The following is a 72089-nucleotide window of genomic DNA, read 5'->3' on the forward strand; positions in this document are numbered from 1 at the left end:
ATAACATTTTTACCAAAATACCCCTCATTATTACTTAACCAACAAAACATTTAATGGAACATTAAATACAAAGTAAGGACAAAATTGTCATTTAATTTGAAAGGACCCCTTTCTATACTTTCATATTTCTGAAAGACCCAAACATTCATACTTGACAATATAGTTACACCAAAACATGCTACATGCATGTTTATAAAATAATATTTTACATTGATAAAGTCATTACAAAAGATTGGATACAAACCGACTATGTTTTAATGTTTTACATAACTACCCAGGATATTGTAATTTTTTACAAACATAAACCGAAATACAAAAGTAATATTACAACTATTCTAAACCTTCCAACAGTATATGACTATACTGGAAGCTTATCTCCTGCAAATTAGTTAAACATTGAGAGGGGTAAGCGGTGACGCTTAGTGAGTTCAATAATAGATAGAATATAACGTTATTCCATATATATACTTCAATATGGCAGAAGCAAAGAGGAACAAGGAACAACAAAGGCATACGTGAATCATGTGACAAACTTTCCATACTTGATATACATCAATAAAGCTTTGGCCCAAATAGCACAGAAGACATACAACTTCGGATTAACATTTTGGTAGATTTCAGGCTTATAGCCCTGTCTAACCTTTTGCCAATACCATAGAATAGAAATCATTCTCTTACGGAGACATGTTCTACATGGCCAGAGGCTACATACCAGTACCAATATGAATCTAAGTCCTTTCACTGATCACATGGTCAAAGGTATTTCTTTTGCTATTAAAATAACGAATAAAAATAACACGGAAAATACTCAAGAATATCATTTTGCTAGAATATTCAGGCTTTCAGTCTTATCTTAAAATACTACCGAAGCCAAAGTGATGCCTATGTCATACACTTCATGGTCAACGGTTCATACCAATACGCAAGTGATGCCTATGTCATACACTTCAAGTCAAAGGTACAACCTTGCTATAAAAATAACGGAAATGATAACACGAGATGATAATATGGAAAAACACATAGCACATATAACACATAACATACCATTGTTCCTATATATTAAACTCACCTTGAATTAACCGGGGGTCAAAATAATAATTTGTGCAGCATTTCGGCTCTAAATATGACTTTATTTGTTGAAAACCGGGAGTTTTCTTGAAAACCGGGCCCTGTGAGGGTTGGGCTTCGAAACCGAAAAGATAAATTTTTCAGGCTTCTCGGGAATCTCAGGGCGTGTTTCGGGCATTGGAATTAATCCCGGGGCTTCGGGGGATGTCGAGATAGTAAAAATATGGAAAAAGGGGTCAAAAATGGCAAAATCCCATTTTTACCCGAGAGGGTTCGCATGGCTCTTATTTATAGGGTGAGAGGCTCGGATCCGAGGGTTGAGAAGGCTGCATGCGGTAGCAGATGCGAGGCCCAGGTGGCTCGGCTCGCAAGCAGACCGCACCGGACAGCGAGACCTCGGTTCGGACAGGTGGCGAGCTTCGGATTGGTCAGCAGCCTCGGTCGAATCAGGATGCTACACGCGGGTCGGGTCACGAGGGAAGCATGCGGGATCACGTGACCAGCTTTGGACACCTGTGCGACACGCGTCGCTTCTCGGACGTGCCACGTAGCAGCTTCGGACACGTGGCTAGCTCCGAGCGAGGGTGACGTGGCAGCACTATTCATGCGAAATTTCTCGAAAAATGTGCCCAATCTTGTAAAATCCATAACTTTCTCATATGGGCTCTATTTTTGACGTTCTTTATATGCACGCGTAGAGAAAATTATGCTCTACAACTTTCGTTTAGACTTCGTTGGAAAATTTTGAATTTATTTTTATATTATTATTTTTAACAGACCGGGACTGGTAAATCCGTTAAAAATTCATAACTTCTTCATCCGACGTCCGTTTTCCTCATACTTTTTACCGTTGTACTGCTAATGACGAGACCTTTGATTCTCGTTTAGGTTGTGTCGGCTAAAAATCACTAGATCTAAAATTCGAGTTTTTAGCTGTCTACTTCTAAGCTGAAACTTGTAAAAATCATAACTTCCTCATACGAAGTCAGATTTTGGCGTTCTTTTTATCAAAATGCTCGGTTTAACGAATACTACGACTTTAATTTAGATCACTAAGGCTAAAAAGTATTTTATCAAGAACTCACTTTTTACGTCATTCGGCACCGTGTCGGTTTTGTCGCGGATCTTCGATTGGTCATAACTTCTTCGTTATAACTCGGATTTCGACGAGGTTTTCGCCTACATGTTTCTAACGAGATTATCTACAACTTTCAATAATAAAATTTTACTTATTTCGAATTTTATATTTTCGTTAAATTCCACTATTTGGCTTTTAATTGGAATCTCATAAGACTTCCAATATTTTATGAGTGATTCTAAACATAGTTTTACTTTATTTCTAGTAAAAACTATCTGTTAGAACTCAACACTCAATTTCACATAATATTTCATAATATTTTTAACTTTTCAAATTACATAACACGATTTCAAAACGTGTATGTTACAAATACCTCCTCCTTTTGAGGATTTCGTCCCCGAAATCACAACGATTTAGACAAATGATGATATTTTGCTCTTATCTCATTCTTATTTTCCCTAAGTATAATTTGAATCTTGTCAGTGGTGTCTTGAATCATTTCAGGACCACCATGGATTTTATGTCCTAGATTATGCCAACATAATGGTGTTCACAGTTACTACCGAACTCTAAGACACATGCACGAAGCATATCTTCTACTGCTTGGATTATTCTCTCCGTCTAACCATTTGTCTGGGGATGATAAGCTGCGTTGGGAGCAACTCGAGATCCCAATTCACTTTTCATACTCGCCCAAAAGTGAGAAGTGAAGCGAGTATCACGATCGCAATAAATCTTTAGTGGCACACCATGTCTCGCCACAATTTCGTCTAAGTAAACTTGTGCGTATTTTTCCATTAGAACCATTGTACGTATGGCGAGAAAATATGCACTCTTAATCAGCCGGTTGATAATTATCCAAATGCTATCTTTCACAGTTTTCTTCTCCTCTTTCAAGGTATTAACTGTATAAGCCGGATAAGTAGAATATCCCTTCAATATAAATTTACGAGTTTTTAAGAAAGAAAAAAATTTATTATTTTCACGGTAGACAAAAATGGAATCCTTCCTTTCGATAGGGATGCATATCATCTCTTCGTAGCACAAGAGTTCTGCGTAGTTCTTTGAAAATCGATTTATGTCGAGAATAATATCAAAGTTGGGAAAGAAGATAGGAATTAGGTTAGCAGGAAGATTATAACTTTCAATTCCTATAATACTATCTCTATAGACTTTATCAGCAAGTAATGATATATTTCCTATGTTATCTATATGAAATGATTGAACAATTGCGTAACAAGCAATTTGAAAAGAATGTGCGAATTTATAAGGCACGAAAGAATCTGATGCATCACAATCAAATAAGATGTGAGCAAATCTAAAGTTTACGAGAAAATTACTAGTCACAACATTTGAGTCCTAACTTACTTCTCCTGTGGTTAATCTAAAATGTACGATATTTAACTTTTGGTTTGCCAAACGATTGTCAAACTCTTCAAACTTCTTAATTACTAGCGGTGCTCAAACCTGCACCCGCTCATCATTCTCTATTGGGCCTTCGATCCTAATCTTTGAGTTAAAACTCAATTCTCATTGCAGACTCCTGCTCCTTCTTGGTTTATAGACTAAACCCAAGATAAGGTCTTTACTTTTGCTATAACAACAACTCGAATAGTCTTATTCTAATGACCTTTAATTTTATAACGCACAAGACACATAACGAACCAAAGTCTTTTATTAGAATCAGATCGAATAAATCAAGCTGATGGAATAAAGAAAATGAAAAGAGTTTGATCAACACGTGGATGCTTTGGAACAGAAAGAATAACGCCACGTATCTCTAATTCGTGCTTTTGGACATATACATCTTTTAGCTTTTGGCACCTCCTTCTTTTTAGTTGGAGTACTCTTTGATTGTTGAACGGAAACTTAACTCCCCGCCATTTGACTAGTAAGAGTAGGGCGGAAACATTTCTTGTGGCCAGTAACACCACATAACAAGTCACATCTCTGGCTAATGATTTCTCAATTCTTTATTGAAGATTGTTATATTTCTATTGACCATCTCGACCGTCTCCTTCTTGACTGAAGTTTCGTCATTACTCAATACATGGCTTTCTAAACCAATCAACTTTATCTTTGTAGATTTATATTAATCGGACTCCACTGTTTATGACATTAAGATTTGAACGATAATTATCTTCTTAGTCATTACCGAAATAAAAGTAACGCCACACATGAATAAAACGGAATCATTTACTAGCTTCTTGGTAACCTTGTGACTTTACCTGATCCAAGTGTGAGTCTTGTGCTTCCAGTAGTATAGGGCTCTACCACTATTCACACCTACTCATACTCGTCCCAAGTATTGTCTCGCGGTTCCCAAGTCACCATTCAAAAGTTTTCACAAAGCAACTTTTCACACCTGAGTGTGTTCAAACAATTACATACAACAATTTCTCCTAGACTCAACTAGGGTTTTCGCGTTTCTATCAAACATATCTTGGATTACCTATACTCGCCTTGTAGGATTCTTCTCACGCATATGCTTGATCTAGCATATTCTAATACTTTTCATAGGTCGATAGAATTTTACTTCCAATTCTTCATATAAATTCTTTCTCGGGTAGTGTCTACTCTACAAGACACTATATACTAAAATTTACTCTAGCAGTGTAGAGACAAACGGTTTTCAACTACTTGCATCATCTTCTAACTCATGCAAACCATCATGTATATTTGTTGGTTTCATTATCCTTTCATGACATCTTCATTCTTGTATCTGAGTAAGTCTTCTTCTCATGGTTGTATCTTTTAAGTCTACTTCATAGGAGTCTATCCTAAGAAGTCTGCATTATAGCTGCATCTCAGCAAGCACTACTAGCTTCAACTTGGATCTCTGTCATTCCTAACTACAACATTTCTTCTCATATAATAATATGAGTGTATATCTTCTTCAACTAAGTACTCTACCTTACTTAAACAAGTAAGTTACTTAACCTTTTATTACTAAATGACTTAATTCACCATCCTAATCGTGTATGTTAAAGTCGGATTAACACACAATGGAACTTTCATAAGGATGTGATAGAAGTGAATCATCACTTAGTATATTAAATACTGAGTCTGAGCATCCTGTATAATGTTACTACTTGAACTACATACTACATCACAAAGTCTTGGCCTATTGAGTCTGAAAACTTCATTAGCCTTTCCTTTGATCTTCATTTAATGCTTCTAAATCTTGTACCACATAAATTTCGATACTGTCGAAGTATTTATCACAAGCTTCGGTTCTTCCGACTCTATAAACAATCACTGCTTCAATCTGGACAGCGGTGGAACAAGTTCATGGATTTGTACCAACACATTTATCTCACCCAAACGTGTTTCAAACGCACATCTTTCTTCCAAAGATGTTATTATATATCAAACATACTTTAAATGTATAATACCACTCTATTGGTATTAATACACTATTTACGATAACACTTCATATTTATTATTTTACGATATCCTTCGATCGTTTATCAATAAACTTATCAATGTCAACTATCATATGTATCTTTATTACTTTGAAAAGTTTTACGTAAATTCTATTACGAAAATTCATAGAATTCTGAACATAAAATTTTCTAAACCAAGGTCGGCAACAGACCTTAAACTTTCTCAAATAATAGCAATATAGCTAAGCAACTTAAGGCATGTTATATTTATTTATCCTTTAGCACATCTTAGAATATAAGGCATATCCCCTCTTAATATTCTAGTGCTTGTGTCCATTAGGTATCCAACCTAAAGTATACCAGATACATATTGTATCATCACTTAACAATTTATGTTTAAATCTAGAAATTCTCAAAATTCCTAGTTCATATAAACTAATTTTCTAAAATTTTTGAAGTGACTTAATATCTTAGAATACTAGGGTTTATCACTACCCAATACCCCACTTAAGTATTTCCTATGGTTTGTATCCATATATTTATAATGATTCAGTTCATATATTGAACTTTCAATAGTTTAAGTCTAAATACCAATCCATGGAATTTAGTTCACTTAAACCACTGCTCTCATACCATCATTGAAAGAACCCCTTTCTATACTTTTATATTTCTGAAAGACCCAAACTTTCATACTTGATAATATAGTTACACCAAAACATGCTACATGCATGTTTATAAAATAATATTTTACACTGATAAAGTCATTACAAAAGATTGGATACAAACCGACTATGTTTTAATGTTTTACATAACTACCCAGAATATTGTAATTTTATACAAACATAAACCGAAATACAAAAGTAATATTACAACTATTCTAAACCTTCCAACAGTATATGACTATACTGGAAGCTTATCTCCTGCAAATTAGTTAAACATTGAGAGGGGTAAGCGGTCATGCTTAGTGAGTTCAATAATAGATACAATATAACATTATGCCATATATATACTTCAATATGGCAGAAGCAAAGAGGAAGAAGGGACAACAAAGGCATACGTGAATCATGTGACAAACTTTCCATACTTGATATACATCAATAAAGCTTTGGCCCAAATGGCACAGAAGACATACAACTTCGGATTAACATTTTGGTAGATTTCAGGCTTATAGCCCTGTCTAACCTATTACCAATACCATAGAATAGAAATCATTCTCTTACGAAGACATGTTCTACATGGCCAGAGGCTACATATCAGTACCAATCTGAATCTAAGTCCTTTCACTGATCACATGGTCAAAGGTATTTCTTTTGCTATTAAAATAACGAATAAAAATAACACGGAAAATACTCAAGAATATCATTTTGCTAGAATATTCAGGCTTTCAGCCTTATGTTAGAATACTACCGAAGCCAAAGTGATGCCTATTTCATACACTTCATGGTCAACAGTTCATACCAATACCCAAGTGATGCCTATGTCATACACTTCAAGTCAAAGGTACAGCCTTGCTATAAAAATAGCGGAAATGATAACACGAGATGATAATATGGAAAAGCACATAGCACATATAACACATAACATACAATTATTCCTATATATTAAACTCACCTTGAAATAACCGGGGGTCAAAATAATAATTTGTGCAGCATTTCGGCTGTAAATATGACTTTAATTGTTGAAAACCGGAAGTTTTCTTGAAAACCGGGCCCTGCGAGGGTTGAGCTTCGAAACCGAAAAGATAAATTTTTCGGGCTTCTTGGGAATCTCGGGGCGTGTTTCGGGCATTGGAAGTAATCCCGGGGCTTCGGGGGATGTCGAGATAGTTAAAATATGGAAAAAGGGGTCAAAAATGACAAAATCCCATTTTTACCCGGGAGGGTTCGCATGGCTCTTATTTATAGGGTGAGAGGCTCGGATCCGAGGGTTGAGAAGGCTGCACGCGGCAGCAGATGCAAGGCCCAAGTGGCTCGGCTCGCAAGCAGACACGCGCCGGACAGCGAGACCTCGGTTCGGACAGGTGGCGAGCTTCGGATTTTTCAACAGCCTCGGTCGAATCAGGAGGCTACACGCGGGTCGGGTCACGAGGGAAGCATGCGAGATCACGTAACCAGCTTCGGACACCTGTGCGACACGCGTCGCTTCTTGGACGTGCCATGCAGCAGCTTCAGACACGTGGCCAGCTCTGAGCGAGGGTGACGTGGCAGCACGATTCATGCGAAATTTCTCGAAAAATGTGCCCAATCTTGTAAAATCCATAACTTTCTCATACGGGCTCCGTTTTTGACGTTCTTTAAATGCACGCGTAGAGAAAATTATGCTCTACAACTTTCATTTAGACTTCGTCGGAAAATTTTGAATTTATTTTTATATTATTATTTTTAACAGACCGGGACTGGTAAATCCGTTAAAAATTCATAACATCTTTATCCGAAGTCCGTTTTCGTCAGACTTTTTACCGTTCTACTGCTAATGACGAGACCTTTGATTCTCGTTTAAGTTGTGTCGGCTAAAAATCACTCGATCTAAAATTCGAGTTTTTAGCTGTCAACTACTAAGCTGAAACTTGTAAAAATCTTAACTTCCTCATACGAAGTCAGATTTTGGCGTTCTTTTTATCAAAATTCTCGGTTTAACGAATACTATGAATTTCATTTAGATCACTAAGGCTAAAAAGTAGTTTATCAAAAACTCACTTTTTACGTCATTCGGCACCGTGCCGGTTTTGTCGCGGATCTTCGATTGGTCATAACTTCTTCGTTATAACTCGGATTTCGACGAGGTTTTCGCCTACATGTTTCTAACGAGATTATCTACAACTTTCAATAATAAAATTTTACTTATTTCAAAATTTATATTTTCGCTAAATTGCACTATTTGGCTTTTAATTGGAATCTCATAAGACTTCCAATATTTTATTAGTGATCCTAAACATAGTTTTACTTTATTTCTAGTAAAAACTATCTGTTAGAACTCAACACTCAATTTTACATATTATTTCATAATATTATTAACTTTATAAATTACATAACACGATTTCAAAACGTGTATGTTACATAATTGAATAAAGTTATTAGTAATTAATGCTTCCTTAATCTATGTGTTTTTTGTCTGTAGACAATAATTTTGAGACGGAGGGAGTATTAGGATTCCGTTAGTTCGTGTACAAGAGAACACTACAACACTACTCGTAAACTAGTTAATACAGGGTTGCGAGGCACTACTTCAATTGTACCCACCCGGGTACGGAACTAAATCCTATACAATATAACTAGAGTCTCCCGGAGGGAGAGCGTGAGATTTGTGTATAGATCTGTAACATACACGTTTTTAAATCGTGTTATGTAATTTGAAAAGTGAAAAATATTATGAAATATTATGTGAAATTGAGTGTTGAGTTCTAACAGACAGTTTTTACTAGAAATAAAGTAAAACTATGTTTAGAATCACTCATAAAATATTGGAAGTCTTATGAGATTCCAATTAAAAGCCAAATAGTGAAATTTAGCGAAAATATAAAATTTGAAATAAGTAAAATTCTATTATTTAAAGTTGTAGATAATCTCGTTAGAAACATGTAGGCGAAAACCTCGTCGAAATCCGAGTTATAACGAAGAAGTTATGACCAATTGAAGATCCGCGACAAAACCGGCACGGTGTCGAATGACGTAAAAAGTGAGTTTTTGATAAACTACTTTTTATCCTTAGTGGTATAAATGAAAGTCGTAGTATTCGTTAAACCGAGAACTTTGATAAAAAGAACGCCCAAATCTGACTTCGTATGAGGAAGTTATGATTTTTCTAAGTTTCAGCTTAGCAGTAGACAGCTAAAAACTTGAATTTTAGATCGAGTGATTTTTAGCCGACACCCTAAAGGAGAATCGAAGGTCTCGTCATTAGTCATACAACGGTAAAAGGTCTGACGAAAATGGACGTCGGATGAAGAAGTTATGAATTTTTAACGGATTTACCAGTCCCGGACTGTTAAAAATAATAATATAAAAATAAAGTCAAAATTTTCCGACGAAGTCTAAACGAAAGTTGTAGAGTATAATTTTCTCTACGCGTGCATATAAAGAATGTCAAAAACGGAGCACGTATGAGAAAGTTATGGATTTTACAAGATTGGGCAGATTTTTCGAGAAATTTCGCATGAATAGTGCTGCCACGTCATCCTTCGCATGCAGCCTCCACGTGGCGTCTTCTGATTGGACCGCAGCCTCGCGTGGCACCCGCTGATTGCTCCGAAGTCTTCACCCTCTTTCCCCATTGGACCGAAGTTCGGTCCACTTAGGAGCTTCCATCTGTCCGAAATTGATGAGTTGGTACTTCGCAGGAGATGCCCCGTGTCACCCTTCCGAGCCTCACACCTGGCCTCCTCGCATGCGCGACGTCTGGCCTCCGAACGAAGCTTCTTCTTCCGCGTGGCTTCACATCTGCTGACCCTCCTAGCTTCGGATCCGAAGCTTCGGACCTCCCCCCTATAAATAGGAGCCATTAGAGGCTTCCCAGGTATTTTGAGAATTTTGACACTTTTTCACCCCTATCTCGTCATCCCCCGAAGCCCCGGTATCAACTTTAGCAACCGAAACACGCCCCGAAATTCCCGAGAAGCCCGAAAAATTTATCTTTTCGGTTTCAAAGCCCAACCCTCGTAGGGCCCGGTTTTCAATAAATTTCCCGGTTTTCAACGAATAAAGTCATATTTAGAGCCGAAATGCTGCACAAATTATTATTTTGACCCCCCGGTTAATTCAAGGTGAGTTTAATATATAGGAACAATTGTATGTTATGTGTTATATGTGCTATGTGTTTTTCAGAATTAATATTCCGGGTTATTTTCCTGTGTTATTTTGGTTTTATACCTTTGGCTATGTAAAGCATGAATTGTATACAAACGGAATACTAACGGAGCTATACCTTTGACTTGAAGTGTATGACATAGGCATCACTTGGGTATTGGTATGAACCGTTGACCATGAAGTGTATGACATAGGCATCACTTTGGCTTCAGTAGTATGCTAAGATAAGGCTGAAAGTCTGGATATTCTAGCAAAATAATATTCTTGAGTATTTTTCCGTGTCATTATTATTCGTTATTTTTAATAGCAAAAGAAATACCTTTGACCATGTGATCAGTGAAAGGACTTAGAATCATATTGGTACTGGTATGTAGCCTCTCGCCATGTAGAACATGTCTTCGTAAGAGAATGATTTCTATTCTATGGTATTGGCTAAAGGTCAGACAGGGCCATAAGCCTCAAATCTACCAAATAAAAGTTAATCCGAAGTTGTATGTCTTCTGTGCCATTTAGGCCAAAGCTTTATTGATTGTATATCAACTATGGAAATTTTTACGTCTCATTGATTGATAGGGAAAGCTTATCGCATTATGCATTTGTTGTTCCTTGTTCCTCTTTGCTTCTGCCATAGTAAAGTATATATATATATATATATATATATATATATATATATATATATATATATATATATATATACATATATATATATATATATATATATATATATATATATATATATATATATATATATATATGACATTATATTGTGTATATTATTGAACTCACTAAGCGTCACCGCTTACCCTATCAATGTTTAACAAATTTGCAGGGATTAAGCAACCAGTATAGTCATATACTGTTGGAAGGTTTAGAATGGTTGTAATATTATCTTGTATTTCAGTTTATGTTTGTATAAATTTACAATATCCTGGGTAGTTATGTAAAATATTAAAACATAGTCGGTTTGTATCCAATCTTTTGTCATCACTTTATCAATGTAAGATAATGTTTTATAAATATGCATGTAGCATGTTTTGGAGTAACTTTATTGTCTATTTTGAAAGTTTAGAAAGGGGTTCTTTCAAGATATATGTGGGACTGACAATCCCACACCTGAACTGCTAGCTACAGTTAGGCCAGCAGCCCTGGGGTGACAAATGTCATAACATTTCCGACGCCTGAAGATCGTCGTAGAGGTCACTAGGTCATATCAAGCATGGTTATACGAAAATCACAACAGTATAAACTAAAACATTTGTTTACGGGATTTCAACTCTTCAATTAGTTTTATTTTAATTAATAGAACTACTATACACTACAACTGGAGGAATCCAGGGAATACAACACATGGTTTTATCTTAAGTAAGAAAACTACTATACATTACTAGTGGTATCCAGGGTTTTCATGCAGTACATTTCTATACATAACTGTTGGTGGTATCCAGGGAATTCATACAAGAGTTTTCATATAAAGCAATACAATGCAAAACAACTGGTGGCATCCAGGCATTCATACAAAGATACATACAAACATTTTCATAGATTCAAAGACAATATTTCATTACAAAAAACATACTTATGAACTCACCAACTTAAATGTTGATACACTTTCAAAATCACTTGTATTCTCAGGAAACCGGTAGACAGGTACACCCACAGGTGTTGAGAAGACTGAGCTTTTAGAGTCACGTCTTTTATACTTTTGTTATACATTTTTGATGTCATACAAACTATGTATTGAACAGATGTAATTCCTATATTCAATCAATGTAATTTTTTTTACTTTGGTTACTATTATGCAATTGTTGTGATACTGAACATGATGTCCTCCGTCCCTGAACGTTTCTGTCATTCCGATTTGGGGGTGTGACATATATATATATATATATATATATATATATATATATATATATATATATATATATATATATATATATATATATATATAACCCAATTATAATTTATAGATTGTCTAACCTACTTGCATCCATATAACCATTTAGCCATGACCTTATGATTTTTCACTAGATATGTATGATCACATTACATCACAGAGTATAGTTTTGTCGAAACTTAGCATACTTCCTATTCCTATATTATTTTCTATTAAGATATAGTTTCATATTTAACTAACACACATATTTTTAAACTTATTTCAATTAAGATGCATGATAACTTAAGTATATTTCAAAATTATCAATTTAACGAAAAATACACATGTATTCTCCCCCAAAGTCGGAAATCATAAAAACAGGGGCCTTCGGAACTCACGTTTGATGCGAGAGTCGGGAAGTGTCGGGAATTCACGGGACTGAGTTCTAAGCGGGTCTTGCGCTGGAAGCCTTGGAATCGATCTAAACACATCAAAATAGTAAGAAAATCGAATAAAACACTACATGAACCTGTTTGGGATTGAAAACCATCACCGCAACCACCTTGTTGGAGTTGTACGTACCGCCGGCCACAGTGGCGCGTGCCGGCTTGCTAGGTGGTTTTCGTGCTATTTTGAACGGAAAAAGGAGAAGGAATTACTTGATATCAATGGATAAGTAAAGAAGGACAAATGAGGGTTGCGTGTGAGTCGAAATAGATGAAGACAGAGAGAGAATCGACAGTACTCATCGACTCTTCTTCTCCAGCGAACAAAGCTCACAGAGCTGTTGCAATTCGTCGCTGCTTCTGCTGGGGTCGACACTTGATCAGAGGGTGTTTGGGTTTGCTATTCAACACCAAGGCCGGTCCTGATGGTGGGCAACCCAGGCGACCGCCCAGGGCCCACGACTCTTAGGGGCCCAAAATTTCTGAAATATATAATATATATACATATATAAAAAAATAAATTTTATATATATGTCTTCTAAGGGCCCGATTACCAAATTAACCTAACTTTAGCGCAATGAAATAACCTCTTTTTATCTAGACTCTGGAATGTGTTTTGAAGTAACGTTAAGCAAACACTGCCGTTTAAGGTGTCTTTCAGGAATCTACATCAGGTGGGAACCAATTAATCAAATCGACACCTCGTGAATCCTAATCAAAATAATGATTCATAATCAGTTATGTCGCGTGACTTCTTCCCTTCTCGTAGTCTCTTACCAGCCTTCAGATTATTATCAATTATGTCGATTGAATGCAAATTTGCAAAGGACCCGACGAATGAGATAAAAACCATAAGGTTAGCTATAGATTTTTTTTGTTTGTATTTTTTCCTCTGATTCTTTTGTTTTTCAACTATTATTAGTTTCTGATTTGATTTCTTATTCATGTTTCTTATATTTTTTTATTATTTATTTTCTGATTTTGTTTGTGCATTTGTGTCTCAGATTGCTGGAGACTGGACTATCAATTCTTTCTAGCTTTTACCTATGTTTCATATTTTTTACTTAACAAGCTAATTTTTTTGTAGATATCTGATTCAAAACTCAAAAATTTAAATCCAATTCTAATTTTTCTGATGTTTTAGTGTTGTTTCTGATTTTATTTTGTATTCACGTTCCTAGTCGTGGTAGCTAATCAAATGCTGAAAGCTTATATTTTTTTTCTGGTTTTGGATGTTCTCAAATTTCTCGAGACTTGACTTTATATCTTCTACCTACGTTTTAGATTTTTTACTTAAGAAGGTAATATTTTTTGTTGATATATGATTCAGAATTCAAAACTTTAAATCCAGTTCTAATTTTCAGATGTTTGATTGTTTGTTTCTGATTTTAATTTGCAGTTGCACCTTGATTTAAATTGAATATGATATTAGGCTTCTACAACTTTGAGACATAAATCATATACCAAAAATCATATTTAATCTTTTCCCATAAGTAGATAGTGTTTAACTATTGACAATCTACAATGTTCGTCTAGTTTGATTCAAGAAAAACTAATTTGAATTAAAATGATACTAATTTCTCTTTTAGGTAATGTTGTGGTCATATTTATGTTTCCAATATTAATATTGATTTTTGTGGACTTTGTAACGATGTGTTTATGAAGGGTCCAACTAATGGTTTGGTCTAGGCTTTCATTGTATTTTGTTCAGTATGAGTCTTTAATACATTTTGTGGGTTGTTTTTGTGTTTACGGTCAGGAAGTGTGTTTACGGCCGTAAACACGTTTACGGCCGTAAACCCAGTTTGCGGTCCTGTCTTGTATATATAGTGGAGGTGTAGGTCTATGTGTGGTTGTTGATGCCATAAGTGTTTACAGAGTGTTCCATCGAGTTGTACCTGACGTTTTTCTGAATATAAACGTGTGCAAGCTCGATTTCTTTTCTTCTTCCTCTTCTATTGTGATTGTTTGTTGCTTGATCATTGGTAAAGATCTTTTTCAGGACCTTACAATTGGTATCAGAGTTTTTCGTAAGCTGATTCGCTTTAAAGACTAATTTTTGTTTTAGGATAGTTTAAATTTGCGCATTTACTTTTGTTTCTCTCCTATGCACAAATTTAGGGGGAGAAATAAAAACAAAACAAAAATTAGAAAATTTAAAAAGAAATCCAAAAAACATTAGAAAATCAGAGAATCCAAAAATATGTTGGTTATGAAATGTCCTTGAGGGAGATGTTTTGGGAAGTGATATAATCATGTGATAACAGGCAATCTGAATCTGTGTAAGGGACTGAATCTGAATTGTCTAGGCTCTGTGTTCGATGCGCTGGTAGGCACGAGAGATTAAAATGGACTTGACTAGGCATTAATGAACTTAAGGAATCTAGAGACTTGAAAAATCTTGACCTAGATAGATCCATTTAGCCTGACAATACGACGCTCAGATAGGTTGAGCAGGGAGATATACATGATAATCCACCGGTCACATTAAAGTAACTCGTATCTGGAACTGTGGATTAACTTTTCCTCGATGTGCGGATTATGTCCTTAATTCCGGTATTGATGGGGCGACTGGTGAATTCCGATAAATTAGGTCTGTAGAAGGTTATATTCTTTCTTTCTATATGTTAGTCATATGTTGCCTCCTCTGCGTGATCGAAAGATCCGACCTGGAATGTAGCATATGCAACTCTATTTCTCTGCATCCTCTATCTATGCAACTCTTTCTATCTGTTAGCCACATACTGTCTCCTTTGCGTGACTCACAATCCGACCTGGTACACAGTATATGCACCATTCTACTTCTTAATCCCTCTAAAACTTCAGTTAGTCATATGTTTCACCCTCTGCGTGATTGGAAGAGATCCGACCTGGGTGTATAGCATATGCATTCTAAATCTATCTTCTCTCTTAATAATTATCTGCTCACCCGATGTAAGGAGTATTCTGGAAGTCCTTGATTACTGGAGCATATCAGGAAGCGGGAACCATGTTCTAGTACAATTAAAAACTGAACACTTACAAATTCTCTATAGATCTCGCTGCTCAATTTAGGTGGACAACAATATCCCTGGTCGTCGTCAGCTGAATGGTCCTTAAGAAATATTATCTAGGAACTTAGGATCACTTTGCCTTGTAACTAATGGTATGTCCTAATTCTGTCACAATTTTTCGTGTTTAAGTGGACCACAATACCGGCGATCGACCAGACAAAGACGTGAAGATAAAAGGTACCGACAAGTGGATTAAGGCTGTCTAATAACTTTGATCCCAGTATCACAAGATAATTTCCAGTGATTTTTAAGATAAATTTTATCTGTGTTTATTCTTGTTTTATCTTTAATTTAATTTAATTTTTATTTTATTTTATTTTTATAATTGTCAAAAATTTAATTTTTAAATCTTTTAATTCTTAAATTTTAGAAATTAGTTTATTTTATTTTTAGTTTAATTTTAATTTTACTTTTATTTTAATATCCTCAAAAAGTTTTATTTTTGAAAATTTAATCGGGATTTGGACTGTGCCTTACACTGTGTGGGAGACAGGTAAAAGTCAAGGGAGGTATAAAAGGTGGAGTTCACTGCTGTAAACCCTTTCCACCTCCCATTTCTCCCTTTACAGCCGCAAACTCTCTCTACTCTCTCTCATCCTCGAAAAACTTTTTGCGAGATTTTGAAAAATCAGTTAGTCCAAATCGAAGGTGTGCTAAAACCGACTGAGGATATGTGTTTTGTTCATCGATTCGACTAAAACTGGAGGATTAATCGAGGTTTAACTGTTCGTCGGCGTTTACGGTTTGGGGAGGGTTTACGGTTTGAGCTTACGACCGTAAACCGTCTGGGCTTACAGTCTGGGTGTTTACGACCGTAAACTCCTTTTGAGTTTACGATCGTAAACTCAGTTTACGGTCAGGCGACCACTGTAATGGGTTTACGGCCGTAAACCCAATTTGGACCGTAAACTCATGTTTGACCAACATTGACCGTAAACTCAATCTAAACCGTAAACTCAGTTTTTGACCATGTTTGACCATAAACTCCAAATCTTTGATCAAAATAATTTTTTAAGGCCAAAATAAAATTGATTAATTAAGAAAACTCAAAGCTTTAATTGTTTAAATACTTTGTTTTCTTACTTGGCCTGGTTTAGTGCAGATCAATGGCAAGTCTTAAGTTTGCTGACATGCATAACCTGGCAATTGTACGGGATGACCCTCCTACTACTCATGGAGATTTCAAGTCAATGATATACAGACTGAGAGAATGCTGCCTAACCTTTGTCATCACTGTGAATCCAGTCATCTATCAGAAAAATGTGAAGGAGTTCTGGCAGACTGCTAAGATGAAATCAGACAAAGGAGCAGTTTCCATTGAAGCTATTGTGAAAGGATGCAAGATCAAGATCACTGAGCAGTTCATCAGAGAAACATTGCTGATCAATGATCAACCCGATTTTCCTACTGAAATTGGGATTGAATATGTACAAAAGATTCTCAAGAAGATGGGGTATGAAGGCATTTACCCTCCCACGGTGAAAAAGCTTCTGCCACCCTACTAGAAATTTTTGGCACATGTCTTCGTGAGTTGTATCTCGGGCAGGAGATCAGGTGCTGATGAAATCTCGCTCAGGAACACAGGGGCAATTGTTTCACTGGCTGCTGGCATCAAATTCAACTTCTCAAAGTTCATACTGGATGAGTTCTTGGTAAACATCAATGCTATAAGCCGGGAGACCAGAGATGCATTCTTGCTGTACCCTAGGTTTATTCAGATGTTTATTGACACTCAATTTCCTAAGATGGTCAAAGAATGAGACAAGCTGGATATAAAGTCATTAGGCCCACACACGATTGGTCTCATTAAGCAGAATCGAAAGGGCAAAGTCGTCTTCCAAGGATTACATCCTCTTGTGAAGTTCGGAAAATTTGCTGAAATAAATGAATCTTCCGAATCTCATGGAACGTCTGACAAGGTGTCATCTGAGCCTACCTCCTACGAGAGAGTCATTTCGTAAAATGATGTCATCACTGTGTCCGATCGTGCTGAAGAAGAAGAAACTCCTGCTACTCATGCTCAAGTAGCTGAAGAACATGAGCTGACATCTGTTCACATTCAAAGTAATTATGATGAGGAGTCTCCAAGGGGTAGAACAGAATCTGAGATGTATGAAGACCTTGATCTCACCGGTTTTGATAACGATGAGATCCCTCTCAACTTCGATAGCAATGAAGACTTCATGACCGGTGTAAACCTCAACACGCAGCTTGATAATATCAATTCAGTTGCTCATCCAGCAACGAAGATAAAGGAAAATGAAGACGTTCTCGAAGCTACGCCTCCTCCTACCAATCCAACGGCGGAAATAGCAATTCCTATGGTGACAGTGTCAGGGATTCCTCCCCTTGATGTTGTTTTACCTACATCTGAGCCATTGGAAAGTGATCACCCAACTACGCAGGCCTCTCCACCTCCAACAAAAAGACGAAGACTTGACCCTAGACAGGGAATTCCTGATTCGGGTGTACTTCAAAGTTTTACAACTCCACCAACAACAACTCCTGTTATCGTCTCATATGAACCTGTCAGTGAAGGTCCTAGTACCTTCTTTGAAGCTGGTGGCTCTTCCTTCCCCACAGATTTCTCTCCTCCCAGGCCAGAGCATGATGCTGCTTCTTTGAGGCTAGCAAGGCATTTGGCCGAAGAACAATTCACAACGCCTCCCTCACGTGGCAAAGGAATTTCTATTGGGGGTGGCAGCTCAGGAGAAGAGAATCCTTCAATTCTTGGACTTCAGAAGGAGATTGATGCTCTAAATCAGAAAAATATTGATTTAGATCAGAAAAATATTGAGCTGGATATCAAGGTTGCAGACCTGCAGACAGAAAATGCAAAGCTCAATATTCAAGTCGTTGAACTTATTGAAGATAAAGCTTTGAAGTCGAAACAAACTACTGATCTTCAGACACATTTCAGCTTTTTGACCGCTAGCTACTACGATCTTAAGAAGAAGCTGGAAGAAGATTTTGGCGACAAATTCAAGTCATCCGTTGACGAGCCAAAGATCTATCTTCCTGATCAAGATACTCCCATAGTTCCACAACCTACAAGGACGACCACCGTCGTTAACCGTTTTGAAAAAGAACCGGCTCAGGCTCCGAGTGTAATGGCATTGAAACGCGCTAAATTGGCCAAGTCAACTGAAAAGGGTCAATTTCTATTCAAAAGGAGCGTAGATCATCATGCCCCCCGGGATCAACCAAAGATCACCGTTACGGATCTGGGCGAACATCGTTTCAGAGACGTTTATGGTGATAGGTCAGGAATCTTGTCGTGGGGATTCCATGTCACTATGAATATGTGGATGGTGAGAAGAAAGAGCGGCAATACTGAATTATACAAAGATGCTCACGATTTTCATTCCTTTACTAGGATTGATCTTATGGAGCTGTCTAAAGCTCCTTTCTCAAATCCATGAAACAATCCCAGGGCGACTCAGTTCAAATCTTTTTTGGAAGATCAAGTAGCTAAGGGTTTCCCTTCTATGAAGACTGCAGAGTCTATTATCAAGATTTACCCTAGCATCATTGATCCCAAAACAAGTCAGCCACTTCGGTCAGTGATGTGGCCCGCTACTACTCAATTAAAGCAGATTCCTCTTCTTCAAAATTATATGGATGGATCTCTCGTATCCATGCAATATTGGGTGTTTGATGAATCAACAGCTGCTGCTGTCATCAAGCTTAAAGACGATTGTATCTGCTTGTATGACAAGAGGGATTTGCTTCAATTTGGCAAGTGGGACATACATCAGCTCCCCATTCATCAGATCAAGGTGGCTGAAGACATTTTTGAGCCCATTGCAAAGGAATACACTTCGATGGTTGCTGAGATTATCGAGAAGGAGATGTGGAACGGAGCTATGGGAAAATTTGATGTGCTGGTGGTCGACAAAAGCTGAGTCCAAGCTAGCACCAAACCAAGGGGGAGATTGAAGGGTCCAGCTAATGGTTTGGTCTAGGCTTTCATTGTATTTTGTTCAGTATGAGTCTTTAATACATTTTGTGGGTTGTTTTTGTGTTTACGGTCAGGAAGTGTGTTTACGGTCGTAAACCCAGTTTGCGGTCCTGTCTTGTATATATAGTGGAGGTGTAGGTCTATGTGTGGTTGTTGATGCCATAAGTGTTTACAGAGTGTTCCATCGAGTTGTACCTGACGTTTTTCTGAATATAAACGTGTGCAAGCTCGATTTCTATTCTTCTTCTTCTTCTATTGTGATTGTTTGTTGCTTGATCATTGGTAAAGATCCTTTTCAGGACCTTACAGTTTATTTTAAAAATAAATTTTATTTTATTTATTATTCTAAGGGCCCATTTTTTTCTTTTCGCCCTGGGCCCGCAAGACGTTTGGACCGGCCCTATTCAACACATAAGAGAGGGTGGAAGTTAGTGAGGTAGGGGACCAACTCAGAGGCAGCAACCTTCAGTTTTCCACTTGGGTTTTTCTGGCGACTAGGAAGGAACGAGACGGAGAGAAGGATTCATGATGAAGGTGAGGTTGGTAGCTTGATCGATTGTAGTATAAGAATGATATAAAGCCAGATTTTCTTTGTGATTTCATTTTACAATTTGATCAAAGAAAGATATGAGAGTATAAGGAAATATTTATCTAGATATCATGCATGTGTGTATGTAGAGAGAGATCGTGAGAGGAGGGTAGAGTGAATGTGAGGAATGTGTACAGTACAGTAGCTCACCTATGCATATCTTTAGAAGATTCATGGATCAAGAAATGGTACTTTGGGTATTTAGAATTGGATTTTGAGTGTACAACTTCCATGCCCCATGTGTGCATGTATACATTGTGTGTGTATGAGAAGAAACAGTCGAAAATCAGGGAGTGGGAGGTGTGGTTTATGATCAATTACTATGCAAGAAATGTTTTAAAGACAAAATTTCATGATCTTATCGAAGCTTTGAGAACTATTTGGGAGATTTGAAGGTACTCCACCCATATTTTCATATGATTTTATGTATATATGATATATACTAGTATATGGAGGGTCTATATTAGTTTGCACGGGGTAGAGTACGTGAGGGTAGGGGAAAGTTTGGGACTGACTTCATGTGTACCATCCATATCTTGAATGTCAGACTTAGAACGATTTCAAGGGTACAAAGATCTTGAATAGTTTGTTAAATATATATACACAACTTATAAAGATTTCGAGTTTTTCATATATATATATATATATATATATATATATATATATATATATATATATATATATATATATATATATATATATATATATATATATATATATTGAATCTTGTTACACATTTTATCTAATATATATATAAATTTTGATTTTATAAAATTCGCTTCTAACCCATATACATATTTATAAATACAGGTATATATATGGTCGTGCACAAGTATTGAAAATATGGCTATTCCCTTCATTATAATTTTCCAAATAAACACCATGATATTATTCATTTGACCTAGTCTTAGCAACGTTCACGGGGAATGACTGATAGCCTTTGACCGAAATTCAACAGTTGTACAAGGCATGTTCCAGAAAGTGGATTATTTAGGGTGTCATAGATAAATTTCCCAAGTTACTCGCTTTATAGCAAATCAGCAGTGTTCCTAATCAAAGGAACAAATCGACATTTTACGCCTGAAGGCGGTCATTAGTTGTCATTTAGTTCCCAACTTTGGAGACTTCACAAGGAGTTTGGGAATAGATTTTAGGTAGAAAAATAATTTCTACAAATAAATAAGTCCATATAGGTGAAATTGATGTGGCAACATTGGCTAGATCACGAGTTCATCTCGATAACTCTAATAAGATGACGTATAGGAATGATCTTAAGGTGCGCTAGGAGTAAGCTATCGGGGAAGAAATCTTTGTTAGTGCGGCAAAGTTGTAACACCCTATTTTCACTCTACATTAGAATTTATTATAATCGTTTGTTTATAAAATTCGAAGTAGAAATATATTAAATTTTAGCCAAAATAATCATTATAAACATGTAGTAGACGTCACTACGATTTCCATAGATATAAAGAAATCATAAGTCTGACTTTTTATGAAAAAGTTATGATTCTTTGATGTTTCGCGTTCAACACTATATGACAAAGAATGTCGAAAAAAGTGAATCAAAGATAGGCTGATTATTAGCCTAAGTAATCTAAAAAAATTCGTAGTAATCATAAAAGTGAAAGCTTGCATATAAAGAATGTCCAAACCTGGCTTCGCAAGAGGAAGTTATGGTGTTTTGATGTTTCGATGCAACACGGTACAACAGTGTGCGGCACATAAATAAAAATTTAGATTGGTTGATTGTTAGCAAAAATAATGTAAACGAGAGTTGAAAATCTTCTAAATACGAATACATCAATATAGATAAAGTCGATAACGGAGTTCGTATGAAGGTGTTATGATTTTCGCAATGATTTAAACAATGTAAGCTCTATAAAATATTAATTTAAATTATACTGAAAACTAGCTATAGACCTAAAGGAAAGTTGTAGTGCTCGTTGAGAGGATTATGAGGATATAAATAATATCGAAAACGGAGCTCGTATGTGAAAGTTATGGTCGTTCCAAGATTAGCAAAAAATATTGTTCAAAGTGACGTGGCAACATCGGAGTGCATAATGTGGCAAAGAGAGAGCCAGAAATGACATCCCCAAATTCACAGTCATTTAAAAAAAATTATTTATGCTTATTTAAAATTCACAATATTCATTTTAAAGAATAATATTGCGGAATTTGTTCCCAGAAAACATGATAAACATATTATCAAAGCATTTCCAAAGAAATGTATTTTTGTTTATATTAAAACTTTGGGATGTCATCATCAATACAGAAACATAAGCATAAACAGACCTTACATTAATTTACACTAGTGATTTACATCTCCTTTAATCTCTCAGTGTAATGTATCTTCGCATCGATACTTGTTAAAGTGATGATTCCAAACTCGGGCAGCGCTTCAGTTCTAACAATTCTATTTTCCTTCGGCGAAACTAGGAGGTTTGGCTAGGAACTGGGCTCTGCGGGGGCAGAACTTCCTAGCCGAAAGCTCTTCTTCTCGAAGTCTTCTGGCGCTCCAGGACTCGCCGCTTAGCACTTGGGAAGTATTATGGGTTGGGAAGGGTTTAGAGAGAAGTTAGAGAGAGAGAGAGGCTAAGGCGTGAAGAAAATGAGTGAACCTCACATACTATTTATAGGAGGTTGATCCTTCGTTACGCTGGGCATTCCTCAGAGGTACGCTGCGTTTACGAGGGCTACGCTCCACGTACGAGGGGACACATGTTGCGATCCGAAGCGAGGCCGTGGGGAGCAAGCAAAGGCCGAGATTTGGCCATGCCACCCTCCTCGCAACAGCTTATTCCCGACTTCTAAATTCCATAACTTTCGCATACGAGCTCCATTTTCGACGTTCTTTATATCGACGCGTAGGTGGCGACATACTCTACAACTTTCACTTAGACTCCGTCGGCTGATTTTGGCTTTATTTTTAAAGTTATATTTTAACAAGTCTAGATAGGTAAAGTCCATTAAAAATTCATAACGTTGTCATCCGACGTCCGTTTTCGTCTGTATTTATATTGTTTAGTTCTTATTAACGAGATCTTCAATTCTCGTTTAGATTGTTTCTGCTAAAAATCGGTCGATCTAAAATTCGAATTACGGGTTGTGCACTATATGCTAAATCTTAGAAAAATCATAACTTCCTCATACGAAGTCAGATTTGGACGTTCTTTGTATGTACGCTCTCGGGTTAACGTATACTATGACTTTCGTTTAGATCGTGTTAGGCGTGTCAGACCCAACAAATAATAGGGGTACGATTTACTCCAAAATAACACTACTATATTGCACTAAAAGGTAGTACAAGGCAAGTAGGGTCGATCCACAGAGACGCAGGACAATCAGTCTATACCTGTTTTGCGTAAGGTATTTATTCACAAAAGATTAAGAGGGGGTTTTTGAATGCAATGATTAAACAAACAAATTTAAAACACAGGTAAACAACCAAACGAATGAATTAAGTTCAGATATTTGTAAGGACTCCAACTTCATGTATGACAATCCAGCAATGTGAATCAAAGATGACAAGACATTTGTTTCATTCTATTTAAGTTGGTACTTGAAAGTGTTAACAAGCTCTAACACTTTCCATTCACCACATTAATCAATCAAAACAAGCTCTTTGATTACTCCTAACCTTGCTAACCTAATCTAAACAAGCTCTTAGAATTAGATTAAAAGATTGCATTAAGCTTATTGTGAATGTTCCCAACAACACCCAATACTCCTCACAAGATCGGGAGCGTAAGAATGTGTGAAAATATTTACACTAAATTCATTCATAAGGAATCAATTTAATGCTTGTTACTTAGTTCAATTCACAAAACAATTACGGATTTTGCAAAATGAATAACTTGAATGACCTAACCCTAATTCAAATGGTCAATAAGAATCATTATTAGAATCAAACATTCGATTGAAATAAAATCAGTTTCACTAGATAGAAATTAAACACAAACATCAGGTCATATGATTTGATTCACAACCAAAAAGTCAAAACATGAAATTAGAGAAGTTAGGGTTCTAGCCACACATGCCTAGAACAAGATTAACAAGTTTAAAAGATGAAATTAATTGCTAAAGTGCTTACAAAGAAGAAATTAAAATGTTTCCCAATGATGAGCGGACAAACCCTTGCTAATACCGTTCAATTCTCCTCTCCAAAAATGCTCTGGTATGTTCTGTCCCCTCCAAAATGAACCAATTCCCGACATACGAAAAATGAAAAAAACTGCCAAAAGGCAGTTTTTAAGTCGAACACGACCCGTGTTAAAATAGAGTAAATCAACACGGGTCGTGTTGACTGAAAATATAGCCATCAACCCTCGATTCCAGCTCCAAAGTACGATGCTCAAAAGTGTTCATCTCGCCCAACAGGCCCCGTGTCCAAGTAGGCTAAATGAACACGGGTCGTGTTCAGTGAAGTCAAAGTGCCTGGAATGGTCAGACACGCCCCGTGTTCGATTTCTAGGCCAAACCCAACACGCCCCGTGTAGCCCTCTGACTCTGAATCCAAACTTGATTTTCTCAATTCTTCCGTTCTACGCCCGATCATCCCGCAATCTCCACCAATGCTCCCCGGCACCTCCAAAAGCGCGCTCCAACCTCTGGTTTACCTGAAAGACACATGAAAGTGTGCAAATAAGGTCGTTCTAGAGACTAACATGAATATGATAATAATTCAAGAACAATGAAATATAACTAAGCTAAATACATGCATAAAAGGGACTAAAAGTTGTGCAAAAAGGTGCATAAAATGCACCTAACAAATCTCCCCAAGCAATGAATGCATGCAATGCAAACAATGAAAAAGGAAAAGAAAAATATGTACAGAAGCACTAAAGAAACAAAATGTATCAAAAAGAAATTTAAGGCACAAGTAAATAATCTATATAAGTACGATCAGACTTTACATCAATATGGCTCCAATCATTAATACCTAGGCAACCATCCTGCTTCCTTCCATATATCACAGACTCCCAAAGTGAGGAAGACCCGAAACGGTGTAACCCAATAATCGAACCCTAGCTTTATTAAAACTTTATACCTTACTAAGCTTTATAGGCGAAAATAACATAGTCCGGATCTCATATCCTTAAGACTAGATGGCCAAGAATCAGAATCGACGCGTCCTTAAGAACCCGTCGCGGCGAATCAACTTTCGTTGAAACAGTGAGCCCACCCGAAGGGGCCCAACTCCTATGCTTTCACTTTTTCGAGAGCCACAAGTATCATATCACACAGTTCTTCATTCGCCAGATTTGACTTTGAATTGGCTTTTGATTTGATTGAACTTTGATTTGTACTTCGTTTTGAACTTGGATTCTTCAATCTTCATTTTTGGAATCTCTTGAGATTTCTTCGTTTTGGCACTTGAAATTCTGATTTGGGTACTAGATATGACAGTTGTACCCTTCCTTCTTTCTTGACTGTGTGGATCTGATACTTAAGCTCTCTGTTACCGCAGGGGTAACGCGTGTCAACAAATAGGTCCGTGTTCTGTGGGTCCAGAGTTATCGATAAAGATTCTTTTATACATTCAGAAGCAATTCATCCTAGAGCTGTTATTACCGCCCAAAAAACGTTTCAATATAAATTCTTTTTATTATCTAAGGCTAGGGTCTCGAATTACGGTGTTTGGGTCCCCTAGTTATGACAGCTGATTCTACACTTCCGGTAACTATCCGGTTGCTTCGGTATTTTTTCATTTTGATTTTTCGTTTTCCCACTTCATGGAGCACTTGTATGTAAAGAGTGTCATCATCTCGTACACCCTTTTTTTTTTGATGAATATGCATGCAAATGATGAAATGCAAAAACTTAAAATAAAATTAAAATAAAAATGTTTTTGGGTTTTATATATGCAGAATGAAAGAAAAAGAATATATATATATATATATATATATATATATATATATATATATATATATATATATATATATATATATATATATATATATATATATATATATATATATATATATATATATATATTATGATGATGCATGGATGCATGAACCTAATGTGACTCCACCCCTCCCCAAGCTTAAAGATAAGCATCGTCCTCGATGCTTAAAGAGGGCGGAACAACCTAAAACAGAGGAGGAGGAGGATAATAACCAGACTTTCAGCCCAAAAATCTTCCTCATGTTTACGTTGACGCTCTTGATCCCGAGCGTACTGGGTAGTGAAGGAAGAGAAACTCTGAGTGAGGCTTGCAATATCTTGCTGGTAGGTGTCGAGGTGGGTATGGATTGACTGGAATTCATCCATATAATGTTGATGATAAGACGGGGGCGCAGCATAATGGGATGATCTAGCACCACCGGTGGGAGGAGCATGGTGGGGCTCCTCCTCCTCTTCATCATCATCTGCACCGCCTTCCTCGTTTTCTTCACTTTGCTCATCTACCTTAGTGGAGTGTGAGTGGGGGAAGATGTATGAAATCATTTTCCAATCGGTCATGTGAATGGGGTTTTGGAGATCAGGAATGCCTTTGTTTTCTGGTGTGATGAGGAGCTTTGGATCATGATTTTGACCCACGGTCTAGTGGTGTGTGCCATCCGCTGCCAAACCGAATAGTCGTATGGACTCAAGGACAGCAGTGGTTAGATAAGGCTCACTCGGCAGTGGCTGGTAGGGACCGGGGTATGGGGCTCGGACTTGGGCGCTCTTGGCGAGCATGCTGACAATACCCCCGCAATAAATCTTTCCCGATCGGGATGTGCTCAGGCGGAGGAGTTTGTGGCACAAAAATCGACCATAGTGAGGAACGAGGTTGTCTTCGGGATGAGCCATTGCATAAAGGATTTGGAGCTCTAGTGCGCTGATGGTGCTTCGCTCCTCTCTAGGGGCGACGAGCGAAGCAATGATTCTATGGGCCACCTTCATCACGGGGTGGATCAGTGATGAGGCTTTAGCTGTGCTAGAGACGTATGGGTATAAATGGGTGAGTTGGGTCCACCATGTCAAATCAAAGTATCCTTGAATTGGTTCAGTGGGGCCAAATGTGTTTTCAGTTGGGGCCCCAACAATGGAATTAATTTGATCCAAGGAAATCTCATAATCTTGATTCATGAGACGGAAGTAGAGGATCCCATGGTCCAAATAAACTGAGTATAGAAACTCAGCTGTTGGGACTTTGTGTGTCACCCCATACTTCTTCAAAACAGCTTCGAGCATCCTATTGCAGAAATGGGTCCCGCGGTCACTTATGAGCGCATTTGGTGTGCCAAACTGTGAGAAAATCTGTACCTTAAGAAAATCTACCACAACTTTGGAATCATTAGTATGGGTGGCCTTAGCCTCCGCCCATTTGGACACATAGTCCACCACCAATAAAATGTATGAACAACCAAAAGAAGGCGGAAATGGTCCCATAAAGTCAATACCCTATACATCAAATATCTCACACACTAAAATGGGAGTAAGGGGCATTTGATTTCTAGAGCTTAAAGACCCGGATTTTTGGCACTTTTCGCAATGTGCACAAAACATATAAGAATCATGAAATATAGAAGGCCAAAAGAATCCGCTATCTAGAACTTTCCTAGCTGTCCTTTGGGGTCCAAAGTGACCACCACAAGCATAAGAATGGAAAAAATTAAGGATAGATTGTACCTCTTTTTGCTCAACACACCTTCAGATCATTTGATATGCACAGTACTTCCAAAGGTACGGCTCGTCCCATATGTATCGCTTGGCTTCCTTCTTGATTTTATCTTTTTGCGAACGGGATGAATCTGGGGGAAATTGACTTGTGACCAAATAATTGACGATATCTGCATACCATGGTGCTTCTTTGGCTACAAATAGATGCTCGTCTTGAAATATGTCATAGATTGGTATACCATCTTCGGGTGATACAATGCGGCTTAGATGATCCGCAACTAAATTCTCCTTTCCACTATTGTCTTTGATCTCAATATCGAACTCTTGCAAAAGCAGCATCCACCGTATTAACCTCAGCTTCGAATCTTTCTTTGTAAGTAAGTGCTTTATAGCTGCATGGTCCGAATATATGGTCACTTTAGTTCCAAGGAGGTACTGTCGGAAGTTCTCTAGAGCAAAGACAATAGAAAGCAACTCTTTCTCCGTTGTGGTGTAGTTGCCTTGTGCACTATCAAGGGTCTTTGATGCATACTAAATGACATGATGTGCTCGATCCACCTTTTGACCCAATACCGCCCCAACAGCCGTGTTGCTCGCGTCACACATAATCTAAAATGGGAGCTCCCAATTAGGTGGTTGGATGATTGGAGCGGAGGTGAGTAGATCCTTCAAACGATCAAAAGCATCCTTGCATGGCTGAGTAAACGCAAATTCAGCATCTTTTTGGAGTAGTTGACACATCGGCACTGTAATCTTTGAAAAATCTTTGATGAACCGCCGATAGAAACCTGCATGGCCAAGAAACGAACGAACTTCATGAACATTTGTCGGGTAAGGAAGACTCTTGATAACATCTATCTTGGCTTTGTCAACTTCCAAGCCTTTTTGGGACACAATATGACCTAAAATCAATCCTTTGTCCACCATGAAATGGCATTTTTCATAGTTAAGCACAAAGTCTGTGTCAACATATTTAGAAAAAATGCTCACCATGCATCTCTGAAATGTCGCGGGTGCATTGCATAGACCAAAAGGCATACGCCTATAAGCAAATGTGTCAAAGGGACAAGTGAAGGTGGTTTTCTCTTGGTCTTCCGGGGCTACCAGAATTGATGAAAACCCGAGAAACCATCCAAACAACAGTAATGAGATTTACCCGCCAATCTCTCTAACATTTGGTCAATAAATGGCAAAGGAAAATGGTCTTTTCTCGTTGAGGCATTCAACTTTCTATAGTCAATACAAACCCTCCACCCGTTTTGCACACGGGTTGGCACCAAATCTCCCTCGGAATTCTTAACAACTGTGACACCGGCTTTTTCGGGACTACCTGAACGGGGCTCACCCATTTACTGTCTGAGATAGGGTAGATCATACATGCATCCAAAAGCTTCATGATTTCTTTCTTTACAACCTCCATCATGGGTGGATTGAATCTCCTCTGCGCCTCTCGAGTTGGTTTGAAGTCTTCCTCCATGAGAATCTTATGCATACACAAGGAAGGGCTGAACCCTTTTATATATCAGCAATCGTCCACCCAATAGCTTTCTTATACTTTTTCAACAAGGTCACCAACTCATCTTCTTCTGCAATAGACAGCTTGTTGGAAATTATCACCGGTAATGTCTTTTCCTCTCCAAGATAGGCATACTTGAGATGGCCGGGGAGAGCCTGATGGGTTTTGAGCATTATAACACTTCCTAAGTGTACATGCAACCCTAATAACCTTGGATCTATGTTTGTCTAATTATCATGCAAAGTTGAATTCCAAGATTATATTCCTATCTAGCATACATGGGGAACATTTTTAACTTGAATGAAAGATAGAATAACTTACCTTGTTGTTGGTTATGATCCTTGAAACCTTGTGAGCCTAGCACCCCAAGTGTGATGCCTCAAATGCTTCACACAACACCAAATGCAAAGGAGTAAACTTTGAGAGAATCTTACACTTGCAAAATCGGCTCTAGCCCTCTTGTTTCTTAGTGTCGCCAATTTTGGGGAGAACACCTTTGTTTATATAGTGTGTTGCATTAGGTAAACCCTAATGTAACATGACTCTTCATTTCATGATCCATGGGTTAACTCCATGGAGCATCCTATGAGTGGAACCCAACTTGATAATCCATGGAGCCTCTTAGCCCACTATATAAGATATGGAAGATTTACATCATCTACCCATATATTTAATTAGTTATCTTTTGATCACTTAATTAATTCTAAATTAATTCTTGATCAAACTAATTAAATAATATTATTAATATATTAGAATTTATAATATATTAATAAACCATAAGTGTTATTTCTCTCATTTTAGTTTATCCAATTGCATGGTGCCATGCAACCCAAATGGACCATGTCGGGTCGGGTCAAGTACATACCAGAAATAGTTATGGACTTAGACACCTTATCCAACAGTCTCCCCCTTGGATAAGTCTAATAACTATAACCGCAATACTTCAAGAACCGATCGGCAATCGTAGCTCTTTCAAGGTCTCTCGGAACTGAGAAGATGATGATACGCCATTTAAGATAAGTGATCATATAATCCTCTGTTTTAGATATCAGCCGGACAAATACATGGAACAATGTCTTACTTATTGTCCAGCAGTTTGTTTCCCGATTTCCGATTTGTTTGATAAAGAACTTAATTGAACACATCAACTTAGTTCTGATCGGGCCCGGTACATAGGTCAAAACAAAATCATCGAGGGGCCCAGATATCAGCTTCTAATCCAAGAAGGAACAGATAAACTTTGACTCATATGTTTGTTCTACTACTCATTGAATTATACACAAGAGCATGTTTTATAACATCGAGTTACCAATGCGTTTTCGTACAATCAATGCATAACCAACTCATAAGTAACAAATCATATACCTAGGTTTGAAGACTTATATGATATTACCGTCTCACGATCACTTGAGATAAATTCCATGAAGTGATTCCAGTGAGCGTGGGTTGAGTCCAATGCTCAGAACTTATGAGCACTCATGAGTGTTGTAGACATGTCCAACAACTTAGACCTCTGCAACCAATCATGACAGTCTTGATTCATACCTACTTCCGACATATGACCGACTGTGGAGGTTTGAATAATATGATATACCAAACATAATTATTCAGGAAGTCAAAACATGCAAAAGAAATATAGTAAACGATCGACAAGAGATAGCAACACTTTACTCGTAAATAAAACACCTTTTATTCATCATCTAATGTCAATTACACTTTACAAATTTCAAGGTTATCTAACTAGTAAATCTAATATCATCCTTCAGCCCTATGCTCCGCGCATGCTGGAGATGCTTAACCCAAGTCAGTCCCTTCGTGAGGGGATCTGCTGGATTCTCATCCCATGATACCCTCTTTGCCACGAGGAGTCCTTCTTCTATTCGATGTCTGATGAAATGGTATTTTCTGTCGATGTGTTTGGATCTCCCGTGATCCCTTGGTTCCTTTGCTAAGGCAACTGCACTTTCACTATCACAGAAAATTTCCATTGGCTCTTTAATAGATGGTATCACTCCAAGGTCTCCAATGAAGCTCTTCAGCCATATCGCTTCCTTTGCTGCCTCGCTAGCTGCTATATACTCTGATTCGCAAGTTGAATTAGCCAATGTCTCTTGCTTGGAACTCTTCCAAGAAATTGCTCCTCCGTTTAAGGTAAAGACCCAGCCTGACTGAGAGCGGAAATTATCCCTATCAGTCTGAAAGCTAGCATCACTATACCCTACAACTCTCAAGTCTTCACTCCCACCGAGGGTAAGGACCCAGTCCTTAGTCCTCCGTAGGTACTTGAGGATATTCTTTACCGCAGTCCAGTGTGCCTTGCCAGGGTTCCCCTGATACCTGCTAACCATGCTCAAAGCAAAGGATACATCAGATCGAGTACACGTCATAGCATACATGATCGATCCTACAGCCGAAGCATAAGGTATTCGACTCATTTCTGCTATCTCAGCCTCAGTACTAGGGCTTTGTGTTTTACTCAATCTGGCGTTACTCTGGATGGGTAACTCTCCTTTCTTGGAGTCCTGCATGCCGAATCTCTTCAGCACCTTATCCAAGTAGGTACTCTGACTAAGTCCAATTAGCCTTTTACTCCGGTCTCTCAAGATCCTTATCCCTAGAATATAGGCAGCTTCTCCTAGGTCCTTCATATAGAAACACTTCCGAAGCCAGGACTTAACTTCCTGCAGAGTTGGGATGTCATTTCCTATGAGTAGTATGTCATCCACATACAATACCAAAAAGCTAACTATACTCCCACTAGCCTTGACATATACACAAGATTCATCTTCACTCCTAGAAAAGCAAAATTCTTTGACTTTCTCATCAAACCAAAGATTCCATCTACGAGGTGCTTGCTTTAACCCATAAATGGATTTCTCAAGCTTAAACACTCTATTAGGGTACTCTATATTGACAAAACCCTCTGGCTGACTCATGTAAACATCCTCAGCCAACTTTCCATTAAGGAAAGTGGTTTTGACATCTATTTGCCATATTTCATAGTCATGAAATGCAGCTATGGCTAACAGAACCCTAATAGACTTAATCTTGGCCACTGGAGAAAAGGACTCATCATAATCAACTCCCGGAGTTTGTGAGAAACCCTTTGCAACCAGTCGTGCCTTATAAGTGTGTACATTACCATCCATGTCAGTCTTCTTCTTGAAGATCCATTTGCACCCTACAGTCTTACGACCTGGTACATTCTCAACCAAGTTCCAAACTTGGTTGTCATACATGGACTGTATCTCGCTGTCCATTGCCTCTTTCCACTTGGCTGACTCAGGGCCTGCCATGGCTTCCGCGTAACTGTTAGGTTCATCCATACCTATCAGTGTCTCATCACTGATAAGTGTATCACCTTTCGCAGTAATATGGAATCCATAGTAATGCTCAGGTGCATTCCTAACCCTTGTGGAACGCCTCAGAGGTACAGACTTGTCAATTGGCTTAACAGGAGTTTCCTCCTCAAGTTGAGTGCTAGGGTTTGAAGTTCCTTCACCACTTGACTCTTGAATTTCTTCAAGGTCAACTTGCCTCCCACTGTCTCCTTGGCTTATGAACTCTCTCTCTCGAAAGAAAGCCCTCCTAGCTACAAAGACCACATTCTCACTAGGTCTGTAGAAGAGGTAACCAAAGGATTTATGTGGGTAGCCGATGAAAATACACCTCTCACTTCGAGGTTCGAGCTTATCATGAGTCTCGTGTCTCACGAAAGCCTCGCAACCCCAAATCTTAATGTGGTCTAGTTTGGGTACTTTACCAGTCCACATCTCATGAGGAGTTTTGGGAACTTTCTTTGTGGGGACTAGATTAAGGATATGAGCGGCAGTCTCTAAGGCATACCCCCAAAATGAGATTGGTAGCGAAGCTCGACTCATCATGGAACGAACCATATCCAACAAGGTTCAATTACGCCTCTCAGCTACACCATTCAACTGCGGTGTCCTGGGAGGTGTCAATTGTGAGACAATCCCACATTCCCTAAGATAGTCGAGGAACTCTGAACTAAGATACTCACCACCTCGATCGGATCGAAGCATCTTAATGTTCCTGCCCAATTGATTCTCGACTTCCTGTTTAAACTCTTTAAACCTCTCAAAAGTCTCTGACTTATGCTTGATTAAGTAGACATATCCATATCTACTATAATCATCAGTAAAAGTCAAATAATAACGATTAGCATCCCTTGTGGTATGTTTGAAGGGCCCATACACATCCGTGTGTATAAGATCCAACAAACCTTCACCCCTCTCACAAGAACCTGTGAAGGGTGACCTTGTCATTTTTCCAAGTAAGCATGATTCGCAACTATCATCTGACTTTAGGTCAAATGACTCCAAGACCCCATCCTTTTGGAGTTGGCCTATGCATTTCTTGCTTATATGTCCAAGACGATAATGCCATAATGATGCTTTATCCAAGTTATTATCATTAACAGAATCAATACACAATACATTATTTCCTAAGTTATCAACCACAGATACAGTTTCATACACACCATCACAAGGTAATGCTTTAAAATAAAGAACATTATTAAAGAAAGCATTAATCGAACCAACTTCGTTATCAAATGAAAAGGTGAAACCTTGTTTATACATTGCATGAAAGGAAATAATATTTCTTGCCATTTCTGGCGAATAACAACATTTATTCAAATCTAAACTAAACCCACTACTTAGCGATAAAGTATAAACTCCAATCTTGGTGACAGGTAAAGCTTTCCTATTCCCCATGATTAAGTTTATTCTTCCATGCTCCACATTCTCACTTTTTCTTAGTCCCTGCAAATCAGAACAGATATGAATACCACAACCGGTATCAAGGACCCAAGAGTTAGAATGGGGTGAGTTATTAGATAAGATAGTGTAAATACCTGGATGGTTGGGTTTAACTTTCCCATCCTTCACATCTTGCTGGTACTTTGGGCAGTTCCGCTTCCAATGTGACTTTTCATGGCAATAGAAGCATTCAGCCTCTTTTGGGTCAGAAGAAGGAGTGACGAAACCTTTCTTGGTTCCACTTGAAGAAGAGCCATCAAGGGTCCTAGCCTTGGTACCCTTCGAAGAGCTCCTCCTCTTCTTCCCTCGACCTTTCCCGATTGCCAAAACCGGGGCGGAGTTTGGAGTAGGAGTGTTAACAACCGACTTACCCTTAAGACCTGTTTCTGCGGTCTTGAGGAGTCCCTGAAGTTTGCTGAGTGTGACCTCTTCCTTATTCATGTGATATGTCATGCGGAATTGATCATAGCACGATGGTAAGGAGTGCAAAATGATATCTATTGCAAGCTCCTCAGGGAAGTTCACATTAAGCTTCAGCAACCGATCCACATACCTTTGTATTTTCTGCATGTGGCTCATGACGGATTCCCCGTCCTTCATCATGGTTGTTAGGATAGAGCATATGATTTCATACCTCTCTTGTCGTGCACTTTGATGGTATCTTTCCATCGGATCTTGGTGCATTTCAAAAGGGTAGAAGTCCTCATAGGACTTTTGGAGTTCCGCTGTCATGGTGGCCAACATGATGCATGCCACTTTTGTAGCATCCCTTTCATGTGCCCGGAAGTCAGCGATCTCCTGGGGAGTTGCAGTGGTCTCATCAATCTCCTTAAGCTCCTTGTCAAGGACATATTCTTTGTCCTCGTAGCGGGTAATCATCCTGATGTTTCTGATCCATTCATTGAAGTTGGATCCATCAAAAGTAACTTTCCCACACAAGTTCATAAGGGTAAAGGAGCCATTAGGATTAGAGCCAGAAGCAGCATTGTTTGAAGACATCTTAAAGAAGAGAACAAGATTAGTTTAGATATTAAGAGAGTCCTTAATAAAACACCCAAATGTAATATTAAGGCTAGGATCCAATCACAATATATTATAACTTAGAAGAGGTATGCCGTAATCCAAGCTATAACATATTTGAAAGGTAGGTGAATGACGATTCACCAATTTCCACCATGAAAAACGAAATATAGAAATTAGGGTTTTAATTGGTTCTTAGAAATTCCTAGATTCTTTTGAGATTCAATGAACTTTTCAAAGGCATGTTTCAATCTCGAGTGTGCCCTCCAAGTTTTGTGACTGGGATACCGAGGATCACAAAACAAGGTGTGAAGTAACCATGCAAATCACTTGGTACACTTAATGTTTATTACTCAATCGATGTGCCGGTTAACCACACGAGCTCCACCGACCTATAATAAACTTTAAGTCACCCTTTACCTTCCTTGTTAAGTCCAAGTTAGTGTGCCAGTTAACCACACGAGCTCCACTAACGACTTAAACAAAGTGTAAAGTGTAATTTCATGGATTAGCACCTTATTCACATTTTCCTAAAGTAACTAAGATTGAGAATTTAATAAAAGCATTTAGTTACTTTATAATATTCATCATACTTTTAATGGATTAGCACCTTATTCACCCGTTCGGCTAACGAACCTCCACCGATCAAGGAAGCGGTGGGTGAGAGTGGACACCCATTAAGTTGCCCTTTTATAGGCAACAACCTTATACCCCCCTTATAGACCGGCTTCGTGAATGAGGCGTACTAGCGGTAAGACGACTTGATCTTATACATATATATATTAGTAACTTATAATATTATAAAGTGTAAGGGTTGAATTTTAACTTTTAAGATTCTAAGGGTTGGAACAAAAGTTTTAATCAAGACTTTACTTGTTCCAAAACTTGAGGGCAAGTTTTGTAAACTTCCAAAACTTTTCATTTCTTGTGAATTAATTGAGTAATAAAAATGAGTAATAAAAACTTGAGGAATTTTAACTTATGAATTAATTGAGTAATAAAAATGAAGACTCTTCATTTTTATAACTCTTGTGTTCTTTTAATGGCATTAATAAAAGTGAGACTTTTGGTTTTCCATAACTTGAGGACAAGTTATGGACTCCATTAAAACACATTATGATCATGAATTAAACTACCATGAAGGTTACAAACAATTCCTATGATCATCTAATCTTCATAAGTTCAAGAACATGAATATGAACACTTTCAAGAATCAAAAATTACACTTAAAAAAACTTGTAATTTTGATAATTGCCATTGTAAATGGAATAGCATAAACATTACACCATCTAAGACAAGTTTTAAAACACTAAAACAGTTTAGGGTAATGTTTCTAGTCCATTTCTAGCAACAAATGTCGAAATTCTGAAAACTGCAGCCTCTACTCGTCGAGTGCAAGAACAGACTCGACGAGTAACTTGCATTTGTTCATGGACTCGTCGAGTCTCCCCATGGACTCGGCGAGTTCATACCAGCAGAAAACAGAAAAACGATTTTTTCAAGCAGTTGGCACAAAAAAAACAACAAACAAGCCTAGGCTCTGATACCACTGATGGGTTTTGAGCATTCTAACACTTCCTAAGTGTACATGTAACCCTAATAACCTTGGATCTATGTTTGTCTAATTATCATGAAAAGTTGAATTCCAAGGTTATATTCCTATCTAGCATACATGGGGAACATTTTTAACTTGAATGAAAGATAGAATAACTTACCTTGTTGTTGATTATGATCCTTGAAACCTTGTGAGCCTAGCACCCCAAGTGTGATGCCTCAAATGCTTCACACAACACCAAATGCAAAGGAGTAAACTTTGAGAGAATCTTACACTTGCAAAATCGGCTCTAGCCCTCTTGTTTCTTAGTGTCGCCGATTTTGGGGAGAACGCCTTTGTTTATATAGTGTGTTGCATTAGGTAAACCCTAATGTAACATGACTCTTCATTTCATGATCCATGGGTTAAGTCCATGGAGCATCCATGGAGCATCCTATGGGTGGAACCCAACTTGATAATCCATGGAGCCTCTTAGCCCACTATATAAGATATGGAAGATTTACATAATCTACCCATATATTTAATTAATTATCTTTTGATCACTTAATTAATTCTAAATTAATTCTTGATCAAACTAATTAAATAATATTATTAATATATTAGAACTTATAATATATTAATAAACCATAAGTGTTATTTCTCTCATTTTAGTTTATTCAATTGCATGGTGCCATGCAACCCAAATGGACCATGTCGGGTCGGGTCAAGTACATACCAGAAATAGTTATGGACTTAGACACCTTATCCAACAGAGCCTTCAACTCAAGAGTCGGTGGTTGTACTATAGAGGGGAGAGGTTTTGGATTGGAACTTTTTAGCTTCATGTGGGGTGGTTCAACTCTCATGGGTTGTGCTTTTTCCAAGGAATTGATTACTTCAATCAATTCATCCTCCAATGTGTACTTGTCAGCCAAATTCTTAATCCCTGTCTCATCAAAGTGTTTGCTCAAGATGGTGGTTAGCACATCTTGGCTTGACATCTCAAAGCAATCATTAGTACATGTATCAATAACATCTATGAAGTTTAAAGAATGAATATCACTAGGATAACGCATGGCTTCAAAGATATTAAAGTTAATCACCTCACCATCGAACTCCATGGACAAAGTACCATTGGCTACATCTATTTTTGTTTTTGCGGTACTCATAAAAGGTCTCCCCAAAAGGATGGAGTTCAATTGTGGGGTGTTTTCATCACCCATATCCAAAAAATAAAAGTCAGCGGGAAATACAAGGTCATTAACTTGCACTAACACGTCCTCCAATACACCTTTCGGGTGTACCAAAGACCGGTCGGCAAGTTGAATGATAACTCCGGTTTTTGATAAAGGACCAATTCCCATTGTCTTATAGCTTGAATAGCGTAAAACATTGATTGCTGCTCCAAGATCAAGCATGGCACGTGGTAGAAAAAGGTTACCCATTTTACAAGGAACCGTGAAAACACCCGGGTCCTTGCATTTTTTTGGTAGCCGTTTTTGTAACACGGCTGAGACATTTTCACCAACTTTCATAGTTTGATTTCCTTTAAGCTTTTTCTTAGATGTGAAAAGTTCCTTGAGGAACTTAGCATATCTAGGAATCTGTGTAATAGCATCTAGAAGAGGGATATTGATTTCAACCTTCAGAAACATAGCCATGATTTCATCATCTTCCCGTTCTCTTTTGGTGCTTGTAACCTTGAAGGAAATGGAGCTAGTGTGACTTTCACCTCGGTCTCTATGGGCTTCTTTGACTTGGAAGTACTTTTCCTTTCCTCTTCTTTGATAGCTTCTTCTACCTCTATCTCTTTCTCTTCCTCTTCTTCATCCGGCATCCTTAGACCTTCATAGCTTTTCCCACCTCTTAAAGTAATGGCACAAGCATTGTGTTTCGGGTTCTTCTCCGTTTGAGATGGTAGCTTGCCTTGTGATTCCATCTTACTTACGGATTGAGAAAGTGGTGACACTTGTTGCTCCAGGCTTTTTATGCTTGCCTTGGTTTCTTGTTGGAAGCTTTGAGTGCTTGTGGCAAGGCTTTTGACAATATCTTCTAGTGACATGCTTGAAGAACCTACTTTTGGAGGTGGTTGTTATGGATGCCTTGGCTGGTAATTTTGAGGTTGGAAGGGTGGTCTTTTTGTTGATTTTGAGGAAATGGTGGTCTTTGCTGGTATTGATGTGATTGATTTGACTGATAATTTCCTTGTCGATTTCTCCCCAACCCTGATTATTGTTCCATCTCTGATCACCTCGTGGTTGCTCATAACCTCTCTGATTTGACCCGGAATAGCCTCCCATGACTTTTGCTTCTTCATAATCTTCCTCTTGAAGTTGTGGGCACATATCAGTTGGATGCCCCACTTGAGTGCAAATACCGAATGGGCGGGGTGTGGGCTGCACACCTTTGTCTTTGGCCAACATCATTACTACTTTTGTGAGCTCGGACAATTGACCTTCAATATGAGGAGTTTGAACTTCCTTTACACCTCGGGGTGCATCCGTGTACCATTCTTCATCATGGCTTGAATGTTTGGAATCTTCAATCATGTTATAGATTAGATTGCGGATTTCGGTTGGAGTCTTATCGGGTAAAGATCCGTCACTAGAAGCATTGAGAAGTCTTATTTCCATTGGGGTCATGCCTTCAATGAAGTACTGTAGGAGCTGATACTCGGTAATCCCGTGCTTTGGACAACGGGCACATAGTTTCTTAAATCTTTCCCAATATGTGTGGAAAGCTTCTCTTTTGTGTTGCTTGATCTCGATAATTTCCCTCCGTAGGGCTGAAGCTTTCATTTCGGGAAAGTACTTATCCAAGAACAACCGTGCAAGGTCTACCCAAGTAGTCACCGTCCCCGGTGGGAGATCATAGAGCCAGTCTTTGGCTGCGTCTTGCACTGCAAAGCGGAATGCCCTAAGCTTGATCTGATCCTCCGTGACATTGTGTGGTTTCATAGCCACACATACTACATGGAACTCTGTGAGAAACTTGTGAGGATCTTCATTTTCCAGGCCCCTAAATGTTGGGAGTAAGTGAATGAGGCCGGACTTTAGTTCCAAGTTGGTGGCGGCTGGGTATATGATGCAAAGAGGTTGTTGAGTAACCTCTTGTCTTGACCATTGACGGAGAGTTTGTTCGGGTGGTGGGTTTGGAGGACCTTGATTCCCTCCAGGGTTGTCTGTCATGGCTTGAGAAGTGGGTGATGTTTCTGTAGGTGAAGTGTTTAGGATATTATGAACAGGTGAAGAGGGTGGAGTGGTATTTATGGGTGAGGATGGTTGTGGTGAGAGTGATGGGCTTTCTGTTTCTGAGGTGATACACTTGAGAGGGGTATATCCTCCCAAATGTTGATGACTGGGGGAGTAGATGATGAAGAAGTTGATGAGTTTTTGAGCATTCTAACACTTCCTAAGTGTACATCCAACCCTAATAACCTTGAATCTATGTTTTCTCTATATACATGCAAATTTCTTTTCAAGGTTATTTCCTAACTAGCATGGCATGGGGATTACATAGAACATAAAACTAGTAGAAATACATACCTTGTTGTTGCTTGGATTCCTTCGAGACTTTGTGAGCCTAGCACCCCAAATGTTGTGCCTCAAATGCTTCACACAACACCACAAGACTTGGAATAACTTGAGAGAATACTTCTAGCACTCAAAATCGGTTATGCCCTCTCTAGTAACACTAGGTCACGATTTTGCTAGCCATAGGGTTCCTTTTATAGTGTTGTCACAATTAGGGTTTACACATGAATGCCCTTAATTGTCATGACTCTTGATTTCTCATGACCCATGGGTTTGTAACTCCCATGGACTATCCATGGAGCTCCATATGGTTATAACCAAACCCATAAACCATGGATCATTAATCCACCATAAAAGAATTGATGATTGTCATAATCAACCCTATATATTTAATTAGTCTCACTTTGATCACCAAATTAATACTAGATTAATACTTGATCAATACTAATTAAATAATACTATTATTAATATATTAGAACTTATAATATATTAATAATCATAAGTGCCTTATTCTCTCATCTAGTCTATCCAAGTATTGCAATGCCATGCAACCCAAATGGACCATGCCGGGTCGGGTCAACTACATACCAAATAAAGTTATGGACTTAGACACTATATCCAACAGTCTCCCACTTGGATAAGTCTAATAACTATATTTGAAATATGACTTCAAAATCCGACTAGCAATCGTAGCTCTTTCAAAGTCTCTCGGAACTGAGATGATGATGATACACCATTTAAGATAAGTGATCATATAATCCTCTGTTCTCATGATATCAGCCGGACAAACACATGGAACATGGTCTTACTTATTGTCCAGCATTTGTTTCTCGATCTCTGATTTGTTTCGACATAGAACTAAATTGAACACATCAATTAGGTTCTGACCGGGCCCGGTACATTAGTCAAAACCAAATCATCGAGGGGCCCAGATATCGCTTCGATTTCTAGAAGGAACAGATAAACTTCGACTGATATGCTTGTACTAACTACTTGTTGAATTATTCACAAAGGCACATTTTATGACATCGAGTTACCAATGCGTTTTCGTGCAATCAATGAATAACCAACTCATAGTCAACAACTCATATCTCTAGGTTTGAAGATTTATATGATATTACCGTCTCACGATCACTCGAGATAAATTCCATGAAGTGATGCAAGTGAGCGTGGGTTGGATCCAATACTCAGCCCTTATGAGTACTCATGAATGTTGTAGCAACCATTGTATTGTCCAAAGCACTTTCAGACAAATCATACAAGCCAAATTCATGACAGTCTTAAATCAATACTTACTTCCAAAGTTTGACTGACTGTGGATGGTTTGAATAATAACATAATTATTCTGGAAGTAAAAACATGCAAAATTGAAACATAGTAAACAATCAACACAAGATAGTAACACCTTACTCATAAATAAATAACAACTTTTATTTATCATCAAATGTCAATTACATTTCACAAGTTTCAGGAATCTAATTATTGAAACTAATATCATCCTTCATCCCAATGCGCCTCGCGTGCTGTAAATGCTTAACCCTGCTCAGTCCCTTCGTGAGGGGATCTGCCGGGTTCTCATCTGATGATACCCTCTTAGCCACGAGGAGTCCTTCTTCTATTCGATGTCTGATGAAATGGTATTTTCTGTCAATGTGCCTAGATCTCCCGTGATCTCTTGGTTCCTTAGCCAAAGCAACCGCACTTTCACTGTCACAGAAAATTTCCATTGGCTCCTTTATAGCTGGTAAAACTCCAAGGTCTCCGATGAAGTTCTTTAGCCATATCGCCTCCTTAGCTGCTTCACTTGCTGCTATGTACTCTGATTCACAAGTAGAATCAGCTACTGTCTCCTGCTTGGAACTTTTCCAAGTAATTGCCCCTCAATTTAGGATAAAGACCCAGCCTGACTGAGAGCGGAAATTATCCCTATCAGTCTGGAAGCTAGCATCGCTATATCCTTCCACTCTCAAGTCATCACTGCCTCCGAGGGTAAGGACCCAATCCTTAGTCCTCCGCAGATACTTGAGAATGTTCTTTACCGCTGTCCAGTGTGCCTTGCCAGGGTTCCCTTGATATCTACTGACCATGCTCAAAGCAAAGGCCACATCAGGGCGAGTACAAGTCATAGCATACATGATCGAGCCCACAGCGGAAGCATATGGTATATGACTCATCTCAGCTATCTCAGCCTCTGTACTCGGACTCTGAGTCTTACTCAGCTTGGCATTACTTTGGACGGGTAATTCCCCTTTCTTGGATTCTTGCATGCTGAACCTCTTCAGCACCTTATCCAAGTAAGTACTTTGACTAAGTCCAATTAGTCTCTTACTCCTATCTCTCAATATCCTTATCCCTAGGATATAGGTAGCTTCCCCAAGGTCCTTCATAGCGAAACACTTCCCAAGCCAGGACTTAACCTCCTGCAAGGTTGGGACGTCGTTTCCTATGAGAAGTATGTCATCCACATACAACACCAAGAAGCTAACTATGCTCCCACTAGCCCTGACATACACACAAGACTCATCCTCACTCCTAGAAAAGCCAAACTCTTTGACTTTCTCATCAAAGCAAAGATTCCATCTGTGAGATGCTTGTTTCAATCCATAAATGGATTTATCAAGCTTACACACTCTATTAGGGTATCTTGTATCGACAAACCCCTCTGGTTGAGCCATATAAACATCCTCAGCCAACTTTCCGTTAAGGAAAGCGGTTTTGACATCCATTTGCCATATTTCATAATCATGAAATGCAGCTATGGCTAACAATACTCTAATAGACTTAATCTTAGCTACTGGTGAGAAGGTCTCATCATAGTCAACTCCCGGAGTTTGAGTAAAGCCCTTCGCAACCAGTCGCGCTTTGTAAGTATGTACCTTCCCATCCATGTCGGTCTTCTTCTTGAAGATCCATTTGCACCCAACTGTCTTACGACCTGGTACATTGTCAACCAAGTTCCAAACTTGATTGTCATACATGGACTGAATCTCGCTGTCCATAGCCTCCTTCCATTTAGCAGACTCAGGGCCTGCCATGGCTTCCTTGTAATTATTAGGTTCATCCAAATCTATTAGTGTACTATCACTAATAAATGTATCACCTTCAGTGGTGATGTGATAACCATAATAAAAATCAGGTGTGTTCCTCACCCTAGTGGAACGTCTTGGAGGTACAGACTCATCTATCGGATCAACAGGAGTTTCCTCCTCAGGTTGGTCGATAGCATTTGAGGTTCCTTCACCACTTGACTCTTGAAGCTCTTCAAGGTCAATTTGCCTCCCACTGTCCCCTTGGCTTATGAATTCTCTCTCACGAAAGACTCCTCTTCTTGCTACAAAAACCACATTATCACTGGGTCTGTAGAAGAGGTAACCAAAGGATCTTTGTGGGTAGCCGATGAAAATACACCTCTCACTTCGAGGTTCAAGCTTATCATGAGTCTCATGCCTCACGAAAGCTTCACAACCCCAAATCTTGATATGGTCCAAATTGGGAACTTTCCCAGTCCACATCTCGTGAGGTGTTTTGGCAACCTTTTTAGTAGGGACTAGATTAAGGATATGGGCGGCAGTCTCTAAGGCATACCCCCAGAAAGAGATTGGTAACGAAGCTCGACTCATCATGGAACGAACCATATCCAACAAGGTTCGATTGCGCCTCTCAGCTACACCATTCAACTGTGGTGTTCTGGGAGGTGTCAATTGTGAGACAATCCCACATTCCTTAAGATAGTCAAGGAACTCAATGCTAAGATACTCTCCTCCCCGATCGGATCGGAGCATCTTGATGTTCCTGCCCAATTGATTCTCCACTTCCTGCTTAAACTCTTTGAACTTTTCAAAGGTTTCTGACTTATGCTTGATTAAGTAAATATATCCATATCTACTGTAATCATCATTAAAAGTCACATAATAGCGATTAGCATCCCTTGTAGCAACTCTGAAGGGCCCACACACATCCGTGTGTACAAGGTCCAACAAACCTTCACCCCTATCACAAGTACCTGTGAAGGGTGACTTTGTCATTTTTCCAAGTAAACAAGACTCGCAACTATCATCTGACTTGAGGTCAAATGATTCCAAGATTCCAGCCTTTTGGAGTTGGCCTATGCGCTTCTTGTTAACATGTCCAAGACGACAATGCCACAAGGATGCTTTATCCAAGCTATCTGAAGAATCAATATACAACACATTATTTCCTAGATTGTCTACAACATTCACGGCTTCATATACACCATCACAAGGTAATGCTTTAAAGTAAAATACATCATTGTAATAAACATTAACAACACCATTTTTATTATCAAATGAAAATGAAAAACCTTGTTTGTACAAGCCATGAAAAGAAATAATATTTCTCGCCATTTCGGGCGAGTAACAACACTTATTCAAATCTAACATTAACCCATTATTAAGAAATAAAGAATAAACTCCTATCTTGGTAACAGGTGATGCTTTCCTGTTGCCCATGACTAAGTTTATCTTCCCGTGCTCCACTTGCTCACTTCTTCTTAGTGCCTGCAAATCAGTACAAATGTGAATACCACAACCTGTATCAAGCACCCAAGAATTAGCATTAGATGAGTTATTAGACAATATTGTGTAAATACCTGCATGGGTGGGTTTAACCTTCCCATCCTTTACATCTTGCAAATATTTAGGGCAGCTTCGCTTGAAGTGTCCCTTATCCTGGCAATAGAAGCATTGTGCTTCCTTTGGGTTTGAAGAAGGAGTAATGGGACATTTCTTTGTCCCACTTGAAGAGGAACCATCAAGAGTCTTACCCTTGGTACCCTTCGAAGGGCTTTTCCTCTTCTTACCCTTTCCCTGCCCAATAGCCAGAACAGGGGCTGTTGAAGGAGTAGAAGTAGCAACCGCTTTACCCTTAAGGCCATTTTCAGCTGTCCTTAAGAGTCCTTGAAGTTTGCTAAGTGTGACTTCCTCCTTGTTCATATGATAAGTCATACGAAACTGATCATAACTTGGAGGTAAGGAATGGAGAATGATGTCAATCGCCATTTCCTCAGGAAAGTCAACATTTAGCTTCAGCAACCGGTCAACGAACCTTTCCATCTTCTGCAAGTGACCGGTGATGGGTTCACCATCCTTCATCCTTGCGGTTATGATGGAGGAGATGATTTCATACCTCTCCTGACGCGTTCTCTGATGGTACCTTTCCATCAGATCCAGGTGCATCTCATAGGGGTAGAAATCTTCATAGGATTTTTGAAGTTCAGGAGTCATGGTGGCCATCATGATGCATGCTACTTTAGTAGCATCCTTTTCATGTGCAACAAACCCCGCAAACTCTTCAGGAGTAGCAGTGGCTTCATTCACAACCTTAAGCTCCCTATCGAGGACATATTCTTTGTCCTCATAGCGGGTAATCATTCTGATGTTTCTGATCCACTCATTGAAATTGGATCCATCAAAGATGACCTTACCACACAAGTTCATAAGGGAAAAGGAGCCTGTTGGGTTTGAGCCAGAAACATTGTTGGAAGACATCTGAAAGGAAAGAAAGACAAGTTTCATTAGATTAGGAATCCTTAATAATTCGCCCAAATGAAATATTAAGGCTAGGATCCAACAAACTATTTATAGTTGGAAGAGGGATGTCGTAATCCATACTATAAAATATTTGAAGGTAGGTAAATGACGAATTACCAATTTCCACCATAAGAACGAAATATTTTATTATTAGGTTTTATTGGTTTTGAAACTCCTAGATCTTTTGAGATACATTGAACTTTTCAATGGCATGTTTGAATCTCGATTGTGCCCTCTCAAGTTTGTGACTGGGATGCCGAGGATCACAAACAAGGTGTGAATAACCATACAAATTGACTTGGTACCCTCAACAATATTACCTAATCGATGTGCCGGTTAACCACACACGCTCCACCGATCTATAATAAGGTCAAGTTACCCTTTGCCACTCTTACTAGTCCATGTTAGTGTGTCGGTTAACCACACACGCTCCACTAACGACTTGGTAAGGTACAAAGTGTAATTTTATGGGCTAGCACCAATTTCACATTTTCCTAAAGTAACTAAGATTGAGAATTTATAATGTATAGTTACTTTATAATTCATTATACTTTTAACGAGTATTTAAAGTCGTATCCTACCCGTTCGGCTAACGACCCTCCACCGATCAAGGAAGCGGTGGGTGAGAGTGGACACCCATTAAGTCACCATTTTATAGGCAACAACCTTATACCCCCCTTATAGACCGGCTTCGTGAATGAGGCCTACTAACGGTAAGAATGACATATTCTTATACATATCTATATAATAAAATTATAATAATAGTATAAGTGTTGCTTTTTAAACCTTTTAAAAATCTAAGGTTTAATTTGGAATTAAAGTATTAAAGTGTAAGACTTTTCAAATTCCAAAACTTGAGGGGAAGATTTGAAACTATTCCAAGTCTCTTCAATTTGTAACTTATGAGTTTTAATGGTTCATAAAAAGAAGACTCTTCATTTTATGAAACCTCTTTAGTTCTTTAATCATAATTAAAAGAAGTGACTTTTGGTTATCCATAACTTGAGGACAAGTTATGGACACCATCATAGCCATTAAGATCATGAATTAAACACACATGGAGGTTACACATAATTCCTATGATCTTCTAAACTCATATGAACACAAATTCATGTCAAGCAATTTCAAGAAAATCATATAAACATATACAATACTTGAAAATTGATAAAAGTCATGTGAAATGGGTTAACATAATCATTATCATTTTGAAAAACAGATTTTACAAGTCCAAAACAGATTGGGATAATGATCTTAATCCATTTCCAGCAACAAAACTCGAAAAAACTGCCCAGCACGCTCCTACTCGCCGAGTGCATTATTCTACTCGTCGAGTAGGATGAATTTGTTCATGGACTCGGCGAGTCCTCCCCATGGACTCGGCGAGTCCAGTCGTCAGAGTGCAGAATTTTCGATTTTTAAGCAGTTTTGCAACAAGTATACATAAAACAGTCCTAGGCTCTGATACCACTGATGGGTTTTTGAGCATTCTAACACTTCCTAAGTGTACATGCAACCCTAATAACCTTGAATCTATGTTTTCTCTATATACATGCAAATTTCTTTTCAAGGTTATTTCCTAACTAGCATGGGATGGGGATTACATAGAACATAAAACTAGTAGAAATACATACCTTGTTGTTGCTTGGATTCCTTCGAGACTTTGTGAGCCTAGCACCCTAAATGTTGTGCCTCAAATGCTTCACACAACACCACAAGACTTGGATTAACTTGAGAGAATACTTCTAGCACTCAAAATCGGTTATGCCCTCTCTAGTAACACTAGGTCACGATTTTGCTAGCCATAGGGTTCCTTTTATAGTGTTGTCACAATTAGGGTTTACACATGAATGCCCTTAATTGTCATGACTCTTGATTTCTCATGACCCATGGGTTTGTAACTCCCATGGACTATCAATGGAGCTCCATATGGTTATAACCAAACCCATAAACCATGGATCATTAATCCACCATAAAAGAATTGATGATTGTCATAATCAACCCTATATATTTAATTAGTCTCACTTTGATCACCAAATTAATACTAGATTAATACTTGATCAATACTAATTAAATAATACTATTATTAATATATTAGAACTTATAATATATTAATAATCATAAGTGCCTTATTCTCTCATCTAGTCTATCCAAGTATTGCAATGCCATGCAACCCAAATGGACAATGCCGGGTCGGGTCAAGTACATACCAAATAAAGTTATGGACTTAGACACTATATCCAACAGAAGTACCGGAAACCGGTTGCCTCTTACGAAGCTTGGCTTGCTTCCTTAACTTCTTTGCTATCCTTTCTATCTCCGAGTCAATTGGCAGTGGTGTACCTGTACGAAAAGATCTAGGCATAAACAATTAGTAACACCGTGTCCCCGACAACGACGCCAATTTGTTAGGCGTGTCAGACCCAACAAATAATAGGGGTACGATATACTCCAAAATAACACTACTATATTGCACTAAAAGGTAGTACAAGGCAAGTAGGATCGATCCACAGAGACACGGGACAATCAGTCTATACCTGTTTTGCGTAAGGTATTTGTTCACAAAAGATTAAGAGGGGGGTTTTGAATGTAATGATTAAACAAACAAATTTAAAACACGGGTAAACAACCAAACGAATGAATTAAGTTCAGATATTTGTAAGGACTCCAACTTCATGTATGACAATCCAGCAATGTGAATCAAAGATGACAAGACATTTGTTTCATTCTATCTAAGTTAGTACTTAAAAGTGTTAACAAGCTCTAACACTTTCCATTCACCACATTAATCAATCAAAACAAGCTCTTTGATTAATCCTAACCTTGCTAACCTAATCTAAACAAGCTCTTATAATTAGATTAAAAGATTGCATTAAGCTTATTGTGAATGTTCCCAACCACACCCAATACTCCTCACAAGCTCGGGAGCGTAAGAATGTGTGAAAAGATTTACACTAAATTCATTCATAAGGAATCAATTTAATGCTTGTTACTTAGTTCAATTCACAAAACAATTACGGATTTTGCAAAATGAATAACTTGAATGACCTAACCCTAATTCAAATGGCCAATAAGAATCATTATTAGAATTAAACATTCGATTGAAATAAAATCAGTTTCACTAGTTAGAAATTAAACACAAACATCAGGTCATATGATTTGATTCACAACCAAAAAGTCAAAACATGAAATTGGAGAAGTTAGGGTTCTAGCCACACATGGCTAGAACTAAATTAACAAGTTTAAAAGATGAAATTAAGTGCTAAAGTGCTTACAAAGAAGAAATTAAAATGTTTCCCAATGATTAACGGACAAACCCTTGCTAAAACCCTTCAATTCTCCTCTCCAAAAATGCTCTGGTATGTTCTGTCCCCTCCAAAATGAACCAATTCCCGACATATGAAAAATGAAAAAAACTGCCAAAAGGCAGTTTTTAAGTCGAACACGACCCGTGTTAAAATAGAGTAAATCAACACGGGTCGTGTTGACTGAAAATATAGCCATCAACCCTCGATTCCAGCTCCAAAGTACGATGCTCAAAAGTGTTCATCTCGGCCAACACGCCCCGTGTCTGATTTCTAGGCCAAACCCAACACGCCCCGTGTAGCCCTCTGACTCTGAATCCAAACTTGATTTTCTCAATTCTTCCGTTCTACGCCCTATCATCCCGCAATCATCACCAATGCTCCCCGGCACCTCCAAAAGCGCGCTCCAACCTCCGGTTTACCTGAAAGAGACATGAAAGTGTGCAAATAAGGTCGTTCTAGAGACTAACATGAATATGATAATAATGCAAGAATAATGAAATATAACTAAGCTAAATACATGCATAAAAGGGACTAAAAGTTGTGCAAAAAGGTGCACAAAATGCACCTAACAGATCGCTAAGGCTAAAAAGTATTTTATCGCAAACTCACTTTTTACGATTCTCGGTGACGTGCCGGTTTTGCTGAAAAACATCGACAGGTCATAACGTCTTCGTTATAACTCGAATTTCATATACTATAAATTAGTTAAGATTATTTATTGTAAATAATATTCTATCAAAAAATTCATTTTTGACGCTTATTGTCACCAAATGCACTAGCCCGAATCTGCGGGTGTTACAATTATCTCCCCCTTAGTATGATTACGTACCGGAATCATCAACGAAATAGGGCTTGCATAATGACTCCATACGTTATATCTTCATCCTAGGTAATGAATGTAACTTCCATGTTCCTTTGAATGAGTATCTAACTCTTGGACTTCTGGGCTGCAGGCGGTGCTCAATCTTGCACCCGCTCTTTATCATATGTTGGACTTTGAATCGTAACCTTCGAGTTACAAAATCGATCCTTATTGGAGACTCCTTCTTCTTCATAAACAAACTTAACTTAATAGAAGTTCTTTACTTCAATTATCATGACAGACCGATGGGTCATGTTCTAATGACCTCATGCCGTATGATGCAATGCTTAGACTGGTCTCTTAGAGTCAAATTCCATAATGGAATATACCTTCCTTCAAGTTCTAATGTGATATAATCACGTTCTAGCATGGAGCACTTCTAGCTACAAGCTTCTTTTCTTTAACGGTGATCGCGATACTTCTATTGATCGCTTCGATTATCTTTCACTTTAATCTTTTGGCTTAAGTCAGGTGCTATAGCGAACTTGGTTCTCTGATCCACGTAACATACTCATCTTAGTCGGACTCGATTTGATATGAACACTAGGTTCGGAATAATTATTATCTTTTTAGTCATTACCGAAACGATGGTAACGACATATATGAATAAAACGGAATCAATTACTAGCGTCGTGGTAACCTTGTGACTTTCTCCGATCCAAGTGAGAGTCTTGTGCTTCCGGTAGTATAGGCCTCTACTACCTTTCACACCCACTCATACTCGTCCCAAGTATTGTCTCGCAGTTTTCCCAAGTCACCATACAAGAATTTCACATAGTCATTTAACGAGTCGGATAACATAACCAAGCTTTATATTATTTATTGAAATGATTACATAGGTGTTCAAGTTGAACCTATACTATGCCTCTAATACGCTATACCACACGATACTATCTGCATGGCTACCTCATATCTTGATCTTCAGATATAAGGTCCTCACTCCTGATTCCTTGTATTGTCACCTGCTTCGTCAAGGATTATCTGGAATGCTCTTGCCTTCGGCTTTGGCGGTGCATTTGGTCTTTCTGCTTCATTTTTCTTCAGGCAATCCCCAGCTATATGCCCTTCTTCGTGACATCTGAAACACACCTTCTTATTGAATGTGCACTCATTGGCGTAATACCCAGACTTTCCACACTTGAAACATGTCACCTCATCGCCATATTTTCCAAAGTGTTTCTTCTTGCACTTATCGCACCATCTTGGTTCACCTCCTCCTCCTCGTCCTCCAGACTTCAAGAATTTGATCTTCTAGTTGGACCTTGAAGATCCTTCAAACTCTCTCTTCTCGCCAACTTCAACCTTGTTGGTGGCTCTACTCTTGATCATCTCCTCAACAAAGTTAGCAGCCCAGATAGCCGCCTCAAGAGTAGGTGTTTGACGTACTGGCACAACATACTCCCATGGTAGTCCCTTCGTATACTTATCGAGTTTTCATTAGCTCGCCATGGACAATGCGTAAACCAGACTCCATTTTGTCTGTGAAGGCATTAGTATACTCATCAATGGACAGGTTGACCTTCTTCAATGTCAGAAACTGGTTATCTAGTTCCAGCATGTTTTGGGTTGAGCAGAACTTACGTTTAAAGTGGACCAAGAACTCTGCCCATGTCAGTTATAGTGGCTCATTGGGGCTTATGGTCTTCCCCAAGGTGTTCCACCAGCGAACAACACCACCTCTAAACTGACGCACTGCATAAGTGGTTTGTAGCTTGCCCTTACAACCACACGTTATGAAAGCTAGCTCCATTTCATAGATCCAGTCCATAACTCCATTTGGATCTTCTATCCCAGTAAATGTTGATGGTTTGCAAGTTGTGAAGTCTTTGTACTTGCATCCATTTCTTTCAACCCCTTCGTCTTGGTTATTTTTTCTAACTACTGGCGGTTTATCTTGGCCAACAGTTCTACTATAGTTTCCTTCTTCTGACCGACCATCATTCAGTTTAGGTTGTTCAATAGGCACAGTAGGTTCATCCCTATTCTGTTGAAGTAGACGCCTTGTCTCTTCCATCTAACGATCCAACATCATTTGTATCATTTCTTGTACTCCTACCACTGTGATTGGCTCGGGTGCAACTGCTACCTCTGGTGCAAGCTCAATTACTCGTGGTTAAGGCTGTTGGTTTCCATTATCATTTCCTAATCCACTGCGAGTTCTGACCATTTCAATCTATGCACTCTAGCAGATGTTCAGTGTACAGTGACGAGAATTAAGATAGGGAAAGCTTTATTTACGACAGACGTATAAATCTCCTTATCACTCTGAAAAGTTACATGCCAGTTCTAATACCATAATTAAACGTTTAGAAATCTGGACACATAAAATTTCCAGATCCGGTCGGCAATAGACCATAGATCCGATTAAATAATAACATACTAAAGCATATAAGGCATCTTATAACATAAATCATTTAGCACATAAAAGCAATTTAGGCATCTTCCCTAAATAAACTAGTGCACGTGTCTATTCAGGCATACTTCCTAAATTTAGCAGACACTCATCTCACAATCATTGCTTAGAATTCTAAGTTTAAGTCTATAAATTTCCTAAAATTCCTAGTTCGCTTAAACTAATTCTCTAATACAAGTTGTGACATCCCCAAATTCACGGTCATTTTAAAACTTTCATTTATGCTTATTTGAAAATCAGAGTATTCATTTTAGAGAATAATATTGCGGAATTTGTTCCCAAAAAACATGATAAACATAGTATCAAAGCATTTCCGAAGAAATGTATTTTTTTATATTAAAACTTTGGGATGTCATCGTCAATACAGAAACATAAGCATAAACATACCTTACTTTCATTTACACTAGTGATTTACATCTCCTTTAATCTCTCAGTGTAATGTATCTTCGCATTGATACTTGTTAAAGTGATGATTCCAAACTCGGGTAGCGCTTCGCTTCTAACAATTCTATTTTCCTTCGGCGAAACTAGGAGGTTTGGCTAGGAACCGGGCTCTGCTGGGGCAAAACTTCCGAGCCGAAAGCTCTTCTTCTCGGAGCCTTCTGGCGCTTCGGGACTCGGCTTTTAGCACTTGGGAAGTACTAAGGGTTGGGAAGGGTTTAGAGAGAAGTTAGAGAGAGAGAGAGAGAGAGAGAGAAAGGCTAAGGTGTGAAAAAAATGAGTGAACCTCGCATGCTATTTATAGGAGGCTGAACCTCGGTTACGTTGGGCGTTCCTCGGAGGTACATTGCGTGTACCCAGTACGCTGTGTATATGAGGGCTACGCTCCGCGTACAAGGAGACACGTGTTGCGATCCGAAGCGAGGCCTTGGGGAGCAAGCAAAGGCCGAGATTTGGCCACGTCACCCTCCTCGCAACAGCTAATTCCCGACTTCTAAATTCCATAACTTTCGCATACGAGCTCCGTTTTCAACGTTCTTTGTATCCACGCGTAGGTGGCGACGTACTATACAACTTCGTTTAGACTCCGTCGGCTAATTTTGGCTTTATTTTCAAGTTATATTTTAACAGGTGTAGACATGTAAAGTCTGTTAAAAATTTATAACTTTGTCATCCGACGTCTGTTTTCATCTGTCCTTATATCGTTGAGTTTTTTTAACGAGATCTTCATTTCTCATTTAGATTGTGTCGGCTAAAAATCAGTCGATCTAAAATTCGAATTTCGGGTTGTTCACTGCTATGCTAAGTCTTAGAAAAATCATAACTTCCTCATACGAAGTCAGATTTGGACTTTCTTTTTATGTACGCTCTCGGTTTAATGTATAATACGACTTTCATTTATATTGCTAAGGCTAAAAAGTATTTTATCACAAACTCACTTTTTAAGATTCCCGATGTCGAGCCAGTTTTGCCGAAAAATTTCGACAGGTAATAACTTGTTCGTTATAACTCAGATTTCAACGTTCTTTATATGTATGGAACCCTTGTGACATATACTATAAATTAGTTAAGATTAACTATTCTGAATAATCTTCTATCAAAAAGTCATTTTTGATGCTTATTGTCTTTAAATTGACTAGCCTGAATCTACTGGTGTTACACCAGACTCTCTACCCGACACGTCGACATGGCACAACGTGGGTGTGACACATGGTGCCATGAAAATTGGACACATGACATTGCTCTAGAAGGCGTATGGTGGGCTAATTAGAATTGAACACGTGGTAACGCATGACTAGAGCAACGTTGACCAAGCGCGGCAAGCCTAAGGACTTGGGGTGCAGCACGCCCCTCTGTGTGGTCTATATATAGTGGCCAAACTCATCTATCTCATTTAGTCACACACTTTTCCTTCCAATTTTCTCTGGAGAACTTCTCTCTGAAGTTCTGATTTTTCTGAGTCTTTGAAGCTCTTTAGCAAGGCTCTAAGGTATCTAGGAGCACGAGAAAAAGGAGCTTTCGGTTTGAGAATCTGTCTGTGACTTTCCGGTTTTCGCTAGAAATCCGTGAAAGTTAAGCTGCACTTACTATGCTTTAAGTTTAACTTATATTTATATTCATATTCGTTATTATGAATATATAAATAAGATCTATCAGTGATTCCAGTCATAATACCAATTGATGTACTTACGGGAATAATGTATAGACTAGATTTAGTGAGGTGTTTAAATTAGTTGGTTTTCCAAACAATACACTTTTTATACCAAACGGTCCCTACCTCCGATATGATCTTACATGATTTTTCCTTATTTGATAGATCTCGATGTATTCATTAGGATTTTTGAGGAATCAAGGAAATACTATAAGTACAAATGAATATTGAAGCACAATAATATTGTCACTTAGGTTGATTTAAAGAGATAAGCTGAAGCATTAGCCGATGAGTTAGCTTCCTGAGGATTTTCCACCTCAATCAGGTGAGTTATCTCACAATACTATGTATTACAATATATATATATATATATATATATATATATATATATATATATATATATATATATATATATATATATATATATATATATATATATATATATATATATCCATGTATCTTAGATATGGGAGCTAGTAGTATAGTCTCTAGGTGCTCAATGTTAGTGTACTTGAAGCTAGTATAGTAGAAAGTATAGTCCATGTGTGTATGTGCTAGTAGAGCCAAAAGTATTGCATCTAAGTGCTTAAATATTATTGTACTAGAATACTTCGTTATGGATAGAATAGGGGTTGACAGCCAATGGATAATAGGTGGGAGCCTATAGCCCCGTTTGTTGCGACGAATGGCAATTAGGACATAGTTCTAGATACACGCATGATCATGTTGAAGATGAAGTAGCAAGTAAGTCGTAAGTCCAAGATACACATATTATTGGTGGATTGACAACAAGATCGTGAGCCAATTGTTGGATCGGCGAATGGTCGTGAGCCATTATTTGTATGCATGTATATGTATTCTGGTATATATGATATTTTGGGGAACTCACTAAGTTTCGTGCTTACATAGTTGATTACAAATGCTTTCAGATACTTCTTCGGATCCTAAGAAGGGCAAGGCTTGAGTGTAAACTAGTGCATTAGCATCATGTTTTCCGCATAATTTAAGTATACTCTGATTTAATTGATATTTTTAGAACAAATTCATAACAGAATAAACATACATTCGTTAATATGGATTTTTTACAAACATAAATTCATTATATAATAATAAAAAACATAATGAAGTTTATGGAACAAATTCACATAATACTATATATATATATATATATATATATATATATATATATATATATATACACACACACACGTTTCGTTAAAAATCAAAAAAAAAATAGAGATCTTGAAATTCAACCTCCTTCACATATTTCTCATTTGCCACTCCAATGCACCGGCGTACCGAATATGTGGAAGAATTATAATCATAAATGATTATTTAGTGCCACCCATTCCTTTTTCCCCCGCCACCTTCCCCACCACGATAACCGACACTACCACCACCACTACTACCACCTCTGCCACCAACCGACATCACCACTTCCACCTCCGTTACCTATACCATTGCCACCTCTGCCACCACTGCCTCCTCTGCCACCAACCACCATAATCATATATGAGTACTCAATCTGTGAACAAACATATATGCATAATCATTTATTACTAGGTATATATGTATAAACATGTAAAATCGTATATGATTATACCTTTCTACCATATAATCATTTATGATTAGGCATACCCCACTGTTGTCGGTACGATGGAGCGTTAGAGTGACAAATAAGAAATATGTGGCTGAGGTTTAATCTCAAGATCTCTATTTTCTTTAGAATCTCAAGTGAACCGTATATATATATATATATATATATATATATATATATATATATATATATATATATATATATATATATATATATATATATATATATATATATATACTAGGTGAATGCCCGCGCGTTGCGCAGAAACACCTATGTAGTTGAAATTTTTACAAATATATGTTTTTTTTAAATATAACAATAACGTTGTTGTTAAATTTCATATAATAATTCGTATACTAAATTGATATAATATATTTATTATTTTGAATTATATGATAATATATACATCTATTATAACGACATAGTCTCAACCGTTTAAATGACTTCTACCTGCGAGTTACTCATGAATAAAATTAAATATAATATATGGTTTAATGTTATTTATAGTTTTTGTTATTGTTAATAAAATTTTTAAAATTTATTTGCTTAACATTTTAATTTATATCATTATAATTATTTAAAACATCAAACATTGTTTTTTGATTTTAAAGGTAACAATATAATCATTTATATAGAGTTAATTTTAACTATTGTTATTGTAAGTTATTTTAAGCTAGTTATTTGAAAACTTTTAACGATTATAAAAATATCTTTAGGAAATATATTTGTTAAATTGATATTATGATTTAGTTTTTGCATTTAGCACTACAATTTATCAATTTTAATTATTCACAAAATATTCATTGAGTTTTTTAAATGGAAATGAAATTTATATTGAAGTTGATATTGTAATGTTATATTTAAATTAACAATTTAAGTATTTTATCCAAACTGTTCAAAAGTTGTAGCTTTAAACTGATAATGGTTTACATATAACAACATATTAAATCTAATAAATTAATGATAATATATTAAAAGTTAAAGACATACTTTATAAGTAGAAGTAAAGATATTATATTAATATTAAAATTTAGTTTATTTATGATTATACTTTAAGTTTGATATTTATTTAATCTTATTAACCAACTTATAATCATTATTATAAAGACACTACAATTTATCACTTTAACTATTTACAATATATTCTTTGGATTGTTTAAGTTAAACTAAAATTTATATTTAAGTTGATCCTGTAATGTTATATTTAAATTTATAATATAAGTATTTTATACAAATTGTTCAAAAGTTGTAGCTTTAAAATGATAATGGTTTACATCCAAAAATATATTAAAACTAATAAATTAAATATAATATGTTAAAAGTTAAAAACATAACTTTATAAGTAGAAGTAAATATATTCTTTTAATATTGAAATTTAGTTTATATATAATTACACTTTAGGTTTGATATTTATTTAATCTTTTTAACCAACCTATAATCATTATTAAAAAGAAATTAAAAAGTCATGGAAGTTTCAAATGAATGTGGTGAAAGGAAAAATATTTCCTTATATATATATATATATATATATATATATATATATATATATATATATATATATATATATATATAATATATTTAATAGAAAGTCTAAGTTAAAAAGAGAAATTCTAACATCAAATCAAGTTTTCGTGAAAAAAAGAAAACAATATTGACACAAGAATTATTGAATATTGCTTTGGAAAAACATTTAAAAAATCAAGAAAAGTCCAAAAGAAATATCTACCATAATAAATGAAAATGATTTTGACAAACATATTACATTTGACATATGTCATTTTCTAAAAAAATTTGATTTTTTTTTCTACTTGTCATTTTCTTATGTTTTTCAGTTTCTTAAAATTTAAAAGTTAATTTTTAGTAAGAGTTTATATATATGGTAGATACATTAATTCTATTAGTTTTTATATGGTAGATACAATAAAGGATTATCATTTACCATTTTTTAAGTCATGTATTTAGGTAAATGTCTTTAAATTTAATATAAATTTATATTTACCATTATATATATATATATATATATATATATATATATGTATATATATATATATACACTTAAGAAAATACTAAGTATTTTATCTGTGTATAATATTTTTTTTATACGTTATATGACAATTAAGTAGTATATATATTTTATATTTTATACATGTAATACATATAGAAACAATGAATAAAATGTGAATTTACATTTTATTAAACTCAAGTCAGGTAAAATGTGTAGTGATTAACAATATTTTTTTATAGCTACACATAAATTTATAATGTCTCCATTTTACTAATTGAAATTTTAAAATTTGATAACATTTTTGCATCATAATTTTATTTTAGGATGATTATTGTTTTAAAGATAAAAACATAATATGGATTCAAATGACTTTAAAGACCAACACAAACATATAAAATTATATTTAGGTAAAAGAAATTCAATGTTGTGTCTACCATGTCAATATGTCAATAATTTTTTTTTTTTTAGTATACATTCAACTACCTAATTATTATCATTTTGTTTGTATTTATTTCGAAAGTTTACTTTAAAAAAAATGTTTAATGTTTACACCTGAATTTTCAACAACATTTTTTAAAGTATGTTAATATTTTATATTACTATATATATTGAATTACTTACTTTATTCATGATTATATCCTTTTTATTTATGTAAAAATATTACTTTAAAAAATAGCGTAATGTTTACAAATTTATATTAAATTTTTATTTTTAATAAGCCCGTATACAATCCGGATCTTATACCTAATTAGGTTCTAATATACCAGGTTTTATGGGAACTTAATTTATACATACTGTGATTTAATTTTGTGAAAAAGCAAAATGAAATAAAGAAAGTCGATATTCATCTGTCATTGTTTGTCAGGTTGTTATACTTACTAACCAAATACTAATGGATAACAAATTTGAGACTTAATACTCCAAAAAATCAAAGAGGTAACGGTGTTTGAGATTTCTTTTAAAAAGCTTATTTATTAGTTTTGAAAAGTCACTAAGTGATATAAAGTGTTTGATAATATGAAAAAAAACTTTTAAAAAAACTTTTAATTTAAGGCTTTGAAAAGAAGATTTTAATAAGTTAAGATTTTAATAAGTTAAGATTTCTAACTTTTCAAAACTTTTATTATTTTTTAGGTTGTAAAAGACTAATATCCTTAAAAACATGTATAACTAAAGACAATCACTTTTTAAAACACAACTTATTAACTTATTGATTTTTTTCCACCATAAAAGCTAATCCAAAGAGTTAAAAAAAAACTTATTTTATCATCACTATAAGTCAATAAGTCTTTTTGTTTAAAAGTCATTTTTAAGTTTAAAATGAATTCCCAAACACCCTCTAAATAAAATTGTTTTTATGCTTATTATTTCAAGATTCCAAAAAAAAAAAAAAAAAAAAAAACTTTTATTTAAGTAGCAAAATTTGAAAATCCTTTCTTTGCTTTGTAATTAATTAAATTTGATTTACAAGAAGAATTATTGTTTTGCAGGGTTCTTTTACAAAGCGAAACAAGAGAAAAAGAAACGAATTCTACTTATAAAACAACATGATCCATGTTACTTCTTCAAATACAAACATCAACAAAAATGGATATTAGTGGTGACGAGGTTACTAAAATGTCACGAGAGAGGAACGGTTGGGATGGAGGCATTTACAAGAGGCAGTCATTCACTATCACTTCCGTTAATTAATCGTTGTAGACATCTTTTGATCAATCGTCGTTTGTAAAACTAGTAGAGATAAAGGAGATCTTTGGGAGACGAAGTGAATTGGTAATCTAAGGTTTTATGAAGTTGTGTACCTATTACTTTTTTATAAATTGGTCTGATTTTGTATATAGGGCTCACACACGTCATCAGTGGCTAACAAGAGCTCAATTGGAGTACACGCTTATCTTCATGCGTCATAGGGCCATTCAAAGCAATGTGTCATTCTCCATTCCTACTGATGGCGAAACGAATCAAGAGAGGTAACCTGCCCAAAATGTAGCTACAGGAGATGTTCCCGATCCAACAATTGTTTCGGATGATCCTCCTCCGATGTTTACAAGTGAAGAAACTCCAAAGCTTCCCTCTAGTGAAGAACATTCTACTGATGTTATGTTCGATGATGAAATCACTTCTGTTGGTGCTCTTCCAATTCTTACAACTTTCAAGTTATTGTAGAAACCCTCCTCTTCCAAACCGGTATATGATTTCGGCTTTTCCTCATCCTCCTCAAAACAAGAGAAAGAAATAAAAGTCGATGCCAATGCTCAAGGAATTCAAGGAAATGAAGCTGAAACCAATCCTGCTGAGAATCCCTCTCTTTCCGAACCACATGATGTTAATGACGGTGATGATAATGATAACAAGTCTGAGAGTTCTACCTCAGACACCGAATCTTCGGACAAAAACATCGCAGATCCATTTGCCTTGTTAGAACTCCGAGACAATGTATCTAGCGTTGTTTCAAAAGTTGATTCACATGACAAGACTGTAGCTCAACTCGACTCCAAGCTCCATCAGAAGGTCACCAACCTCAACTCCAAACTAGAACTTACTCTTAAATCTCTCTCCGAGAGCAAAGAAGATGGCCCCTCGGAACTCGATAGAGCAAATCACCTTGATCAACTCATTTCTCTCTGATTCAAGCATACTTTGGAGGAAGTCGAACAAAAATACAATGACAGCCTTGATCACCACATCTCCGCCACCACTACAATGCTCAAAATTCATGACGATATGATGAATGCAACCAACAAACTGATCAAACAAACCCACATTCTTCATGAAAAGGAAATCCAAAGGTTGGAGAAGGAAATTCGAAAGAATGATGAGATGAATCTGATTATGCAACAGGTCCTTATCAAGCTGCTCCGAGCATGTTGGAACATTGTTGATATTCCAAACAGTAAGTTTGTTGAAATGCTCTCTATTTTGGGCTCGTTATTTGATCACCTAAAAGCCCAAGCCCCACTGCTGAAGCCTACCACTCTCTTTCTAAAAAAATTAACATGATTTTTTAGAGAGTGTTTGAATGTTTAACCGAATTTCAAACCAATGCCAGATTTGTGTCGGATGTTGGGCCTTCTGATGTAATAGGGGGAAAAGGACCAAGTCGAAGAGGTAGAACAATCTAATGGAAGACTGCCTCAGAATTCATACTCTGAGATGAATCTGACGAAAAAGACTTAATCGAGATTGAATCCACGAAACCTCTTAAAAAAGATGATGAAGAATATGAAGACCTAATTGAAAATGCTATTCTAGGACTTCACGCTACCAGGGAACAACCAATGAAGGTTCTCTCGGAAGAAGAAAAGAAGATATGGTATGTTGTCTCTTGGCCATCATCCTTGGCAGGTGTGCTCAAAAGAAGTCGTGAAATGGAGAAGCTCAAAACAAAACTAACTGTTGATGCCTTCTGAGCTACACAATCCATGTTGCCTCCAATCCCTGATTCGAGAATAGTTTTGATCGATGAATGTTCTTTCACCTGAAGACCGAATGATCTCCTTGAAGATCCCCTGATCACTCATCCACCTGAATTCATCATCTCCAAAACAATACAACAAGTCATTGCTGACTCACACGAGCCACCGCAAGACAAAGGGAAGAAAATTGTCTCTGAACCTAACAGCCCAGTGATGACATTCAGAAAGTCTGAGGACTGGTCCCAAGAACAGATAGATCAAGCATTAGAAGAAAGCATCAGGATTCAGATACTGAAAGATAATCTGAATCCAATGTTAGGCATATCTCTCTTTTCCGAGAAGGAGTTATTCATGACATTGATATTGTCCCCTTCATGTATTACGATCATCCAACTCAGGATTCTGACCAAATTGATCTTCCGATCTCTCCTCATGGAATATTCCACATCAAATTCGCTCCAATTCATCAGAATGATGATCCACAAACTATCATCAGGACAGAGCGAGAGAGATTGAGAACTTTCTACTCCGTTAACGCACGTCCTCAAAAAGAAGTGTGGTCTCGGAAGCGGATCACTAAGATCGTTGGTTTCAGAAACAAGGTTCAGAGTAAATTTGATCTCAACTGCATGTTGTACAGATACTACATCTCTCGGAATAAAGAAGCAACTCTCACTATCATGGATGCAGACTCTCCATCTATCAACCCCAATGACATTCTCACAATCGCTACTCACCTCCGATATCGCCAATCTAATCATTCAAGCATCGAATAGTGATGCCATGAACTTCTTCAAGGACTATGTTGTTGAATTTCGCAGGTACGACATTGAAATTGCACACTTGTTTGGGACATAAAATGTGTTCGCAAAAATCACTTATGAACTTCCTGAAGCTCAAATTTTGGCAGAATGACCGATTGAAGAACCTGAACACGGATACGTCTATCTCAAGAAGAAGACCAACCGAAAAGAATTCTTTTGAGTTCTTGATAAACATCCTATTCCTTCAAACATCCTTCAAAAGTTCATCACCAATGCTGGTAAAAGTGATGCTCATGAGCATGTGAAGACGAAGTTCATTGAACTCCTTAAATGGTATGTGGAAGTCCAAAGTTGTCTGCACAGTGCTTACCTTTTTGTATTTGAAGAAGCCAACTGAGTTGACTAATTGCTAAGTTTACTTAGGGGAGATTGTTAATGCATAAAACTTGAACCTCTAGCAATCCAAACCAAAGTAGATCAGAAGTCAACATCAGTCCAAGATGTGAGGATTTTCCGAAGCTTATCCTGTTCTGAAATGAAGTTGTTTCCAAGATTAGGATTTTTATGTAATTGAGTCTGTACAAGCATTTAATGTTTTTTGTCTTTTTTTAATGGAACGGTTCTTAGGACCAAATCAGTAAATCTTTTAAGTGTAAGATTTGTCAAACACTTGGTATTAACTAGTCCATAGAATGTTCTCGGATTGTACTGTGACTCTCATTTACTATTTAAGGAGTTGATGTTTCATAGTTTAAAAAGTAAGAAATAACAATTATTCTCTTCACATCAATTATCAAACTCTCTTGCAAATGAAATCTCTTTCACTTACATTCTACTTGTTCTTAAATTGTCTTTACTTTGTTCATACCCATTTTAATTTACTTAGATATTTTGTTGAACACTTTGTTGAATATCATCTTCAAGTCTCAACTAGTTTACCATACTTTACTGGAAAAACATATTAGCAAGAGACATGGATCTTAAAAGTTAATTCAAAGTTTGAGTTTTCAAACCTTGTCCGCGTATTGAATCTTGTTCTCTCATGTTCTCCTCCTTCATGTGAGCCAACAACTTCTTGTACAAGACTTCATAGTTTTGAAGACCTTGATCTTCTTTCTTCTCCTTGTAGTCCCTCGCAAAATGGTCAGGGCTTCCACAGTTAAAACAATTACCTAAGTTCTTCTTTTCTGAAGCGAATCTCCTTGTTGAACTGCCTCCCTTAAACTGAGCTTTTTGACCCCCATTAGTTCTGCTTTCTTCATAATGTTGACAATAAGGGCAACGCTAGCAAATATTTCATCAGCAATATCCTTATCACTCTGGTCACCTTGATCTGAGTCATCTGAGTCGTTGATGTGCTTTATTGCTTCCTTTTGAGAAGCGAAAGCTATATACTTTTCCTTGCTTGATTCTTTCATGATATATTTATGAAGAGCTTTGGTCTCTTTTCAATTTCATAGGTTTCTAAACAAGGAGTTCATATCCACGATATTGATTGTTTCAATGTCTTTTAAGGACATCATCGTGATATTCCCAGAGTTTCCTAAGAGAGTCCAGGAACTTCAGAACCAACTGAGAAGAATGCTTGACAACTCCCAGCCTGCGCATATCATTAACCAAGCAGTTAAATTTGCTAAGCGTTTGGGTTTGTGATTCACCTTGTTGAGCGAAGAAGTGCTTGTATATCCGATTGAGATTGTTGATGGTTGTGGCATGTACCTCCACGATGCCTTCATAAGCTACTATCAGTGTATGCATCATCTCTTGAGCTGACTGACAGTTTTGTACAAGATAATACATGTTATAGGGAAGAGAGTTTCATATCGCTCCTCTAGCTTTCACATCAAGACTAAACAGTTTCTTGTCATCATCATCATAACTAGTCTCTGGTTTTTGTTTCAAAGGACTAACGGGGGAATTTTTGACCATAGGTTGATACATAGGAACGTGAGGACCTTATTCAACAAGTTTACACATCTCATAGTCCACGGTTTCAAGAATAACCTTGACCTTAGTTTTCCACATAGCGAAGTTGTGCTCATCAAAAGGTGGAATCTTGTTGATACCAAAGAATTTGGGATTATTGGAAGTCGACATGATTACTTGAGTGTATCAAAAAACCGCTCTGATACCAATTGAAAGTTCGTGTTGATCGGATACACTTCAAGTATAATAAACAAGAACAAAATTACTAAGCAAATAAAGAATAGGAAAAGAAATAAGGAACACAGAGGATTCACCAAATTGTCTTTCACCAAGAAAGGATTTGTTTTCACCAAGAAAACATGTTGTCACAAAGACGGCCACCAAGACGTTCTTCATTATAGTTTCACCCTAATGTTAAATATATACTAACTTATACAAGTATATCCCTTGATTAATGGGATCATATCTAATCTATACTAATAACCGATATTCATCACAAACATATCAGATATGTTATCTATTCTATACATATATGTATCATTACCTAGCATCAAAAGATTACACAAAATAACTATCTACATGTCGATGCTGATACGGCTTGAGGCGTTGGCGCTGATACTAATGTAGACGTATGTAGACGTTGGTGCTGTTTGACTTATCAGATCATAAGGTGTGACCATATATATATATATATATATATATATATATATATATATATATATATATATATATATATATATATATATATATATATATATATATATATATATATATATAAGTTTAATTGAGAAAATAAAAAAGGTTGAGAATGGGAGAATCATTCTCAGCTAATCATTTATCTTTACCGGGAAAACTCTTTGAAGTACCCGCGCAACGGAGGATGATTAATATTCATATATGAATATAAATGTATGTGTATTCATATATGAATCCACCATTTCCCATCTGCCGATTGCCGCCAACCACCAACCACCACCGCCGCTCTGCTACCACCGCCACCTTGCCACCAACCACCGTTGTTGTATTCATATATGAATAATCACTCCCTATATACTTATTTATATATGAATATACGTGTTCACATCTTAATACACACACACACACATATATATATATATATATATATATATATATATATATATATATATATATATATATATATATATATAATGGAGGTGAGGGAGTGGTAACACTCCTGTAATCTTGCCACATCCTTTTTTTACCACCGTACCATTTTTTTACCTGCCACCTCGCTAGCACATTTTTCTTAGTATTTCATAAGGAGTGGTAACACCCTAGCACTTCTTCATTTATTTCTTATTCTTTTTCATATTTAAATAAATTATATTTTTCAATACACAATATAAATAGAATTACTAATAAATTTAACAAATATTTCAAGAGGATTCGAAACATTACTTACCTTCCATTATTTTATATTTAATTCAAAATAAATTAAAAGGCGTCCATATATACCTACCTAATATTTGTGTTTTAACAGTGAAAGAAGAAGTCAAACAAATCATCACAATTTGGGAGTGGGAATTCGGGAGTGAACAGTCAAAATCATCCGTAGGTTCACCATTTAAGTTCACATTTTTTCTTATGTTGATTTAGGATTCCTCGATTTTTCACCATTCACAACCTTCTCCTACTTTTTCTCTGATCTCGTTGTGCTACCGACGAGTTCATCTTAGCGAGCCCCCTAGCGCATTTAAGTTCACATTTCTTCTTGTTTTGATTTAGGATTCTTCGATTTTTCACCATTCACAACCTTCTCCTACTTTCTCTCTCATCTCGTTGTGCTGCCGACGAATTCATCTTAGCGAGCCCCCTAGCGCACTAGGGGGCAATATGTAACGAACGCCAACGACTCCTTTGTACCGAGTCACTCATTGTGGCCTAAATGTTAAATAGATGATAACTAGGATTGAATTAGAAGTTGAATGAAGTCTGAGTGATGACATGGATGAGAGTTTAATCTTTTCTTTTAAAATTAAATTTCAAACCAAATATATATTTAATATTATTTTCATATTACTTTTATATTTAATTCTTTATTTTTTTTAATTAAACCACAAATAAAATTAATCATATTTTTAGGTATTATATAATCTACTATATCACATTTTAGGTGTAATATTTTTTCAAATAAATAAATCAAATGGAATTAAGAACCCACTAGAAACTAAATATATCTATTACAAATCAAATAAATACTAATTTTAATAAAATATAATTTGTATGTGTCATTTTTTTATTAATGTATTTTTAGGTTTCGTGTTTTTAATAGATTTTTTTTAGGTATAAAATGTTTTAGATTTCGTAATTTTTAATTAATGTATTTTACTTTTTTAAACTATTATATCTTTTATTATTAAATTTATAATTATGTTTATAAATGTAATGATGATGATATGTAGATCCATTAAAATTTGTAGGGTTTAATGGAGTATGGATGTTAAAGAGTATAGTTGAATAAAAAGTAAAATGCTGATGTGACAGCGAATTGATAATCCATTGAACTACTTAGAGTTCAATGGACCTAAGTTCTTTAGAGAACTTAAGGATTTGCAAGAACTCGAGAAGTCGTAATCCACTTATCAGTTTTCAAAACCCAAACCACCATTGGACTCCTAGAGCTGCATCTAAGAGACAACCATGGTTTAAAAAATATTTGACGAACTTTTTTTATTGTTTTTCGGAGATGTGCATTCGTGCACATTTATATTTTTTTTATGTTTTTTCACCATTTTAAGTTGCGATTCTTTTAAACACTGGTATTAAAATCCTATTGTTGCCTTGGTTATAATTTAAAAAAAAACATTAAATGTATGTATATATGCACATATATGAAGATTCAAATGTGCATATATGCACATTTAAAAAAAACTAAAGAAAACAAAATGGTCAAAATCTTTTTTTTAGCATATATATCTTTTAGACCCATCTCTAGGAGTCCAATAGTGCTTTTGCTTTTAAAAGATGATTAACGGTTAAGTTAGTAGAATATAAACAACAAGTATTCGAGTTTTGAAGATACATAAGAGATCAGTAATTACAAACAAGTGGATTAAAGTATTCTGAAAAAATAATGTGTCGAATATCAAGTTCACGATTTGAGAAGGAGTTCAATTTACTAATTCTAATGAAATGTATTGCATTCTTGTAGAATCGTTCTTTTAATATGTAGTTTTTGTTTTGTGTTATGATAGAATGAAGGTTGTTAATTGAAGGATTATATTTTTTTTTGTTACTAGGTAATCAGTGGAATTGGTATCTAGGGTTACTTTTTGTTCTTAGTGTAGCAATATAATAGTGTTTTATTTTTCGGGAATTGGAGGTCGAAGAAGATCCATATATACAACAAGTAAGAATCGATTCTCTTGAATCCATTGATACCATCGTTTTGGATTTTTATTTGGTTATATTCTCAATGATATCACTTTAATCTAAAAAGGTTTTACTGGTTTTCCAAAAGGTTTTCAATTATATGCTTGAATTTTAAATGAGTTTTGTAAGTTCATAGCTATTTTGGCCAATTATTTTCATGATTTCAAGTGTGTTTTAAGAACTTCTATAAAAAATTGGTCGGATTTTGTTTTAATTTCAAGTGGGATTTGCGTGATTTACATGAATTTGTCAATTATATGCTTAACCTAAAGTCGTGTTTGAAGCTATTATTGATTTCGACTAATTGATTTATTTCTTCAATTGGGTTTTTGTCACACCCCCGGCTGACAATGGAAACGTCGAGTTATGCGACGTAGGGATATTGGATCGAGGCACACATATATATTGAACATTACACAAAATATAACACAAATGATATTTTTCCTTATTATAATTTATTTGAGATTACATTGTTTAATAGATCATGCACACATTCTAAACATAATTAAAAATGACAAAGAAATAGAAATAAACTCCAGTAAGCTTCCTTGATGGCATCTTCCTCTGCATGACTATCATCCACACTCATCTCCCTGAGAATGTATGTATTTTGGAAAACGTCAACATAATGTTGGCGAGTTCACGGGTTTTATAATTTTCTACTTTATTTGATTTTATTTTAAGAATCGTTTTTCTTTTTACAAAAACCTTTCTATCCATTTTAAGATATCTTACAGAACTTAACTTATTATATTTATATGATATTTTACCTAGCCTATCTTATCATCTTTATAGGATATTACCATTCCTATCTTACTATATTTGTAGGATATTTTACCGATCATATCCTATTATCTTTATATTTGAGAATATTCTCATAAACTTAACGTATTTTATTTACTACTTGAAGGCATCCCTCGTGGTAGTCGGATCTCTAAGGTGGTTGTAATGTATTACCATGAACCCCTATAATCGATGCTATAGATTAATGATTTCCCCGCACGTGGCTTCATCGGACGTCAGATAGTGTTTGAATAATAAAGAAAGTTATCATGTCGGGATTGTACCTAGAAATCGCAGGTGGAGGTGCCAAACCATGTATAGATCTATAAATATCTTTCTAGACCCCTCAAGATTAATGATTACAGGTTCGGGGTAACCAAATTTAATCAGGCTAAGGGTGAATAATAACAACTCACTAACACATTAAACTGATGTATTTTATATTTTATCTTTATTTCTTTGTGATTTCCTATAACTATCATAATATAAATCATTTACTTTATATTTACTAATTAAAACTTATAGATCTCATAATTATCTTGTGTGTGTGTCTATATATATATATATATATATATATATATATATATATATATATATATATATATATGTATATATATATATATATATATATATATATATATATATATATATTAATGAGTTGAAAACTCTTTAGATCGATTAGATCTTTAACAGGTAAATCAATAAGAATGACAAATACTGGAACACTCAATGAATCAATCTGTATGTCGAATGATTAAAATATAGTCACACCTCAGAAGAGCTCGACCAAGAACTTCCTCTGTAGAGGTGTGCTAGGGTTTACAGTACAATTAATGAGATAATTATCAAAAGCGTTAATGACAAGGATACATGCATGCACCTTATATACTAAACCCTAGAAAGATAAACACGGTTGGACAGGCCCAAACCCGTGACAAAACTGGACTATACAAAAGAGCCCAATGACGCAACACTCAAGGTCTCAACAATCTCCCCCTTTGCATCAATTGAGGCGAGAGATCATATCGGTTGAGCAACAGTGGTCTTTTTCACGGTCTTGAATATCTTCGGTACGATGTCTAGAAGAGTATGAAGGAAAGTAATGTACCACCAAAGCATATTTGTGATATTTTTCTTATCTGCTGCTTCATTCTGTTTACACCTGTGGATTATGTCTAAAATATGCTCCAGGCAAGTCGTAGAAAACAAGTGTTTATCATCAAGATAGAACACTAACTTCTGACCTTCTGCTCGTGTAAACATAATAGCTCAATACTTAGAATCAATCTTTCCCAACTTCATTTTGGAAGCATCGCATGATGTCCCAATGGGTTTGACAAATGGCCGTTTCCTCAAAACAAGAGCAATTTCCTGATCCATCTTAGCGACCTCATGTATGTAGGAAGCTAGCATTCTCTTGATATGATCAATAATGGGCTCGTACTCCTCTGGATTGGAAAGCAGAATGTTGTTCAGAAGAATCCAATCATGAGTATTCAGGTTCAGTAGATCGGCCAATGAGATCACATGAACCGAACCAGCTGTGCCTCGAGTCACCCTGAAATTCACATTGACGAACGCCCCTGCCGAAGTAGGCTTCAATACATTGACAGACGTAATCTTCTGAGCACTCTACGTCAAGTACTGTGGTTGAGAATATTTCAGATAAAAATCAATAAGATCCCAATCAACCTTCGGGTCTGGCGAAGTGATATTCACTACTGCATCAAAACAGTGAAACACAAACGCCTTTCGGGTGATAGGCATATCAAATTGTGAGTCCTTGGTATTATCACAATCAAAAGAAGTAACTGGTTCCAGCCAATGAGTGCTAGGAAACTCAATCGCTTCTTTGATCAGAGTCTCTAGAGTCCATAAAGGAAACAGAGCTTTTCTGCAGTCCAACGTATCAAGAGCCTCTTTTTCCCTTTTCTCTCTTTCTTCTTCTTCTCTTGCCACTTTGAGCGTTTCATCAAGCTCTTTATCTCTCTTTTTTCTTTTCAATAATTCTTCCTCAGTTTCTTCTTCCTCATCACTTTGACCCATTAGACCTTTTTTCTTGTCCAACACACTAGAACCCGAAGCTTCATTATCCTTTGGTTTAGTGGTGACTTTCGGCTGATTTGTTGTATTGGCAGCAGACTCTTTTGCAGAAGACTGAATGGGAGGATCTTGAGTAACATCTCCCCCTTGTTACGGAGTAACAATTGGCTCCGTAACACCCCCAACCCGACTTAACATTTCCAGAACGGGACGAAGTTTATCCGCTAGATGGCGTCGCACAGAAATAGTGAGAACCGAATCATGTGCCTCTAAAAGATTTGAAAGAAGAGAGTACACGTCACTCACACAACTTTTGATGATTGTGAGTTCGGTCCGGAGGGATTCAATTTCCTTATTAGCTTTTGAAACCTCCAAGGAAAGTGTGGCAACTTGGGTTTGCAGTAGAGCGAGATCTTCCCTGACCTTGTTATCCAAGGCAAGATCAGTTTTTAAGTTGGTGAGACTTGATTCAACAGAATAAAGAAGTGTAGAGCTTTCAGCCTGTAGACTTTGACGAATCACCTCAAATTTTCTCGCTCAGCCTTAAGAGATTTAGAAAGAGAGGCAATTGCTTCATTTGCTTTGTTGGTATTGCCGTCTGCAGTAGTCTGAAAAATTTCCATGAAAAGCTTGGACTTGGAAATGAGTGATTTGACCTCACCAACATCAATTTTCCAAGAGAGAGTGGAAGCATCCACAACTTGAGTTGCTTTGGAAATGGATTGCTCATCCTGTTTGACCAAAGTTTCAATTAAAGCCTTTATGGCAGCATCAGAATATGCTGAAGTGGATGGAGTAGCAGAAGAAGCAATGAGTTGATCAAGTTTGGCATCGAGATCCTTCAAGTGAAGCTTGGTGGTGGGAGCATCATCATCTTCTTCGCTTAGAACCCGAAAGGGTTTGTAATACACAGAGTCAAACTCCATTTCAGCGCCGCCAAGAATTGCATCAGACTCGGTTGAGAGAGGTGGGGATAAAGGTTTTGAAGTAACAGGGATGTGTTCACCTTCAGTAGTCGCCCCCGTATTAGATACGTTGACAACAACCTGAGGTTCGGTTGTAGTGGTGGTAGTAGTTGCTTTTGTGATGATATGAGGTGGAATTGGAGCAATTGAAGTAGTTGCTGAGGTGGAAGTAGGTGGTGAAGAAACAGGTGGTGGAAGTGGTGCAATGGAAATAGGAACAATAGTATTAGATGGAGAAGGAGTAGGAGTTGGAACCGAGTCATTAAGTGGTACCTCTGGAGTTGGAGAACTTGGAGGTGTGTTTCCCCTCGGTGAGTCTTCACGGTGAACATATTCACCTTCGGCTGATTTCTCTTGATCACCATCAGAAGGAACATAATCTGAGTCAGTAGGCGAGGATGCCTTTGGTTTCTTTGCCATCTTCTTAACTTTTTTCTTCTTTGGAGCCAAAGGAGTTGCCTTGTCAACTTTACGCTTTTTGGGCGTTGCAGCTTGTGATAAAGGACCTTCGGTCTCTTTCTTCTTGGAGTCCGATTTCTTCCCCCGTTTTGTTGGTTTCTCAACCGCATCTAGAGCACTTTGCATCTCCGGAGTCAATTTCCTTGGTCCCGTAGGAGGAAGTTTTCTATATTCAGCGATGACATTGCTTACGGTAGCAACACTTCGGTACATTGATTCGGGAATGGACCCAATGAACAAGAACTTGGTTGGATCAGTAACAA

At 36.9% G+C, this 72089-nt stretch overlaps 2 protein-coding genes across 2 annotated transcripts; both read right to left on the reverse strand.

Moving 5' to 3' along the window:
• Positions 1 to 28479: 28479 nt before the first annotated feature.
• On the reverse strand, positions 28480 to 29219 carry LOC145121614 (putative mitochondrial protein AtMg00860). The gene is made up of 2 exons (XM_079057332.1): positions 29027 to 29219; positions 28480 to 28829 (listed from the first exon to the last, which is right to left on the reverse strand). The coding sequence occupies exons 1-2, from the start codon at positions 29217 to 29219 to the stop codon at positions 28480 to 28482; spliced, it is 543 nt and encodes a 180-aa protein (XP_078913458.1).
• Positions 29220 to 29385: 166 nt separating this feature from the next.
• LOC145121615 (uncharacterized) lies at positions 29386 to 38660 on the reverse strand. Its single transcript, XM_079057333.1, has 3 exons — positions 38454 to 38660; positions 37483 to 38364; positions 29386 to 29541 (listed from the first exon to the last, which is right to left on the reverse strand). The coding sequence occupies exons 1-3, from the start codon at positions 38658 to 38660 to the stop codon at positions 29386 to 29388; spliced, it is 1245 nt and encodes a 414-aa protein (XP_078913459.1).
• Positions 38661 to 72089: the final 33429 nt, after the last annotated feature.

Source organism: Lactuca virosa, chromosome 6, assembly GCF_052849685.1.
Source record: "Lactuca virosa cultivar CGN04683 chromosome 6, Lactuca_virosa_CGN04683_v6, whole genome shotgun sequence".
NCBI classification, from domain to species: domain Eukaryota; kingdom Viridiplantae; phylum Streptophyta; class Magnoliopsida; order Asterales; family Asteraceae; genus Lactuca; species Lactuca virosa.

Coding starts and splice junctions, on each gene's coding strand:
- LOC145121614 (XM_079057332.1), bottom strand. CDS start 29,219: ATGGGTGAGCCCCGTTCAGGTAGTCCCGAAAAAGCCGGTGTCACAGTT. Junction 28,830..29,026: donor AATGTTAGAGAGATTGGCGG/GTAAATCTCATT, acceptor ATGTTGACACAG/ACTTTGTGCTTAACTATGAA.
- LOC145121615 (XM_079057333.1), bottom strand. CDS start 38,660: ATGGAATCACAAGGCAAGCTACCATCTCAAACGGAGAAGAACCCGAAA. Junction 38,365..38,453: donor AGAAGCCCATAGAGACCGAG/GTGAAAGTCACA, acceptor ATGTTTCTGAAG/GTTGAAATCAATATCCCTCT. Junction 29,542..37,482: donor TGAAGGCTCTGTTGGATAAG/GTGTCTAAGTCC, acceptor AAAACCCATCAG/GCTCTCCCCGGCCATCTCAA.